The 64,992-nt window shown below is 42.4% G+C and overlaps 1 protein-coding gene across 2 annotated transcripts; it reads left to right on the forward strand.

Moving 5' to 3' along the window:
* The first annotated feature begins 22,868 nt into the window (after window positions 1–22,868).
* Window positions 22,869–31,118, forward strand: TM4SF1 (transmembrane 4 L six family member 1). 2 transcript variants are annotated; one of them, XM_004003265.5, is made up of 5 exons: window positions 22,869–23,152; window positions 24,674–24,763; window positions 24,853–24,998; window positions 27,858–28,038; window positions 30,266–31,118. In XM_004003265.5, the coding sequence occupies exons 1-5, from the start codon at window positions 22,976–22,978 to the stop codon at window positions 30,278–30,280; spliced, it is 609 nt and encodes a 202-aa protein (XP_004003314.2). In that variant the 5' UTR covers window positions 22,869–22,975; the 3' UTR covers window positions 30,281–31,118. The 2 variants fall into 2 exon arrangements, with proteins under 2 accessions (XP_004003314.2, XP_060250886.1); XM_060394903.1 differs by having other exon boundaries at window positions 27,858–31,118.
* The last annotated feature ends 33,874 nt before the right edge of the window (window positions 31,119–64,992 follow it).

Consider the following 64,992-nt stretch of genomic DNA (forward strand, 5'->3'; position numbering starts at 1 on the left):
TGTCTCTTTCAATCCTGGTTTCCTCGGTGTGTATGCCCAGCAGTGGGATTGCTCAGGTTTACTGAAAAGTTGCAAAGATAATGCCAAATACTTGTGTGTAGGCTTTATCTAGATTCACCAATAGTTAACATTTTGCTATCTTCCTTTATTATCTTCTTATATAACTGCCACACAATGCTTAAAATCAAGAAACTCAATATTCATAAGATGTTATTATCTAATCCACAGTCCATATTCAAATTTCCCAATAATGTTCTCAATAACAAGAGTTTCCCCCCAGGTCCCAATCCAAGATTGTCCTTTGCGTTTAGTTGCTGTGTGTCCTTAGTTTCCTTCAATCCAGCTTCTTTCATCATTCTTTCCTTACTTTCACTACCTTGACACATTTTAATACTGCAGGCATCTTTGGCAGGAATACTGTAGAAGAGACTGTTCTCACTTTCTATCCAGCACAATAAATTACCATAAATTGAGCAGATTAAAACAGCACACATTTATTATCTCACAGTTTCTATGGGCCAGGACTTTGGGCTCAGTGTAGCAGAGTGCTCTGTGAGGCTGTTTCAAAGGGCAGTCGAGGAATAGTCAAAGCAATCTTGAGAAAGAAGAATGGAACTGGAGGAATCAATCTGTCTGACGTCAGGCTCGACTACAAAGCCACAGTCATCAAGACAGTATGGTACCGGCACAAAGACAGAAATATAGATCGATGGAATAAAACAGAAAGCCCAGAGATAAATCCACGCACCTATGGACACCTTATCTTTGACAAAGGAGGCAAGAATATACAATGGAGAATAAACAATCTCTTTAACAAGTGGTGCTGGGAAAACTGGTCAACCACTTGTAAAAGAATGAAACTAGAACACTTTTTAACAGCATACACAAAAATAAACTCAAAATGGATTAAAGATCTAAATGTAAGACCAGAAACTATAAAACTCCTAGAGGACAACATAGGCAAAACACTCTCCAACATACATCACAGCAGGATCCTCTATGACCCACCTCCCAGAATACTGGAAATAAAAGCAAAAATAAACAAATGGGACCTAATTAAAATTAAAAGCTTCTGCACAACAAAGGAAACTATAAGCAAACTGAAAAGAAAGCCTTCAGAATGGGAGGAAATAATAGCAAATGAAGCAACTGACAAAGAATTAATCTCAAAAATATACAAGCAACTCCTGCAGCTCAGTTCCAGAAAAATAAACAACCCAATCAAAAAGATGCTCAACATCACTCATTATCAGAGAAACACAAATCAAAACCACAATAATGTACCATCTCACACTGGTCAGAATGGCTGCTATCCAAAAATCTACAAGCAATAAATGCTGGAGAGGGTGTGGAGAAAAGGGAACCCCCTTACACTGTTGGTGGGAATGCAAACTAGTACAGCCACTATGGAGAACAATGTGGAGATTCCTTAAAAACTGGAAATAGAACTACCATATGACCCAGCAATCCCACTGCTGGGCATACACAAGGAAATCAGAGTTGAAAGAGACAGTGTACCCCAATGTTCATCTCAGCACTGTTTATAATAGCCAGGACATGGAAGCAACCTAGATGTCCATCAGCAGATGAATGGATAAGGAAGCTGTGGTACATATACACAATGGAATATTACTCAGCCGTTAAAAAGAATACATTTGAATCATTTCTAATGAGGTGGATGAAACTGGAGCCTATTATACAGAGTGAAGTAAGCCAGAAAGAAAAACACCAATACAGTATACTAATGCATATATATATGGAATTTAGAAAGATGGTAACGATAACCCTGTAAGCAAGAGAGCAAAAGAGACACTGATGTAAAGAACAGTCTTTTGGACTCTGTGGGAGAGGGAGAGGGTGGGATGATTTGGGAGAATAGCATTGAAACATGTATACTATCATGTAAGAAACGAATCGCCACTCTAGATTCAATACAGGATACAGGATGCTTGGGGCTGGTGCACTGGGATGGCCCAGAGGGATGGTATGGAGAGGGAGGAGGGGGGGAATGGGGAACACGTGTACACCTGTGGTAGATTCATGTTGATGTATGGCAAAACCAATACAATATTATAAAGTAATTAGCCTCTAATTAAAATAAATAACTTTATATTTTTTAGAAAATGCAGTCGAGGGCTGAGTTGTCATCTTCTGTTCTCCTGGGGAAGGACCTGCTTCCAAACTCAACCAGGTTGTTGGCAGGATGTACTTCATTTTGCTTGTAGAGCTTATGCCTCTTCAAAGTCAGCAAGAGTCTAGAATGGTTCTGCTAGTAACATGGAGGTTTACATGATGTAAGACAACTGCAGGATGATATCCCATCCCCTTTGTCATATTCTACTTATTAGAAGGAAGTCACAGTCCCACTTACACTCATGATGAGGAGGTTCTACAAGGGCATGACTATAAGGAAGTGGGATTATGAGGGCCATGTTCAAGTCCACCACAGTGATGCTCTGTCCACCTTGCATCCTACCCAGCGGTTCATGGTACCCATTAGTCTCACTACCGGTGATGTTAACTTGGATCACTTGATTAAGTTTGTGTCCACTAGGCTTATCCAGTTACTCTTTTCCCCTTTGTGAAGAGTAAGTATTTTGTACAGAGATCCTTTAATACAATGTCAATATTAAATTTTCATGAAACTTTTAATGAACTAATACCTCCATAAACTTGTGAATTCTTATTTTATTCAATGAGTCTTAATTCATTACTAATGTTCAAACTGTTCCAGATTTGGCCTGGAAAAACCCTTTAAAACTGGCCCATGGAACTTTCCTCATGGTCCAGTGGCTAAGACTCTGTCTACCAATGTAGGGGACATGGGTTCCCACCCTGATCTGGGAAGATCCCACATGCCACAGCACAGCTAGGCCCATGTGCCACAGCTATTGAGCCTGAGCTCTAGAGCCCAGGAGAGGCAACTACTGAAGCCACATGTCCCAGAGCCACGCTCCACAACAAGAGAAGCCAGTGCAATGAGAAGCCTGTGTACCACAGCTAGAGAAAGCCTGTACAGCAACTAAGACCCAGGACAGCCAAAAATATAAATAAATAAATATAGTTAATATTGTTTTTGCTTTGGCTCCATCGCTTCATTCTTTCTGGAGTTATTTCTCCACTGATCTCCAGTAGCATATTGGGCACCTACCGATCTGGGGAGTTCCCCTTTCAGTGTCCTATTATTTTGCCTTTTCATACTGTTCATCGGGTTCTCAAGGCAAGAATGCTGAAGTGGTTTGCCATTCCCTTCTCCAGTGGACCACATTCTGTCAGAACTCTCCACCATGACCCTCCCGTCTTGGGTGGCCCCACATGGCATGGCTTAGTTTCATTGAATTAGACAAGGCTGTGGTCCCTGTGATTAGATTGGCTAATTTTCTATGATTCATGGGGTCGAAAAGAGTCGGACACGACTGAGCGACTGAACTGAACTGAATAGTTAATATATAATTGAAAAGTGAAGGGCTTCTCTAATGACTCAGACAGTAAAGAATTTCAATCCCTGGGTCAAGAAGATCCCCCGCAGAAGGGAATGGCAATCTACTCCAGTATTCTTGCCTGGAGAATTCCACGGACAGAGGAGTCCGGTGGGCTACAGTCCATAGAGTCTCAAAAAGTCAGACATGACTGAGCGACTAACACCTTCACTTTCACTTTTATTCTATTAATAAATAAAATTAAAAAGAAAACAAAACTGGGCCCTGTGTCCCTTTGACAGGTATCCATCATCCCATAAGTAATCCCTTGCTTTCTGGTTTGTATGGCTTGCATTTTTTATTTTCTATATATGCACAAGTATATATTATGAAGCTTCAGTACCTTAATAACCTTTCTGGCTGGGGAGATAGTACCCCTCCTGGGGCCAGTCAGCTCTTAGAGATTGCAAAGGCCCAGCATGCCTTTGATGTGCAAACTAATCAATCCAAGGCCAGATGTCCCTTATCTGGCCCTGGAGGGTCCAGGAGACATTATTCCTCCATCTTTGTCATCCCAGGGCCAGATGCCAGGCATCTAGGGAATACCCTATAGCTTAGAGCCTGCTGATATTATTGAAGCTAGCCAATCCCTTACCCTGCTGCCTTGCCTTGCCCTTGAATTTCCACCAGTGGTGGCCTATGCCCCTCCCCTCATCCTACCTCTTTTGGCTCCTGACCACCCTGGTATCTCTTCCATGTGGCACTGTATGACATTCTGTTTCGAGGACTGTGAGTATAATATATTTTGTTTTCCCAAGCTTCTCTTGTGCCTCCTCTTGTGGCCACACCTGACTGATCATTACATAAAAGAACACAGAACGCAGAGCACGAGATAGTCCAGAATCATCTCATATTTTGCTGTTTCAGCCCTGGAATCAGCCATTTCTCCAAAGGATCTTGGTTCCCTTGATCAGAGAATGGTATTTAGAAACCAATAGGGGTCTCCCCTGATGGCTCCACTGGTAAAGAATCTGCCTGCAATGCAGGAGACCTGGGTTCAATTCATGGGTCAAGAAAGTCCCCTGGAGAAGGAAATAGGAACCCACTCCAGTATTCTTGCCTGGGAAATCCCATGGACAGAGCAGCCTGATTGGCTACACTCCATAGTGTTACAAAAAGTGGGAAACAACTGAGGGACTAACACTCATGCCACCAGGTGGATGTACTATATAATGTATACCTGGGCTCTAGGTGTATTTTACTTAAAATGGTATCAACATTTGTGGCAATACCTTTTCTCATCTGAGCAAGCAACCTGGGTTGGAGGAATTATAATGGTTAAAAGAGTGGGCTCTGGATCCAGATTGCCTGAACCCAAATTCTGCCACTGTGACAAACTGCGATACTTTGGGAGAGTCCCTTATAATTGATCACCTGTGTGATGGTGTTTATAACAGTGCCTACTTTGAAAGGTTGCTATGAGAATTCATTGAGATGTACATGTAAAGCTCTCAGCTCATGCATGCCACTGCATTACTCGGTAAATATTTATTGAAGGATCCTCATGTTGTTCAGAAACTCTGAAGGAAGAATGAAAATGAGGGGGAAACTCTTATCTACATTCTTTTAGAGCCAGATATCTTGGAATGTGAAGTCAAGTGGGCCTTAGGAAGCATCACTACAAACAAAGTTAGTGGAGGTGATGGAATTCCAGTGGAGCTGTTTCAAATCCTAAAAGATGATGCTGTGAAAGTGCTGCACTCAATATGCCAGCAAATTTGGAAAATTCAGCAGTGACCAAAGGAGTGGAAAAGGTCAGTTTTCATTCCAATCCCAAAGAAAGGCAAAGCCAAAGAATGCTCAAACTACCACACAATTGCACTCATCTCACACGCTAGTAAAGTAATGCTCAAAATTCTCCAAGCCAGGCTTTAACAATACGTGAACTTGTTGGGTGTTCAAGCTGGATTTAGAAAAGGCAGAGGAACCAGAGATCAAATTGCCCAACATCCACTAGATCATTGAAAAAGCAAGAGAGTTCCAGAAAAACATCTTTTTCTACTTTATTGACTATGCCAAAGCCTTTGACTGTGTGGATCAAGACAAACTGTGGAAAATTCTGAAAGAGATGGGAATACCAGACCACCTAAACTGCCTCTTGAGAAATCTGTATGCAGGTCAGGAAGCAACAGTTACAACTGGACATGGAACAACAGACTGGTTCCAAATAGGAAAAGGAGTACGTCAAAGCTGTATATTGCCACCCTGCTGATTTAACTTATATGCAGAGTACATCATGAGAAACGCTGGGCTGGAAGAAGCACAAGCTGGAATCAAGATTGCTGGGAGAAATATCAATAACCTCAGATATGCAGATGACACCACCCTTATGGCAGAAAGTGAAGAAGAACTAAAGAGCTTCTTGATGAAAGTGAAAGTGGAGAGTGAAAAATTTGGCTTAAAGCTCAACATTCAGAAAACTAAGATCATGGCATCCAATTCCATCACTTCATGGGAAATAGATGGGGAAACAGTGGAAACAGTGTCAGACTTTATTTTTCTGGGCTCCAAAATCACTGCAGATGGTGACTGCAGCCATGAAATTAAAAGACGCTTATCCTTGGCAGGAAAGTTATGACCAACCTAGATAGCATATTACAAAGCAGAGACATTAGTTTGCCAAAAAAAGTCTGTCTAGTCAAGGCTATGGTTTTGCCAGTAGTCACGTACGGATGTGAAATTTAGACTATAAAGAAAGCTGAGTGCTGAAGAATTGATGCTTTTTGAACTGTGGTGTTGGAGAAGACTCTTGAGAGTCCCTTGGAGTGCAAGGAGATTCAATCAGTCCATTCTAAAGGAAATCAGTCCTGGGTGTTCACTGGAGGGACTGATGTTGAAACTGAAACTCCAATCCTTTGTCCACCTGATGTGAATAGCTGACTCATTTGAAAAGACCCTGATGCTGGGAAAGATTGAAGGTGGGAGGGGAAAGGGAAGCCAGAAGATGAGATGGTTGGACGGCACCACTGACTCAATGGACATGAATTTGGGTAAACTCCGGGAGTTGATGATGGACAGGGAGGCCTGGCGTGCTGTAGTCCATAGGGTGGCAAAGAGTTAGGCATGACTGAGAGACTGAACTGAACTGAACCTCCTTTCTAGAAAATAAATAAAAAGTGAATTTGTCAAGGATCTTCATCCTCTTATGTAAATCTTTTTCTTTAAGAATTCCCCACCATAAATTTTATTTATTTATTTATATTCATTTTAGCTGTGCTGGGTCTTGCTTGCTGAGCGCGGGCGTTCTCTAGTTGCGGTGAGTATGGGCTACTCTTCATTGAGGTCCTGAGCTTCTTATTGCAGCTTCTACTCCTGGTGCAGGGCACAGGCTCCTCTAGGTGCACAGGCTTCACTTAGCTGTAGCACGTGGGCTCATTTGTTGGGGGAAGGAGCTCAGTCGCTCCACTGCATGTGAAATCTTCCCAGACCAGAAATGGAACCTGTGTCCTCTCCATTGTCATGAGAATTCTTATCCACTTCACCCCTGGGGAAGTCCCCCACTGTAACTTTTTTTTTCTGATTTTATGCACTTTTAATACTATTTTTTCCTATCCTCTGTGTTCACTGAACAAGATTTAAAATTTTTATAAAACTACTTTTCATAACTTTTTGCTTTCCCTTCATATTTATCATGTTTTAAATGTGTTCTCTAAAGAGGAATGCTCTGAATCTGTATCTTCCAATTTGATCCAGAGCCTTTTGAGGCCACTATGGCCACAAACAGCCCTGCTGCTGTCTGTGTCTGGGGGTCAGTGGGGTCCTCTTTCCATTCCAGCACTGGGAGATGGCGTCTCAAAGGCCACTTCATATCCACAGCAATCTTTGTGTAAAAGTGTTCCCATCAGAGACAAGTTATCATGGTCAGTGTGTGCATGTCCTGTAGAAGAGCAGGCCCCTCCCTGCCTTCAGCTCCCCAAACTTCTGCCCATTGTTGTGTGGGAGAGGGGGGCAAGGGTACAAACGTCCATTGTTATGGTTGGCACAGATGGTTTTGAGGCTTCTCTCTTCACTGACAGTTGCCAGACCCAATGCTGAGAAACACCACAACTTCAAATTGGTTTTACTACATTGTAAGAAGCTAGAAGTGTGTGTGTTAGTCACTCAGTCACATCTGACTCTTTGCTACCCCACTACTATAAGCCCATCAGGCTCCTCTGTCCATGGAATTCTCCAAGTAAGAATACTGGAGTGGGTTGCCATTCCCTTCTCCAGGAAATCTTCCTGACACAAGATCAAACCCCTGTCTTCCAATTGCAGGTGGATTGTTTACTGCTAGAAGAAGCTAGAAGACCACCTATGAAATGTTATATATACGATTCAAAGAAAAAATACTTTCCATTTATTTGTGTTCATGTTCTTCCTCCTTCATTTAAAAAAAAGTCAGAAAGGAACTCACACAAACCTCATGCCAAACCTGTGCCTGAGACTCTGATTCTTAAAGACATCTAGTCATCACAGAAGACATCAAACCATTGAGAAGACAGTCAGGGAACTGGAGGAGGAGGCAGTCAAGAAAGATAAGGCCCTGTAATCATGCACCCCTGTGTTCTCACGATGGGGAGGAGAGCAGCCAGAACCACTTCTGCAAAGGCAGGTGCAAGGAGAGCATGAATTCCACATCCTGAGCCAGCTTTTAATAACATCTTCTTGACAACTGGCATCTCTAGCCCAAATTCCTGATTTAATTACTTGGAGAGACAGCTGTCCTGAAGGCTCTCACAAAGGAGCTTATTTGGTTTCTATTAGACAAGGAGCAAATACATTAAAAATACTCTAGATGAGGGGGACTGCCCTGGTGATCCAACGGTTAAGACTTCACCTTCCAGTGCAGGACTTTACAGGTTCAATCCTTTGTCAGGAAGTTAAAATCCCACATGCTTCATGCCCCCAAAACAAAACATAAACAACAGAAGCAATATCATGACAAATTTAATAAATACATTAAAAACGGTCCGCATCAAAAAAAATTTTTTTAATCTTAAAAAAAGAAATATTCTGGATGATTTTCATCTTTCAATTTGGTGTTTCAGTCACTTTGCAATCCTTACTCAAGTTCTCCTCACCGTTTAAATCTGAAAAAGTAATTTCTGAATCACTGTGAAGGCCTTGTTGAAAAACCATGACTCTATAAAGAATCTTTGAGTCATTTGAAATAGGTCAGGCTAACGGTTTAACTTGAAAATGGAATGAATTTCCCACCAAGGTACGTGACGGTGTTTTTGAAACATAAGACAATGAAGGGAGTTGTTACTAGGTGATTCAGCTAATTTAGAATCTCAGCTCCCTTTCTGGGGAGGAAATCTGAGGCGTGGTGTTTGTACTAGAGGCTGGGGTCGTGCTAACTCAGACTTCAGTTCTCCTGCTTTGGGCCAGATGGAGGCTATGAACAAAGAGTTAGAAAGTAAGGTCAGCATCCACTTTAGCCAGAACTGAGCCTTGGATCCAATGAAGTCAGGTTTCTTTGAGTGTGTCTGTCTCTCTCTCTCATACATACACATACACACACACACACACACACACACACACACACACACACCAAGTCTTAACTGATCCCCCTTCTATAATGCTGTTCTGGGTAAAATTCCCTAGGGCGAAATCAACAGTAACCCAAGTTCTCAGCTCACTGAGTATCAGTGGGAATTGTGCCATGCTGGCATTTGACTGACAGCCTCAAAACCAGTTTGACTGAGAGTGAAGGCTGTGAGGGCTAGGTGGAGGATTAACTCACCAACTTGGAAAGGTTACTTGGAGAGAGTTCACATTGCCTCTTATTTATGCTTCAGTCTGTCTCAGAGAGTGCTGAAGTCACAGAAATGGCTAAAAACTGAACAACAGAAGTGTTTTTAATTCAGAGTTCAACCACAGGCACATACAATCTCTGTTGTCACCAGGGACCCCTGGAAAGTGATGCCTAAAAATCAGCTCAGAGCCAACCTCCTTTGGCTTCCATTGTGTGATCTTCTATTGCTACCTGAGACAGAAGCCCCACTGGGCTGAATTTTAAATGACAGGAAAGGAGGGGAGAGAGTTCCACCCCAGCCTTTCTGGAAAAATGAAAGGCAAAAGTATATATATATATATATATATATATATATATATATATATAACCTCAAAGGGCCAGTGGGGAAATCCTTTACACATTAGGACAGGATTAAGGAAATGAAAACAGGTTTTATTACTTCTCTCCTATACTGAATCTAGAAAAATAAATAGACTACTCTTATTTTTAACTACTGTTAATGTTGTTAAGTAGCTAAGTCGTGTCCAACTCTGTGACCCCAAGAACTGCAGCATGCCAGGCTTTCTGGTCATTCACTATCTCCTGGAGTTTGCTGAAATTCATGTCCATTGAGTAGACGATGCTATCTAAACATCTCATCCTCTGCCACCCTCTTCTCCTTCTGCCTTAAATCTTTCCAGTATAAGGGTCTTTTCCAGTGAGTGAGTTAGCTCTTTGACATCAAGTGGCCAAAGTATCAGAGCTTCAGCTTCAGCATCTGTCCTTTCAATGAATATTCAGGGTTGATTTCCTTTAGGATTGATGAGAGTCACCTCCAGCACTACAGTTCAAAAGCATCAATTCTTTGGTGCTCAGCCTTCTTTATGGTCCAGCTCTCACATCCATACATAACTACTGGAAAAACCATGGCTTTGACTATAGGGACCTTTGTCAGCAACGTGATGTCTTTGTCTTTAACACACTGTTGAGGTTTCTTCACACCTTTCTTTCCAAGGAGCAAGCGTCTTTTAATTTCACAGCTGCAGTCATTGTTCACCGTGGTTTTAGAGTCCAAGAAAATAAAATCTGTCACTGCTTCTACTTTTCCACCTTCTTCTTCATAATATATGCCCCACTTATTTTTAACTATTCAGTTCAATTCAGTCGCTCAGTAGTGTCCAACTCTTTGCCGCCCATGAAGTGCAGCACGCCAGGCCTCCCTGTCCATCACCAACCCCTGGAGTTCACTCAGACTCACGTCCATCAAGTCAGTGATGCCATCCAGCCATCTCATCCTCTGTTGTCCCCTTCTCCTCCTGCTCCCAGTACCTCCCAGCATCAGAGTCTTTTCCAATGAGTCAACTCTTCGCATGAGGTGGCCAAAGTACTGGAGCCTCAGCTTTAGCATTCCTTCCAAAGAAATCCCAGGGTTGATCTCCTTTAGAATTGACTGGTTGGATCTCCTTGCAGACCAAGGGACTCTCAAGAGTCTTCTCCAACACCACAGTTCAAAAGCATCTATTCTTCGGCGCTCAGCTTTCTTCACTGTCCAACTCTCACATCCATACATGACCACTGGAAAAACCATAGCCTCGACTAGACAGCGGAGAAGGCAATGGCACCCCACTCCAGTACTCTTGCCTGGAAAATCACATGGACAGAGGACCCTGGTAGGCTGCAGTCCATGGGGTCGCTGAGGGTCGGACACGACTGAACGACTTGACTTTCACTTTTCACTTTCATGCATTGGAGAAGGAAATGGCAACCCACTCCAGTGTCTTGCCTGGAGAATCCCAGGGACGGGGGAGCCTCGTGAGCTGCCGTCTATGGGGTCGCACAGAGTTGAACATGACTGAAGTGACTTAGCATAGCATGACTAGACAGACCTTTGTTGGCAAAGTAATGTCTCTGCTTTTCAATATGCTATCTAGGTTGGTCATAAATTTCCTTCCAAGGAGTAATCGTCTTTTAATTTCATGGCTGCAGTCACCACCTGCAGTGATTTTGGAGCTCAGAAAAATAAAGTCTGACACTGTTTCCACTGTTTCCCCATCTAATTGCCATGAAGTGGTGGGACCAGATGCCATGATCTTTGTTTTCAGAATGTTGAGCTTTAAGCCTACTTTTTCACTCTTAATGGTCCACATATCCTGATTGCTGAAAAACAAAGCCAAGTTCATGAAATACTGGCTGTAACCTTCATTCTATGCTGTCCACCAGGGTTCTGTCCAATCAATCCACGTTGGTGGAAAGTCTTCTCATTTGAAAACACCAAGTTAACTTAATTTAAAATTTTTATTTTTTAATTAAGGTCTAATTGGTTTACAATATTGAATTAGTTTCAAGTTAGCTATACATATAGATGCATATGGGTTTCCCAGGTGGCTCTAGTGATATAGAACCCATCTGCCAATGCAGGAGACATAAGAGATGTGGGTTTGATCCCTGAGTCAGGAAGATCCCCTGGAGGAGGGCATGGCAACTCACTCCAGTATTCTTGCCTGGAGAATCCCAAGAACAGAGGAGTCTGATGGGCTACAGTCCATGGGGTCACAAAGAGTCGGACACAACTGAAGTGACTTAACACACACTCATGCATATATGTATATAGCTATATTCTTTTAAAAAAGTCTTTTCCATTATAGGTTATTATAAGATACTGGATATAGTTCCCTGTACTATAATCCTTATTGTTTAACTGTTTTATATATAGTAGTATGGACTGGAAGAATCACAAGCTGGAATCAAGATTGCCAGGAGAAATATCAATAACCTCAGATATGCAGATGACACCACCCTTATGGCAGAAAGTGAAGAGGAACTAAAAAGCCTCTTGATGAAAGTGAAAGAGGAGAGCGAAAAGTTGGCTTAAAACTCAACATTCAGAAAACAAAGATCATGGCATCCTGTCCCATCACTTCATGGGAAATAGATGGGGAAGCAGTGGAAACAGTGTCAGACGTTATTTTTTGGGTTCCAAAATCACTGCAGATGGTGACTGTAGCCATGAAATTAAAAGACGCTTACTCTTTGGAAGGAAAGTTATGACCAACCTAGATAGTATATTCAAAAGTAGAGACATTACTTTGCCAACTAAGGTCCGTCTAGTCAAGGCTATGGTTTTCCAGTGGTCATGTATGGATGTGAGAGTTGGACTGTGAAGAAGGCTGAGTGTCGAAGAATTGATGCTTTTGAACTGTGGGGTTGGAGAAGACTCTTGAGAGTCCCTTGGAGTGCAAGGAGATCCAACCAGTCCATTCTGAAGGAGATGAGTCCTGGGATTTCTTTGGAAGGAATGATGCTAGAGCTGATGCTCCAGTACTTTGGCCACCTCATGCGAAGAGTTGACTCATTGGAAAAGACCCTGATGCTGGGAGGGATTGGGGGTAGGAGGAGAAGGGGACGACAGAGGATGAGATGGCTGGATGGCATCACTGACTCGATGGACGTGAGTCTGAGTGAACTCCAGGGGTTGGTGATGGACAGGGAGGCCTGGTGTGCTGCGATTCATGGCGTCGCAAGGAGTCGGACACCACTGAGAGACTGAACTGAACTGAACTGAACTGAGTATGTATCTGTTAATTCCATACTCCTAATTTATTCCCCTTCCAAGTGAACTTTAAAATCATTTATCTAATTCAAGTAGAACCCAAACAATGTCTGGAAATTCTGTTATTCAGAAATGCCATGTAAAAAGCCCTTAAATCTGGTCAACATTTTTCACTGGAAAGGGTGTGGTGAAATAATAGGAAAAAGCCAAGCGTGTGGAGGGAAGAGCATGAGTGTCTGAGTCATAACCTCCTGAGTAGGAGGAGCCCAGAGTGCGTCATTCACCAGCCTTGTGACCTCAGGCTGCATAGCAACCCTCATGAGCCCCAGTCCTTCACCTGGACTTAGCTCCCTACTGGCTGCTGCAAAGTTCAATTACATCCTGAGAAGATGAGCACATGTCTATGTGATATTTAATTGTCCCTCCTTCCTTCCTTTAATGTACAATAACTGGATAATAGTTTCTGTCATCCTCCCCAAAAGCAACTGGGATCTAGGGAAGGGAAAAAAAAAAAAAAAAAAAAACACCCACAAAGGGAACCGCATGGTTGACCAGGTGCAAAATGAATCCATTTATGCACAAACAGATGAATTCATCACTTTTCACTGTTTAGGGTTTGTTTTAATTATCTATGGCTCTTCTTCTGAACTGAAATTAAACCTTCTGGACCTCAATGGCCTCATTTCTAAAATGACTAGAAATTTGGGTCACCTGCATTAGTGGATTTAAACTTGGGCTGTGCATTAGAACCACTTGGGGAGCTTTCTTATAATGCAGAGTCCTGGCCCCACCTTAAGAGAGTCCTTGTTCCTTTTGAGCTAAATCCGGTTGTTTGGTTTTAGATACCCATAGCCCACTGAGACCCAGATGATCTTTGAAGTCCCTTAGCATCTCACATGGCAGGCGCTAGTACAAGCCACAAGAAATGACACTCAAATCAGAAAACAAGAGCCCTTTTCCCTAAAAGTTTTTGTGCACTGGTTTCACAGGCATGCTCTGAACCTTCGGCTCACTCATCCCTCTTTGGAGCAGCCAGCCTCCAAGAAGGAAGAGCCTGATCCACATCTTGGGCTTCAGAACATGGATGAGGCATCCCAGGAGGTGTCTTGTCTGAAAATGTCTGTGAGGCCAAGGAGATTCCCTGGCTCAATGCGGGGGTAAGATGATGGCTGTGAGATGTTGAACTAAAGCTACCAGATGAGGATGAGGGTATTGAGGAGAAATGGATGAGAGTAAAGGTAAATTCTAGTTTAATCCTGGGCCAAGAAGCTTATTGTTTTTTTTTTTGTTTGCGTTTCCATTTGTTTTATATTTAGATTTCCACTATGATACATAGAGAATTTGTCTTTCTGTTTGACTTGTTTCACCAAGTATATTACTCTCTAGGTCCATCCATATCACTGAAAATGGCAGAATTTCACTCCTTTTTATGGCTGAGTAATATTCATATATACATACATATACGTGTGTGTGTGTGTGTGTGTGTATACATCTTTATCCATTCATCTGTTGATGGACACTTAGATTGCATCCATATCTTGGCAATTTTAAATAATGCTTCTGTAAACATTGGGGTGCATGAACCTTTTTGAGTTAGTGTTTTCATTTTCTTCAGATATATACCTAAGAGTGGAATTGTTGGATCATATAGTAGTTCCATTTTTAATTCTTTGAGGGACTGCCATATAGGTTTCCATACTTTATAATCCCCTCAGATTATAATCCCATCAGGGTACAAACGTTCCCTTTTCTCCACATCCTCATCCGAGCTGGCTTACCACTGCCCCCTCTCTCTGCCTTCCTCTTACTGTGGTTGTATACCTTGCTTACAGTTTCAAATAGAGAACAGCTCCTGGCTTCTCCTTTTCCTGAGAATGCCTGCTACTCCATCAACTTGGTTGCAGAGATGGCTCCTGGAAGCCACATTATTCAGGCCCTCCAGCCCTGGGCACGTGTGTCCCAGTCCAGTCTTGTCCAATGCAGCTGCTCCCTTCCCTCAGAACCTGGAGTTGGGAGGGGTCTCTTCCTCTCCTCTTACAGAGGAAAAAATGTAAACTCGACTATTGCCAGTAGCCATACTTTTTCATGTGACAGAGAAGAAAATTCTTTTCTTTCATTACAAAGAATAAAGTTATAAACAGAAGAGTCAAAGACATAAGATGGAGAGTAAGAAGGACATTCTGGATTTCCTACAGAGTTTGGTTCTCCTTGTCCATAGCTTCATCATCCTAGCTGCGCCCCTACCTTTGAGTTCACAACTAATGTCCCTTTAGTTAAAGAAGTTGGAATTGGCTTCTGTTACTTATAATCAAAAAAGCTCTAGGGACTCTCCTGGTGGTTCAGTGGCTAAGACTCTGTGCTCCCAATGCAGGGAGTCTGGGCCTGACCCCTGATCCAGGGAACTAGCTCCCACATACTGCAAGTAGAGATCCCACATGCTGCAATGAAGATCGAATATTCCACGTGCTGCAGCTAAGACCCAGAGCAGGTCAAATAAAACAATATTTAAAAAACAAAGTGGCAGCGGAGGCAAAACCCCCAGAAATAAACAACTCTGAGTATGGTTACTATGTATGAATGGTTATGTTTCTCAAATGTCAAATGAGTGAGAAACCAGCACTTTCCGAATAAGAAAGGCAAAATACATGTGGCAGAAAGCAACCAAGAGGTAAGAGATCTGAGTTCAAATCTTCCTCGTAGAATCCCACCGCCACATAGAATCACAGACCACTGGCATTAATTCTTAAACGTAACTCCTTTCTATTGCCCACTAGTTGGATGACATTGGGAAGAATCTTGTGGATTTAATAATAAAATTTAACCCTTGTGGATTTAATTATAAAGTGACCATAAAGATTCTGTGACAGGGTGGAAGCTAAACCATTCACTCTATCGAGACTTCTTCCAACATTACAACCCATGCTTACATTGCTATTATCTTGATATAATCAAAAGCAATTTTCCCTGGAATTATTCTTGAAGGCACATTACACACATCAAATGGGTAGGAGAGCTCACTGTAAGAGGCACATGACAACTGCTCATGTGCATGATGGGCAAAAAAGAAACTTGGGGAATTTAAATATAATAAATGCCAGTTTTGCCCAACTTTTCATATGACCTTTGGGCATTGCTTAAAAGCAAATCATCTTAGAACTTGTCTGTGTACTTGAACAAAATTTAGCAAATCTTTATTGGGACCCAACTAAATACCTGACTGTGCTAGCTGTTGTGCCCTCAAAGAAGAAAGGATAGCCTGCTCCCTGGGACCCCAGCGGAGCTAGGCAGGCTGGTGACCGTGTGCATTAGTGCACCGTGGGCTGATTGGTACTCAGTGGGGGTGTGTTCAAGGACAAAGTAGGAGTGATGAGCCGGTCTGGGAGGTAGGCAGGGATGTGATGGGAGGTGTCACGGAAAAGTGGTGACTTCACTAGCTTTGTCTAGGGAACAAGCTGAGGGGGATGGACCAGGGCAGGATGGAAGAACAGGGCCTTTCTGGCAGTGGGAGGACGGCATACATGAGACGTGTGGTTGAGAACCAGTTCCAGTGTTCGGAGACCGGCAGTCCTTGTAGCGAGGTAAAAAACCCACTCTTTTCAAAGGTATTCATGGGATGAGATTGATTCCTGAGTGAATGAGGGAGATAAAAGTGAGCTTTTAATAACTGCGGGAACTCTAGTATTTAAAATTAGTCACAAAAAATAATAAAGGGATCTAGCATATATGGGAGTGAGGGAATCCCAGGGACGGAGATATAATGAATCATAAATGGAGTAGAGACACCCTGCCCAGGAGAGTGCATTGGTTGGTGAGAATAATAAGTAATAAGTAACATTTGTGGAGTGATTGTTAAATGCCAGGTGCTTCCTGCCTTAGACACGTTGACTCACTTCACACATGGCAACTCTGTGATGTAGGTTCTGTTATTATCCTGTCTCAGAGGCCCTCTTCCTCACCCAGTCATTCCCCTTTTCTGCACTCATCACCAGTACACAATATATATATTTTTAAGCACTATTTTTTAAATTTGTCTCTCTCCTTCTGATAGACTGCACTCTCCTTAAGAGCAGGAAGCTTTGTTTATTGCCACTTCCCCAGCACTTAGAAGACATAGTAGTAGCTCAGTAAACACTGGTGAATGAATGAATGACAGAAAATGAGGTACAGAATTGTTGATAACTCACCCCAAATCAAATAGCCTGGCAGTGGCAGGATCAAGGAGTAGTACCGTGGACTCTAAAACTCTGGAGTGAGACTGTGTGCTCAAAGGGAGGCAAAACAGACTTGAGAGTGGAGGGACTGGAGCACCAGCCCACTAAGAACAGGCTTGAGAGGTCATTGGTTCATTACTTTATTCATTCAACTTGCAGTAAAAATGTATGGAGCACCTACTGTGCACCAGGCACTGGGGAAGCAAAAGTGGACAAAGCAGAAAGGGTTTCACAGTCAGAGGGGAAGAGAGGGGAAGAAACGGAAAAGGAAACAAGTGAATACACAGAATAATTTCAAGGATGACAACAGAACGGGGGTATGTGATATATGCACATATCTGGCCTCTGAGGTGATGTGTGAGCAGAATCCTACAGCCTGAAGCTCCAAAAGAGGATGAGGCTCAGTACAAGGAAGACAGGAAGGCAGTGCTGGTGGGAGAGCTATGGATGGGGGTTGGAGAGTTGAAAGAAACCCATGATGATAGCAGTTCTGCACAGGAAGCTGAGAGTTCACAGCCAGGAGGAAGGCCAGGGTCAACTTTTGGGCAATGTCTGGCTAGGACCAGAGCCAAGTGGTTGAAGGAATTGTCTAGAAAACCATATCTGGTCTTAAGCCACAAATCCAAACCAGAAAAGACCCTGCTTTAGGTTACCCACAGAGGAATAGAAACAGAGGGTGCTCAAGAGCAAGGGACTCCATATTACAAGATAACTTTGTCAGCTTGAGCCTGGAAGTGCCTATAATGAATTGTGACATGTCCCCACAATTCATAAAGGCACTGTCTGGTAGAGCAGAGAAGCCATTGGAGGTGACAGTGGCCTTAAGAAAAAAAAGTATTGTTGTTCAGTCATGTCTGACTCTCTGCAACCCCATGGATTGTAGCCCACCAGGCTCCTCTGTGCTTGGAATTCTCCAGGCAAAAATACTGGTGCGGGTTGCCATGCTCTCCTTCATGGGTTCTTCTCAACATAGGTTAACATCTAATACAAATGATACTTAACCTGGGCTATGGACCGGACCAGTGATTCCAAAATCTTATGGAGTGAATATAAGGTCCACTTGAAATGTTTGTGAAACATGCAGATGACTGGCCCCAACCCTTGTTGTTCAGTTGCTAAGTTGTGTGTGGGCTCTTTGAACCCCATGGATTGCAGCACGTCAGGCTTCCCTGTCTTTCACCATCTCCCGGAGTTCACTCAGACTCATGTCTGTTGAGTCAGTGATGCCATCCAACCATCTCATCCTCTGTCGCCCCCTTCTCCTCCTGTTCTCATTGTTTCCCAGCATCAGGGTCTTTTTCAATGAGTTGGCTCTTTGTACCAGGTGGCCAAAGAATTAGAACTTCTACTTCAGCATCAGTCCTTTGACCCTTACACTGACAAACTGCTGTTCAGTATGTCCAGCAAGGGACCGGAATATGTGTCTATCAAGCAAGTGATCTCTGGACGGGCCACATCTTGAGAAACGTGGGGCAGGATCCACAAATGAGCTTCAGGGAGTCCATGAATCCCCAGGAATGGAGTGAAAAATGTGTGTGTGTTAGTCGCTCAGTCATGTCTGACTCTTTCAGACTCTTTGTGAAAAATGTGTGTGTTTACATAAATGTATATTTCTTTTTCTGGGGAGAGTCCTTATCATTACAAGACTCAAAACTTAAGAACCACCAACTGAGTTCTGCCCTTTATCTTAGAGAGCAGGAAACACAGAGTCCCAGGAATATAAGCGACTCAACTGATCCTCCAAGTTGGCAGAGAGCAGAGTTGGGCTGTCACCCCAGATTTTCTCTTTCCAAGCCCCCTGCTCTCCTCTCTTTGCTCTGCTGACTATAGGGATGGGGGGAGAAGGAGGATGGGGATCTAAGCACATGGAGGCAAAGTCATCAAAGCATTGCTCACCTCCTTTGTGGCCACAGGTGGGATAGATCTGCAGAGTGTAGAGTTAGAACGATGATGCCTCAGCAAAGGACCCAGTCGCTCACCTGCACCACCACTCCGTATTCTGACCCCTGTGGAATTCACCCCCAGCAGGACCTAAACCCATGACAGAGGGCATCCATGCCTGGTTGTTGGATAGATGGTGGTGATGGAGAGATATTCTTCTTTTTTTTATTTTTAATGCTCCTTCTGCTTTGTTCATTTATTTAGTTTAATTTGGCTGTGCTGGGTTTTCGTTGCGGCATGCAGGCTTCTCTAGCCATCCTGTAGGCTTCATTGCCCTACAGCATATGGGATCTTAGTTACCCTACCGGAGCTCAAACCTGCATCTACCTGCATTGGAAGTGGATTCTCTAGCCCTGGACCACAGGGAAGTCCTGTGATCATCTTATAAAGACCTGCCTTCCTATCCCTGAGCAAGTGGGTGATTCTGGGTTTCCCTGTCTGCACTCAACTCAGTTTTCCATTCATCTATTTCTTAGGCTAGTCTGAATATTCACCCTTTCTAGTATGCTCGGGACATGCTTCCTCTTGGATCCTTCTCCCAGTCTGGATCCCATGTCATTAATACCAGCTGGCTCTTCAATTTTGATGTGTGTTCTGCCCTCTAGATCTGGTCCAAATCCTTTAAACCCTGGCCTCAGCCTGGGCTTCTAGATTCATCAGCTGGGTTCACCTTCCTCTTTTTTATTTAAAAAAAATTATCAACTTGCCTGACTTCAGGCTCTACTACAAAGCCACAGTCATCAAGACAGTATGGTACTGGCACAAAGACAGAAATATAGATCGATGGAACAAAATAAAAGGCCCAGAGATAAATCCACCCACCTATGGACACCTTATCTTTGACAAAGGAGGCAAGAATATACAATAGAGAATAAACAATCTCTTTAACAAGTGGTTCTGGGAAAACAGGTCAACCACTTGCAAAAGAATGAAACTAGATCACTTTCTAACACCGCACACAAAAAGAAACTCAAAATGGATTAAAGATCTAAATGTAAGACCAGAAACTATAAAACTCCTAGAGGACAACATAGGCAAAACACTCTCCGACATAAATCACAGCAGGATCCTCTATGACCCACCTCCCAGAGTCATGGAATAAAAGCAAAAATAAACAAATGGGACCTAATTAAACCTAAAGGCTTTTGGACAATGAAGGAAACTATAAGCAAACTGAAAAGACAGCCTTCAGAATGGGAGAAAATAATAGCAAATGAAGCAACTGACAAAGAATTAATCTCAAAAATATACAAGCAACTCCTGCAGCTCAGTTCCAGAAAAATAAACGACCCAATCAAAAAATGGGCCAAAGAACTAAAGAGACATTTCTCCAAAGAAGACATATGGATGGCTAACAAACACATGAAAAGATGCTCAACATCACTCATTATCAGAGAAATGCAAATCAAAATCACAATAAGGTACCATCTCACACTGGTCAGAATGGCTGCTATCCAAAAATCTACAAGCAATAAATGCTGGAGAGGGTGTGGAGAAAAGGGAACCCTCTTACACTGTTGGTGGGAATGCAGACTAGTACAGCCACTATGGAGAACAGTGTGGAGATTCCTTAAAAAACTGGAAATAGAACTACCATATGACCCAGCAATCCCACTGCTGGGCATACATACCGAGGAAACCAGAGTTGAAAGAGACAGTGTACCCCAATGTTCATCGTAGCACTGTTTATAATAGCCAGGACATGGAAGCAACCTAGATGTCCATCAGCAGATGAATGGATAAGGAAGCTGTGGTACATATACACAATGGAATATTACTCAGCCGTTAAAAAGAATACATTTGAATCAGTTCTAATGAGGTAAATGAAACTGGAGCCTCTTATACAGAGTGAAGTAAGCCAGAAAGAAAAACACCAATACAGTATACTAATGCATATATATATGGAATTTAGAAAGATGGTAATGATAACCCTGTATGTGAGACAGCAAAAGAGACACAGATGTATAGAACAGTCTTTTGGATTCTGTGGGAGAAGGAGAGAGTGGGATGATCTGAGAGAATAGCATTGAAACATGTATAATATCATATGTGAAACAGATCACCAGTCCAGGTTCAATGCATGAGACAGGGTGCTAAGGCTGGTGCACTGGGATGACCCATAGGGATGGGATGGGGAGGGAGGTGGGAGGGGGGTTAAGGATGGGGAACACATGTAAACCCGTGGCTAATTCATGTCAATGGATGGCAAAAACCATTACAATATTGTAAAGTAATTAGAATCCAATTAAAATAAATAAAATTAAAAAAAAATTTGGTTGGCTGCACCAGGTCTTAGCTGCAACACAAAGGATCTTTGGTTGCAGCATGTGGGATCCAGTTCCCTGACCAGGGATCGAACCCAGGCCCCCTGCATTGGGAACATGGAGTCTTAGCCACTGGATCCCCAGGGAAGTTCCTCACTTTCCTCTTTTGAACTCACAATGCCTCATCTTGGCCTTTGGCCTCTATTTTGTATTCACTATTTTGTCCTGGTGATGGAGTCCCTGCAGTCCTGGCTCCACTTAGCCAATCAATCAGTCCTCCCCTTACCCACCTGGCCAGTGCCACCTGCTATTCAAGGGCTAGACTTATTCAGAATCCAATCCCTCCTTCTGTAAGATGATCAGACCAGAAAGTTCATCTAACATGCTTTCAGGCCTGCAAAAACTCATCTTGCTGGCAGACCACTGCTTGTCCTGTGCCCTCTTCAACTGGGTACGTTTCTCTCAGTAAACCCAGACTCTCTCAATCTTGCTTCCCCACTCCGCTTGCCAAGTCCTTTTATCTTCTGTTCCTTTGTTTTTCTTTCTTTCTTCTTTTTTATTCTTTTCCCAGGCTTTAGGTCTCTCTTGGCCCATGCTGGCATTGCTCTGCCTGACAGCAATACCCGGGAATAAAAAGATGCGCGCGATGCATCAGACATTCGCTGGTGTGGCTCGCCATCCTCTGCATTGTCGCTAATATTTTGCTTTACTTTCCTAATGGGGAAACCAAGTATGCTTCTGATAACCATCTCAGCCGCTTTGTGTGGTTCTTCTCCGGTATGCTGGGAGGGGGCTTGCTGGTAAGTCGTTCAGAAATCATTACAGCCTTGAAAAAGAAAAATTTCTTTCCTGTTAGATGAGATGTTTTCATGGAAAGTTTTCTATAAAGCATGTTTCCAAATCCAGGATTTTTGTTCATTCTTACTTTGAAAACTTATCAAGGAACGTTAAGATCGGTATAGGGCATTCATTTTACTAGAGGTTGGTTCACAAAATCCCCATTTCAACTATCTTTTTGCTAAATTCCCTTTGTATTGACTAATGCCACCTTTGTGTTGGTGCCAGATTTGTTTTGGAGGCAGATGTCTGGGAAGGCTGAACAGTAGGTGTGTCCTGCTGAGCACACCAGAGGCAGAGGAAAGAAGGCAACCCTGTCATTTTCCCAACAGCCTCCTTAAATCTGTGAGTGATGGCTCCTACACCCTTTAACAGACAGGGACAGGAGCTTACAACTCCAGAGACTGCTTCAGGTCTCAGATTAAATCAGCACAGAGGTGGAAGTGAACACAGAGGCCTCAGCCTGGAAGCCGTCCAGAGAGCTGCGTGGAGCAGACTTGCAGCCTCCACCAGGGCTGTCACACGGTGGTCGCTTGGCATTTACTGGAAAGTTGAATTAGACTTTCCTGTGGATTTTTTTTTTTTTTTAAATCCTGTGAAGAAGTTACACAGTGAATTCCTTGTGGAGGATTAATCATCTTCTCTCTCGCCTATAACAGAGGCTGTTTCTCAGGTCCTGCCCCTGGTTTCCTTTGTCCCAAGGATTTCATTTGGAGGGCGGGACATTCTCTCCCTACCAACCCTCCGGCCCCCCCCCCCCCGCCCCGCAACTGGAGCCTGCAATCAGGACCAATGAAAACCAAGTACCTCATCCACCGGTGGTGACTAAGAACTCAGAGTATTTAAGAGGTTGCAGGAATGGGCTGAGAACTGTTTCTGCTTTCTCCCGCAGACGGGGCACGCTCTCATCTGATCAAGGCCATCACCGAGCCCAGCCGCGGAGTAAAGGGAGGGGGGACATAAACTCCACCACCATGTGCTACGGAAGATGCGCGCGATGCATCGGACATTCGCTGGTGTGGCTCGCCATCCTCTGCATTGTCGCTAATATTTTGCTTTACTTTCCTAATGGGGAAACCAAGTATGCTTCTGATAACCATCTCAGCCGCTTTGTGTGGTTCTTCTCCGGTATCCTGGGAGGGGGCTTGCTGGTAAGTCGTTCAGAAATCATTACAGCCTTGAAAAAAATTTCTTTCCTGTTAGATGAGATGTTTTCATGGAAAGTTTTCTATAAAGCATGTTTCTAAATCCAGGATTTTTGTTCATTCTTATTTTGAAAACTTATCAAGGAACGTTGAGATCAGTATAGGGCATTCATTTTACTAGAGGTTGGTTTACAAAATCCCCATTTCAACTGCCTTTTTGCTAAATTCTCTTACTTTACAGCTGGAAACAGAGGCTAGCTTTTCAATCAGATTTGAGAACCTCTAGAGTTTCTAGCCCTGCAGCCAGTACTCATTTCACATCCGCTCTGGGAAACGGGGAGGAGTCCGATAGTTCTCTGTCTAAATCAACAGTTTTGGATACAAATTCTTTGCTGTTTGTTCTCAAGCATCTGTGACAGGGAAAAATAATGAATTGTGAGAGTGCTGCTATTTAGAAAGGACTATACATTTTCTCCTTTATGTAAGCCTGGGGTGTGGCGTTTAGGGAAAATCCTTCAGTTAGCAGCAAATCACGGTCTGAAGCTAATAGTGGAATGTGTTGTTTTTTCCAAGGTTTGTTTTTAAGTGAAGTGAGAGGAATTTGCCTGCCAGCCTGGGTGCTGAAAGTATTAGCTTCGACCATAGCCTGGAAAGAATGTGGGCAAACTTGGGTTTGCCACTTTGAAATGCTGGGATTGAGAATTTTGAAGAGAAGTTTTATGGAACTGCTAACACCATACAGAATATTTTTCTTAGTCCAGTAAAGGATATTTAAACTTAATACACTAACTCTGGTATGGCAAATCTGCTTTGAATTTAAGCATTACTATCATGCTAACATAATCACTTGTTTGTTTGTTTTTTTCCTCCCACTAGTTCTCAAGTCAGTTTTTGTCTTGTTTTGTTTCACTGAGGTATAGTTAATTTCATAATCATTTGTCTTTAATACAATACCTTGCTTGTTTAAACTTCTTTTGATCTTGAACTCAAAGGGTTTCAAGCTCATTTTAAGAGCTTTATTGTGACATTACAACCATGCAATGGTGTCTTCAGTGAAGCAGTGCGCCTTTACTCTACTGAGTTTTCTTCTCTCTTGTTCATAAAATTTTTTTTTTAGTTATTCTCTTAAAGTTTTGTTGTTCTCCTCCATGCTTTACAAGGGTAAGCAAACCAACCAACCAGCAGATTTAAAGACAGGGTTTAATATTTTCAAAACAGTTTGCATCTAGAACTAAGTTATGAACTCTTATGGAATTAACACATTTATGGGTTATTATTTTACCCCTCCCATGCTATATCCTGACCCTACCTAACATGACACACTACATAAAAATAATCAGATATTACACTTTGAAGGTTTTTCTCTTCTTCTCAGAGTTTATGTTCTCTGAGATATTTGCTCAGCCTAACCCAAAGACGTTCAGCAATATCAGAAAGAAAAATGTTTTACCAAAAGATGCTTAGATTGACTGACCCTTATGGACCCGGGGAAAGTCAATGATTTCGATTTGCATGCTTTCTAACCAGATGTTCCTGCCAGCATTCACCTTCATTGGGCTGGAACAGGAAGACTGCTGCGGGTGCTGTGGCCATGAAAACTGTGGCAAAAGATGTGCGGTAGGTCCTCCCGCTCTGTTGGGGAAATGGTCCCTGAGGGGTAGCGGTGATGTTTTGTGCCTCACTTCTGGTGGTCCTCCCTTCCCTAGATGCTGTCTTCTATACTGGCTGCACTCATTGGAATTGGAGGCTCTGGCTACTGCGTCATTGTGGCTGCGCTGGCCTTAGAGGAAGGACCAAGATGCATGGATGCCAGTGGCCAGTGGAACTATACCTTTGCCAGCACAGAGGGAGAGTAAGTGATTGTACCCAATAAGGCTGCACATTCTTATCCACCACGCATGTGTAGTAGTAAACCCACCAGATTAAAAAGGCATCAACCATTCGTTCATCCATCCTCTTGCCAGGTTTATTCTCACTGACTGGGGGACAATTCAGGCAATGGGTATCAGAGGATGGATTCCCATTCTCTGACCCAGAGAAGCTTTTTAATGGATTCACTGGCTCAGTCCTCTTGATGACATGTGAAGGGACTTCCACTATTGCTCCTCTTTTACAGATGAGGGTATGGAGGCCCAGGGAGATCAAGTAACTTATCTAAAGTCACATTGCTAAGATGTGACAGTCAGGATTTGAACCCAGGCAGCCTAGCTATAGAGCCTGTGCTTGTATAGTGTGTATACTATACCAGAGCAATTGTCTGGTTCTACTATTTAGAAGAAAATCTTATGGAATCCTTATAAAGCACCAGTGAAAGCCATATGGATTTAACCACAGCCCAGGGTCAATCATACTACCAACACACACACACACTCACATATAACATAGCAATTATGTATAATACACCCTTTATTCAAAGTGGTCAGGCTGTATAAGACAGATCTTATTCATGACTTTAACACTGGGAAAATCCAAATGGCTCCACTGTTTTATGCTGATACTGTATTACTTATCCATTATTGAGAAAAGGACAGAAATAGCTGATAGAATCTGATGTACATAATGATAAATGAATGACATACTGAATTTTGAAAGCTTTAGTCATGGAATTCATGAGTGAAAATAATATGAATCATGAATTTGAATTGCTCATATACTTTCAGAAATGTTTGTCTCTCATGAATTTTGTGGCATGGAGTGATATCTTAAGATCATGAATATGGAATTAGATCGATCCTGAGTTCAATTCCAATGGCACCCCACTCCAGTACTCTTGCCTGGAAAATCCCATGGATGGAGGAGCCTGGTAGGCTGCAGTCCATGGGGTCTCGAAGAGTTGGACACGACTGAGTGACTTCACTTTCACTTTTCACTTTCATGCATTGGAGAAGGAAATGGCAACCCACTCCAGTGTTCTTGCCTGGAGAATCCCAGGGACGGCAGAGCATGGCGAGCTGCCATCTATGGGGTCGCACAGAGTCGAACACGACTGAAGCGACTTAGCAGCAGCAGCAGCAGCAGCAACAGAGTTCAATTCCAGCTCTGAATTTACTGTCTCAGTAACTAGAAAAAGGTGAATTGAGCTCTCTGCATCTCAGTTATTTTATCTGTAAAATAAAACCAGTGACAGTTGTCAGGATAAGTTACTATATGTAAAATATTTGTCACAAAAGCCGACAAAATGAGCACTGCCATCTTATTACAGCTTGCAATGGGTACAGCCCAATGATAGCTTCTGAAGGTAAACAGTGCTCACTGGAATTTGAAATTTTGGTGTTTAAAATTGTTATTGATCATGATTTCTCAGATCATACTTTTCATGCTTTGTTCTGAATATACTGAATGTACCAGTAGAAACTGGTTACTCCTGTATTCAAAAACATGTGATCTACCACACAAACCCACCTCCAAAAAAACATTATGATTCATCCAAGGAGAGGTGATTCATCAGCTATAAAGTTAGAGGAAAGTTTATAGCTGATTATTCTATCTCCCCTCTCATGGATCCAATCAACTTCTGCAAGAAACCTCCAGTTTCTATGTCATTCCACATTTCTACTTCTTCAGAGATTTCAGTATGGGAAATAACAAGCCAGTGGTTAGTTGCTTAATAGCCAAGTAGAGCCAAAGAACTGTTTTCCATTGTGTCCTGAAATTATGGATTTTTGTTAAATACAGGGTCAGAAGAACAGAATTTTTTCATAATCAATCATAATTCCATCAATCAAATCGAATTTCTGATTGGCTCCATTGACCATTCCAAAATGAGGGCTCTAATCCCCAGTCCCTTTGTTCTGTTGTGGTAGGAAGACATTACAAGGAAAGAATTACTCCAGATCTCTGAATGGAATTAAGTTAATCCTAGAATTTCCCATTTGATTGAATCCTATTTTATTAAGGATATATATATTCAGATAATGACTCCAGTATGGTTTGCTGAGGCTTCCCTGGTGGCTGAGTGGTAGAGAATCTGCCTAAAATGCAGGAGATATGGGCTCAATCCCCTGGAGAAGAAAATGGCAACCCACTCCAGTATTCTTGCCTGGAGAATCCCACGGACAGAGGAGCTTGGCAGGCTATATAGTCTATGGGGTTGAAAAAGAGTTGGACATGACTTAGCAACTAAACAATAGCAGATGGTTGGCTAACATTTCACAAAATGACTTCAGATTGCTATTTGTCATTCAATTCCTTCTTCCATTGTGTTGAATACTTACTATGGGCCAGATACTGGTCTAGGGACTGAATAGACAGTGATGAACAGCTCTAGTTCCTGCCTTCATGGAGCTCAGACTTGTGGACTAGATACATAAGCAACTCTTCTCCTTTGCCCAAGTTACGTGTCCTTCCTCTGTGACCCTTTGACACTTAGTTTACCTGATCAAGATATCGGTTGCTTTCAGATTACCCATCATTCCTTCTCTTAAGAAATGCTTTTCCAGGACAGAGTTCAGTCTATTCTATCCCTAGACTTGTCTAGATGTCTAACTTACACTGCGTGCTCAACAGTCTTTGCTGAATTTTCTATTAATTATTGCAACAAGATCTGGGCTAAATTCCTTATTCTGCAGAAAGACTTGGATTGGAAGCATCTGATATAAGGCACTGAATTAATGTTTTTTTTTTCCTAATGAAAAAACATGGCCCAGAAGTATGTTTATGAGACATCCCATTGGTGTGGCGGTGTGTCAGAAGTTTCTCTTTTTATCCACAGTTACCTCCTGGATAGCTCCACATGGTCCCAATGCGTCGAACCCAAGCATATAGTGGAATGGAATGTCTCTCTGTTTTCGATCCTCTTGGCACTTGGTGGGATTGAATTCATCTTGTGTCTCATTCAAGTAATAAACGGAATGCTTGGAGGTGTCTGTGGTTATTGTTCCTCTCGCCAACAGGTAAGAACCTGTGTAAAAATGCACCATTGTTTTCATCCTAGAGACAAGAAGATAAAAATTAAACCCTGCTCAACCTACTAGTGTTTATTGCATTTTTGTGGAAAAGCATTTACAGCAGTGGGTTTTCTTTTTAACTGTTTTCTTTATACTGGGGTAGAGCCAATTAACAGTGTTGTGATAGCTTCAGGTTGACAGCAAAGGGACTTAGTCATATATATACATGTATCTCTTCTCCCCCAGACTCCCTTCCCACCTAGTTTGCCATATAACACTGAGCAGAGTTCCTTGTGCTATATAGTAGGACCTTGTTGGATATCCATTTTAAACATAACAGTATGTATGTATTGACCCCAAACTGCCTAACTATCCCTTCCCTCATTGGGTAAGCTTCCTTGAGAGTCACAGTTACTGAGTTATCTTGGTTCTTTGTAGTTGGCTCTGTGTAAATAAGACAATATCACCCACAGACAAGGTGCTTCTTCAGGGATCTAACCCACTACCCCTTTCGCTACCCCTGCTCAGACTGCAGAGACACAAAAGAAATGTTCTCTCTCTGCCTGCTCTCACATTCCCAACTAGTATACACAAGTAACTGCTATCACCCATTGCCCTAGGCATCCTGTTAAACCCCTGTTCCAGAAGAGCCTGTGATGCAGAGATTAAGCAATGATTCTAAGATTACCTAGTCAGGAAGCAACAGGCTTCAAATGCCACGGCTCCTGCTCTTAACCTGTATGCAGGACTTGCCGTTCTGTTGGGTTTCTACAGTTCCTTCCTAATAAGGAGTCACAAAAATACCCAAATAGCTAAGCATAGGGAATCACTAGTAGCCTTTGAATAACAGCTTATTAAAAACCTTTCACTGTGAAAGAAAACCAGGAAGCGCTTGTTTCCTGGGGATGTGATTTGGAAAAGAAATATGCATTTGTTAGTAGTGGGGAAAGTTCTTGTTTTTATATTTTTATAAAAAAACATATATTACTGAACTGATAGAAGTCCAGCTTTGGTCAGATTTGGGGGAAAGGGAGGGTTGTTTTATGTCTTGTTCTGTAAAGCAGGATTAGGAAAACTGAAACTTACTTAATTTGTATTTTCTTAACCATTTACTTCTCTGGTTCAAGGTTTCCTAACTTTATTTGAAAGTAAGACAAAGCCTAAGCCTAATAAAAAATGAAAACCCCATGGCTATCATGAAAAGTTTTGCTCTAAATAGATGGAAACTTTCTATAATTTTTGAGGGGAAGCTAAAATAAAAATCTAGATGTCCTTATCAGGCAAATACAGCAAGATTAATAATTGCTTTGGGAGCCTGCCAAATTTCCGAGAAAACAGCAGAGTGGAAAACTTTCAATATGGAATTGTTTCCAGGCAATACGGTTGGGCAGAGGCAAAGAAGGCTCTTGGGATTACTATAATATAACCTATCTTTAGCCTTGAGTTTCCTACAAGGCAAGAGTATAAACTGGGTGAGACCCCATTGTACTTCAGCACTGGTGCATTTTGGGGACAGGTATTCACCTGCCAAAGCAGGATCCCTGGCTCAGGAAGATCCCCTGGAGAAGGAAATGGTAACCCACTCTGTTTTTCTTGCCTGGAGAATCCCATGGACAGAGGAGCCTGGCTGGAGTCAAACAAGACTTAGTGATTAAACAACAATATAATGTGTCAATGACTAAAATTGCTACAGTGGTTTGGCAGAATGACACTCTTCCAGGTTAAGGGAGCCAAGAGTCCTACTGGGTTTCCCAGTTACTATAGGGGTGGTTTCTTCCCAGACACTGCAGGTCAGATCTGTTATGTTTGTTTGCAAGACAAAAGACAGTTTCAAAGAGCAAGATTTTTAGTATAGATTGGTCAACTCTGTCTGTAGCATTTAATTCAAAAGTTGCCCACATTGAGTTGGCACCAATGTAAAACTCCCATGACATTATCTCTTAAATCCTTGAGGTTAAAAACCCACCGGAACATATAAAAGCCAGCCAGGCCTTGTAAGCTGCACTTTCCACGGCCTCTTTCTTCAGCTTTTACTGGGGAAGGACAATGGTCCAGTTTGTTTAGGAAACATTGTATGAGCATTGTCTAAGCTCTCATTGTTGTTGGCCCAACCTCTGCTGAAGCTGAGATTGGTCTGCTTTATGTTTGCTTAAAACAGATTTAAAGCACCGAAATGTCATCACTGTTTGTTTAGCCTGATCAGAACCTGATACTTATTTCATTTTCTTTACAGCAATATGACTGCTAGAAGAACCACCCCAAGACAAACCCAAAATCTTCCTCTGTGTCACTATAATTTATATATTTTACTTGTATTAATTTGTAAAACTTTATACTAGTGTATCATACACTACATGTTCTACTTTTATAAGTGTGTATAAAAGGCATCTTCTCCAGACATTGGTGTTTGAACTTAGCAGAGAAATTCTGTTTTTTTTTTTAAGAGTAAGAAAATAAACCACACTCTGGAGTTAATTTAACAGACTGACAGTGTCCAGCCTACTTAAGATAAACTCTGGCTGAAATCATGTTTTTGAGAAACATTACAATGATAAATATCACATTCCAGTTGCTATTCTATATATTTATATGTGCATGTGTTTATTAAATGAAAGATTTCTAGTTGCTTTTTTAAAGACCATTAAGGAGAAAATCCAACAACCTGAAAAGATATATTTTTTCACTGTTTATATGGTGTTTCCCATTTGTATACAAAGCTCTAACAAGGGGCCTTTTGAACTGACTCATGTTATGAAACAGACATGTAATTCCCCAGGTTGGGGGTTGAGGGGCAGATTGAGAATACTTGAATCTAAATGAATGAGTCAAAATAGGCAAAGCAGTGAGTTATTACGGGGACGACCAAATCCTGGATTTTTATGACATGTGGAAAACTTTTTGGCCTTCAAAGACAAGATTGAGGATCGTGGATGTTAAAAGAGAAAGGCCTGGACAAGAAGAAAGATGGGAAATGGAATAAAGCAGTTGATCATCATGGGAATATAGGGAAGGAGGGGTGGGAGGACCATGAGGAAATACCCCCAAATTTACTTGTTTCAGTACAGCAAATAAAGTGTTCACTACCATTTTGTTGTTTAGTTTCATTGTCCTTTGTTTCATGTTCCTCTTTTTTTCTTCCTGGTTTTTTTGTTTGTTTGTTTGTTTGTTTGTTTGTTTGTTTTTCAGTCTGCAGATTGTATGGCCTCCATTGCTAGGGGCTTTGTGTCTTCTGGTTTCTTGATCACTTTCTCTTCTTCAGCCTCTTTCTCCTTTTCTGTCTTCCTCTGCTATCCATGCATTTGGGCCATCCACCTCATCAGGCAACTTTCCTTTGCCTTGGGTGCTCCAGACAGCAGGCTCCTCTGGAGGTAACAGACATTTTCTCGCTTTACATCTCGCATCTGTTATATTGTTCGGTTCTTTCAAGGGACAAGAGTCCCCTGCCTTACTGGGAATTGTATACAGAAACTGTCTGCATTTGGTGTTTACTGGCCTAGGCAACAGACTAGTTAGTTAATAAAGAAGCCTCACTGGCTGTTAGACAGCAGAGCGCCTCCTGAGACCAAGGTCTCCTGCCTAAAGGGTTCTAATCTTTCTTGTACCTTGGTCTTTCAGGCAGTCTGCTGAAGGTTATGGACTCTTTTGAAGAATACTGTTTAAAATGCAAAAAACAAAGACGTAGGATAAGAAAGTAAACCCAGATATTGACTATTTTAACAAAACATTTTTTAAAATCATAAGATAGTTGTCTTGCAAGGCAGCTCCATCACACCAGCACCTGTAGACAGGAAAGCAGTGATCAAGAGTGATCTAGCAGTGGGCTAAAGGGGGGTGACTAAGAACTACTGTACTTCTTTATTAATTTATTTGGCTGCGTGGGGTCTTCATTTCAGCATGTAGGATCTTTAGCCCTGCTGTGTAGGATTTTTAGTTGTGACATATAAACCCTTAGGTGAAGCATGTGGGATCTAGTTCCCTGACCAGGGAGCAAACCTGGGTCACCTGCATTGGGAGGATGGAGTCTTAGCCACTGGACTATCAGGCAAGTCCCAAAACTACTGTACTTTTGAAATACAATTCCATTTGAAATGATGTTTTGAGATATATCCAACAATTTTGATGTGATACAAAAAGGTGTGTAATTTTGTGTTGTTGTTCAAAGTACAATCAGTATCCTGATTCTGCTGTGACTTCTTCCATGCAGTCACAACAAAGGATATATTAATACTAAATTTTCATTAGAGGTTAATAAAAACAATGATAAAATTTGTTTCCATCCAAGTTTAACAACTTCTCTCACCATAGATAGCAATCCATGGGCCTCTTAGGCACTAGGTTACCCAGGTGGCACTAGCAGTAAAGAACCCACCTGCCCATGCAGGAGACATAAGAGATACAGGTTAGATCACTGGGTTGGGAAGATCACTGGAATGGCCCTGAAGGAGAGCATGGCAACCCACTGCAGTATTCTTGCCTGGAGAATCCCTTGCACAGAGGAAACTGACAGGTTACAGTGTATAGGGTCGCAAAGAGTTGGACACGATTGAAGCGACTTAGCATGCACACGCATAAGAACTCCTGCAATAGAAAGAGAAAAACAAATATTATATATTAACATATGTATATGGAATCTTAAGAAATGGTAAGATGATCCTATTTGTAAGACAGGTGTAGAGATACAGACGTAGAGAGTGAACGTGTAGACACAGGGGGGAGGAGAGAGTAGGAGAAATGGAGAAAGTAGCATTGACATATATACACTTCCGTGTGTCAAATAGATTTATAAAGCAATTATACTCCAATTGAAAGAGATAAACAAATACTTAAAAAAAGAACCCCTACAACAGAGGATCCAAAAAAGAGGCATAAAGATCCACTGATTAAGCACTTTTCCCCCCTAAGTCTATCCTCAAAGGAAACGGCAATAACGATTATTAATCATGACAGTAATAATAGCAACTCAACTGAGTTCCTTCAACGTATTCATTACTCTGCTTAGTTTCTATACGTATTGTTTCACTGAAATCTCTTAACAGAGAGGTGGTGCATGTCTCTGAGGTGGTGCATGTCTCCCGTTTAAAGAGTCGAAGGTCAGAGAGGTTGACTAGTCTGCCCCATGTCACATTTTGCAAGTGAAGAAACCATGCTTAAATCCAGGTCAGTCTAACATGAAAACCCACTAGTTTCCTTGGCCCTCTCCTCTTTCTCTGCTGTCCCTGCCCAGATGCTGGAGTCTTATCTCTGGAACTCAGACTCTTCCCCCACCAAAGGGGGCTTTGGTAGGCTCCTGTGACCCTTTGGAAAAGGGTCTCATTGGAAAATGAAACTCATTGGAAAAGACTCTGATGCTGGGAAAGACTGAAGGTAGAGGAGAAGAGGGCAACAGAGGATGTGATGGTTGGATGGCATTACAGTTCAACAGACATGAACTTGGGGCAAACTCTGGGAGATGGTAAGGGACGGAATCCTGGCAGGCTGCCATCCATGGGGTCTTGAAGAGTCAGATACTACTTGGCAACTGAACAACAAATGCGACCCTTTAGTCATCCCCCTCAGAGCCCAAATTTGAGTGGCTCAAAGTTTCTCCTAGTTTGTAGATCCTTTAACAGAAATTGTCCAGAGGAAATAGCTTACACAAATTCCCTTCTACCCTAGTTTATTTCTATTCATAGCTCATATTCTGCATCTGTCATATTCTAAGCCCCTCAGTTTGGCTGGGAATTCCCCTAGGAACTGTACTGAAACAGCTTATTGTCACCTGGCAACATGAAAACAAAAATTTCTGTAGAAACTGAGTCACCTGAATAGCACATATGGATTCAAGGTTAGATAGTTTTCTCTGAGGATCATTTCACTGTGGTTACCAAATTTACAAGCAAACACTTGCATCAGGGAAACCTCTTAAACTGAAATCTAAGGAAATTGATGGGCTGTACCTTCACTACAATTTGGTTTTTGTAGGTGTGTGAGAGCTCTTCAATTATGTTTTCTCTGACACTTAATGCTAGTGGGTATGGGTATGGGACTTGGTGCAATTTTTCAGAAAGGTGACAATCTAGAAAGTCTGCCCATCCTTTTTAACCCAATATTTTTGCTTTTAGAAATTCAAGAGGCTCATCAAAGATGTTCAGTTTCCAGGAATAATTTTGGGAGTATTGTTTATACCTAGAAAACTGACAAGACCCTTAGTGTTTGACAACAAGGAATTGGTTTGATAAAACATAGTCAGCACAGTAAAATTTTATGCATATTTATAGTTATAGCATATATGTATACATACTAAAAAGTTTTTTGGATCAGATTCTCAGTGACTTTGGTTTTAATTCATTTTGCTTATCTGTACTTACTGAAATGTCTTCCATAAACATATATTACTTTTGGAAAGAAAACAAAAAAGAGAAAAGAAAGACTCAGTCCTAAAATTTGGGGAGCAGTCCACAGTCTTTAAAAGACAGTCCCCAAGTGTATGAGAAAACCATTTTTCTTGTGGGCGAACAGAAGAGTCACTCCATGGTAAATACTGGAGAATAATTGTGCCTGCAATTAAGTAGAGGGATGGGCCAGGTGAGACAAGCAATAACCACAGGCTAAAAATATTACAGGGAAGCCGTAATTTCCACTCTGTGTTTGGGAAACGTAAGCACACGACATCTACTTAGTCTAGCTACTACATGAGATTTTTCTAATAAATATCGAATATATACCTTTTTTGGTTCATTTTAAAAGTGAAAGTAATGAAAAGCTCTACTTTGAGAGGACATTTTGTAGCACAGCCTGAGTTTTTCTCGCTTCACTTCTCTGAGATGAGAGGAAGATTAACAACAGCCTAGGTTTAAAGGACTTGGCCCAGCCTGGTTTGTGAAAATGACCCAACATGTCTTAACAAGTAGAGGAATTGAGTCATCTACCCAAGGCTAGTACACATTGTTCTTCCTTCTCTTTTCACATGAAATATTTTTGTGGGTATGAGTCTTTGTTAATTTAGATACTTATTTCGATTATTGCATTACAGACGTCTACTAGGCCTTTCTGGAGCTGGGTTTCATGTGAACTCTTGGAATTGATTAACCAATCTCTCGCACTCTTCCTCTCTCTCTCACACACACATACACACACCTGCCACATACATATATATGTTTTCTAGCAGTCTGGTGAAGCTGATGGACTCACTTGCATAAAACAAAGACATAGGATGACAAAATAAACCCTGATATCTGACTACCTTATCAAAATATTCTTAAAAATTATAAGATAGTTGTCTTTGATAGACAGCTCTTTCACAGCCAATTAGAAGGAACAGACTACTGCAAATGAGATGCCATGGGTGAATCTCATAAATAAGGAGAGCAGAAACCTTCTGTGCTACCCCCTTCCCCAATTTTGTCTACAAGATTCTGGTTGTAATCTTGACTGAGGTAGCCAAATCTTTAAAATAGAGGAAGAGGTGGTGAGTCCCCTTATACAATATGTCACATATTAGGTTTTTATAGGAACAACACTATTAAGTCCCCAAGAGGGGCTGTTTCAAGATGTCAGTATCCACAAGTTGCATCCTGGAAGTGGAAGACTCTGTGTCAAGTGTTCCACTTGCTAATTTTCACCACAATCCCCTTTGTAACATGTGTACAAATATCACTGATTCGTGTGCAGGGTTTATGGTCAATTGCAATGATCTCTCCTGTCTCAGCTGGAGACAATGCTAGAAGGGTTTGAGAGTAAAACTGAGATCACCAGGCTGAGATCTCTCTCAGTACTTGACTCCATGTCATTTAGGGCAAACCTTTAAAAGCAATAGCTTTATTTTTTTTTTTTCATTTTTATTTATTTATTTTAAAAATTTATTTATTTTTAATTGGAGGATAAGTGCTTTACAATATTGTGTTGGTTTCTGTCCTACAGAATGGCCATTGTCAAAAAAACCTACAAGCAATAAAAGCTGGAGATGGTGTGGAGAAAAGAGTACCCTCTTCCATTGTTGGTGGAAATGTAAATTGACATAGCCACTATGGAGAACAGCACAGTGCTTAGTTGCTTAGTCATGTCCAACACTTTGCAATCCTTTGGATTGTAGCCAGTCAGGCTTCTCTGTCCATGGGATTTTCCCAGCAAGAAAACTGGAGTGGGTTGCCATTTCCTCCTCCTGGGGATTCTCCCAACCCAGGGATCAAACCAACATCTCTTGTGTCTCCTGAATCAGCAGGCTCATTCTTTACCTGATGAGAATAGTATGGAGATTCCTTAAAAAACTCAGAATAAAACTATCATATTAAAAAAAATTTTTTTTAATGTTGACCATTTTTAAAGTCTTTATTGGATTTGTTACAATATTGCTTCTGTTTCACATTTTGGATTTTGGCCCCAAGGCATATGGGATCCTAGCTCCCTGACCAGGGATTGAACATGTACCTCCTGCAATGGAAAGCAAAGTCTTAACCACTGGACCACTTGGGAAATCCTCTAAAACAATAGTTTTAAACCTATAGGCAGCTCTCCCCATAATCCCTAATATTTATTATATTTTGAACCTTAAAAATATTTTTGATCTTTTTGTTACATGCAGTAAAATACATGCAAAAATTACAGCTCAACAAAGTTTTACATGTGTTTATTTATACACATGTAACCACCAACTACATCAAGATACAAGACATTTCCAGCACCCAGAAAACTCTCTCATGTCCTCTCCCAGGAAATAAGCACTTCTGGAGTAACTACAGTTCTGATTTCCATCAGCATAGATTAGTTTTGCCTGTTCTTGAACTCAGTATAAATTGATTTGTAAAGCATGTTTTTCGGTGTGTCTGGTTTTCGTCACTAAACATTATGTTGTTGATTGCTGACTCCCCAGATATTACCAGAACAATCTGTTCATAAGACAAAGCTGTGCGTGTTACTCACTGCCATCAGGGAGAACATCACCCTGAAAGAGCTTTGGTTGGAGGCGGGGAGGAAAAAGATGAATTTGAGATTTTAATTCTGGTTTAAGATGAGTCTTTTGATGGGAAAGCTTGACTAGGATGAATAAGAATTATGGTATCTTTTTAGGATTGATGAGAAGAGCAAGGCAAGGATTTTGAGGTGAGAGGTTCAAAGACTCTTTGAGATGGAAATTGCTATCATTCACTGTTGAAGAGATAATGGGTCTTTCAGGAAGTTCCTATAATGAATAAAGTTATTTGTCTAGGCAAGAGTATCTTGGAATAGGGACCTCCATTGTGCTCCAGTGGCCAAGACTCTGTACTCCCAATGCAGGGGGCCTGGGGTTTGATCCCTGGTCAGGGGTCTAGATCCCACAGGCCGCAACTAGATGCCCTGAATGCTGCAACTAAGACCTAGTGAGAGCAAATAAATACAAATAAATTTTTTTAAGAGTATCCTGGAAGAGTAAAGCTATGCTAACAAAGACTGCGTGTGTGTGCTTAGTTGCTCAGTCATGTCTGAGTTTGTTATCCCATGGACTATAGCCAGCTAGGCTCATCTGTCCATGGGAATTCTCCAGGCAAGAATACTGGTGAGGGTTTCTATTCCCTTCTCCAGGGGATCTTCCCAACTCAGGGAATGAACCCGGGTCTCCCACATTGCAGGCAGATTCTTTACCATCTGAGCCACCAGGGAAGCCCGTGCTAACAAAGACTATGGAATAATAAACTGTGAAGGTGAAGTCGATCAGTCGTGTCCATCTCTTTGCGACCCCATGGACTGTAGCCTACCAGGCTCCTCTGTCCATGGGATTTTCCAGGCAAGAGTGCTGGAGTGGATTGCCATTTCCTTCTCCAGGGGACCTTCCTGATCCAGGAATTGAACCCGGGTCTCCCGCATTGCAGGCAGACGCTTTACTGTGGGAGGCATCAGGGAAACCCTTTATAAACCGTGAAGTGGTTTAATTTCAGTCCTCAGTATCCAAGTTCAGGGTGGGGGATAGATGGTTTGAGTTTGTGATATTTTTGAGATTCATCTGTATCATCTCACGTAACAGTAGTTTGTTCACTTCCTTTGTTGTATAGTACTCCATGGTTTGAATATACTACAGTTCATTTACCCATAAATCTATTAATGGATATTTGTGTGGTTTTCGGGAAATATGTTGCTAAAATCATTCTTGTACATGTTTTTTGGTGAATATAAGAACTTGTTGAAGTAAGTTTATTTTTGTCTTGTTAATGAATCAAACTGTCAGTGGAGATTCTTTTGTTGGGCTTTAGTTGGCATCTCAGGGGACCCAGAGATTCCCTTTGGCCCAGCAGTCCCACAGCTTGGTTCATATCTTCCTGCCAGGGGACTGTCAATCAGTTACTTGTTCAATATTTCTGGATTGTACATTTTGAGTCCTGTACTGCACAAAGTACTGAAGACACAGCTTGGAGATTTTTCCAAGCTCTAGGAGACAGAGTCTTTGACTATATTGCTCACTATTGTATCCCCAGCTCCTAAAACAGTTCACAGCATGCACTAATTGCTTGATGATCAGAGGTCAGCAAGCTATGGTTCATGGGCCAAATCTGGTCTGCTGTCTGTTTCTATAAATAGAGTCATGGGGACACAGCCATGCTTCTTTGTTTACTTATTGTCTATGGTGCTTTCCTGCCACAATGGTAGAATTTAGTAGTTCTGACAGTGAACACACGTCCCACAAGGCCTAAGATATGTCCTTATCTAGCCCTTTATGGAAAGAGTTTGTTGATCTCTAGTCTAGCTGCCCATTTGTCTAGCTAGAAGTTGATACTTCTACCCTATGGACTGTAGCCCACAAGGCTCCCCTGTCCATGGAATTCTCCAGGCAAGAATACTCTAGTGGGTTGCCATCCCGGTCTCCAGGGAAACTTCCTGATCCAGAGACTGAACCCATGTTTCCTGCATTGCAGGTGGATTCTTTATCATATGAGCCACCTGGGAAGTCCCATTACAATGGCAGTAGAGCACAATGAGTATTGTTATTTTTAAGCTTATAAAATTTCTCAAAAAGTTTACAAAAAGAAGTAGAGAGAGAGAAAAAATGAACCCAATTTACCTGCCATTTAGCTATAAGGATGGATATTAGAGGATATATTAGTCACCCGGTGAGACTCAGCAGTGAAGAATCTGCCTGCCAAGAAAGAGAGGCAGGTTCAATCCCTGGGTCGGGAAGGTCCCGTAGAGAAGGAAATGGCACCCACTCCAGTATTCTAGCCTGAGAAATCCTACGGACAGAGGAGCCTGGAGGACTACAGTCTATGGGGTCGCAAACGAGTTGGACATGGCTTAGAAACTAAACAAAAGCTAAACAACGATAGCTTTCTAGTTTCCTAGCTGTAACACACTACCATAACTGCATAGCTTAGTACAACAGGGATTTATTGTCTCACAGTCTGGAGGCCAGAAGTCTGATATCAAGGCATCAGCAAGACCTCAGTCCCTCTGAAGATGCTGTTTCAGGCTTCTCTTAGCTTCTGGTAGCCTCAGGGATTTCTTGGCTTATAGACAATCATCTTCTCCCTGTGTCTCTTCATATCATCTTTCTTCTGCGAATGTCTTATCTCTGGTCCAAATTTACATGAACGCCAGTCGTGTTGCCTTCAGGCTCACTCTAACCATCTAGTTTCAACTAGATTACCTCTACTAAGACTGTAGTTCCATACAAGGTCACACTCTGAGGTGCTGGGTAGTATGACTTCAACATATCTTTTTTGAAGGGGACACAATTCAACCCAGAACAGAAGAAGGGATAGCAGTCTCTGACAGAGACTTTATCAGCATCTTCTAAACCAAACTGATGTCCTATGACATGTCCTTGAAAAGTCTGGGAGGAAAAAAGACAAAAGAAAAAGTTTGGGAAAGAGTGCACACAATACACAGCTTCCTGAAGATCCATCAGATGCATTTCCTAAGCACTGAGAAGTCTTATTGAAAAACCTGTTTAACTCAAAACTTCCCAAATTATCTATCAAACCCTACATAATTGCAGCTTTGGAAAGAAGTGAATGACAGATGAAAAGAAAAGCACAGAGCTGGAAACATGAGAAAATCATTAAATGATGATATAGGATACAAATTAGAGGAGTCCTTCCCTGCTGGCTCAGAAGGTAAAGAATCTGCCTGCAATGCAGGAGCCCTGGGTTCAATCCCTGGTCAGGAAGATCCCCTGGAGAAGGGAATGGCTACCCATTCCAGTATTCTTGCCTGGCGAATTCCAGGGACAGAAGAGTCTGGCAGGCTACAGTTCATGGGGTTGCAAAGAGTTGCACATGACTGAGCAACTAACACAGTCAATAACAACAAGGAGTTTAGAATGAAAAGAAAATTTCATAGAATTAGCTGCTGCCTGTTCAATGGACGGGAACTCTGATATGTATTCTGTCTTCTCTTGAATAGGTGTGCAGAGTACCACCTTTGCAGATCTTGCTCCAATTCTATAGGACAATATTATGTGCCCTTTAAGCAATACAGCTCCCTAGGTTCAGAAGGAATCCTGACTCCCAACTTTAGAGAAAAATTTTCTCCAAAAATTTTCACAATTTTGGAGAAAATTGTCTGTTGTAGGTATCTTGGTCTCCAAGGGGAAGACCTCTCTGAGTGGGAAAGACAAGAGAATTTCAGAGATATAATAATCCAGTTGTCAGACATTTCATCCCTCCATAGTTTAGGGTCAAGTCAGTTCTCCTGCAAATTCCATTTCTGAGTCCATATGTGTTTATCACAAGGTATTCTTGTATTGGGTTGGCCAAAAAGTTCATTTGGGTTTTTCCATATGATGTTACAGAAAAATCCAGATGAATTTTTGCCCAATCCAATATGTGCATATGGGCAGTGGTATATGTAATCTACAAAGCCCCACAAAGGTTGAAAAGCAACTTCCATCTGGGCATTGGTACAGGGTGGAGGGGCAGGTAGGGGAGAAGGACATTCCAAAGTGTGTGACAGGCAAAACTGGAGGTTGGAAAGAGACAGAAATGAAATGACATATTAGTAACCAGTTTCTGCAAAGGCAGTCTTGGTGATTCAGTCTTCAGTGTCCATGGCCAGAGGATCAGGGAGTCATGAGTCAGGTAACCTGTGAACTACTGTGTGTTTCTTTGGCTCAGGGACGCGTCACCCTAGAGGCAATGATGAGTCTCATGCTGTATAATGAGAGAAATATTCACGTCCGCATCCTCGGGGCTCCCTATGTAGGTGAGGACATCAGAGTTTGATGGTTTGTGGAGATGGCCCAGATGGAGGAATGGGGCTCAGGTATAGCTTGCATAACACCAACAGTGAGCCTAAGGTAGCCAATGGACTTTGACTGACTATGATGTGTCATTGTAGATTGATTCATCAGTTGTAACACAAGTACAATCTGGTGGAGGAAGTTAATAATGGACGAGGTTGTATCTGAATGGGGGCACAGGGTATACAGGAACCCTCCATACTTTCTGTTCGGTTTTCCTAAATTTGAACCTAAAACTACTCTAAAGAATTAAGTCTGTAGAAAAAAAATTGCTGTAGCTTTTGAGATTTCCAATGTCTAGACCACACCCCAGATCAATTAAATCAGGACATACAGCGTTCCAGTCTAGACATCAATAAAGTTTTCATACAAATTTACATACAATTTCTCATACATGTAATACCATGTAATACCAATTTATGCTCAAGACTGAGATTTACTGCCCTCAGTTCAGTTCAGTCGCTCAGTCCTGTCTGACTCTTTGCGACCCCATGAACCACAGCACGCCAGGCCTCCCTGTCCATCATCAACTCCCGGAGTTCACCCAAACTTTTGTCCATCGAGTTGGTGATGCCATCCAGCCATCTCATCCTCGGTCGTCCCCTTCTCCTCCTGCCCCCAATCCCTCCCAGCATCAGAGTCTTTTCCAATAAGTCAACTCTTCACATGAGGTGGCCAAAGTATTGGGAGTTTCAGCTTTAGCATCAGTCCTTCCAACGAACACCCAGGACTGATCTCCTTTAGAATGGACTGGTTGGATCTCCTTGCAGTCCAAGGGGCTCTCAAGAGTCTTCTCCAATACGACTGTTCAAAAGCATCAATTCTTCGGCACTCAGCTTTCTTCACAGTCCAACTCTCACATCCATACATACTACTGGAAAAACCATAGCCTTGACTAGACAGACCTTTGTTGGCAAAGTAATGTCTCTGCTCTTGAATATACTATCTAGGTTGGTCATAACTTTCCTTCCAAGGAGTAAGAGTCTTTTAATTTCATGGCTGCAATCACCATCTGCAGTGATTTTGGAGCCCCCAAAAATAAAGTCTGACAGTGTTTCCATGGTTTCCCCATCTATTTCCCATGAAGTGATGGGACCAGATGACTGCCCTAGGAAGTGATAATTTCACAGCAGTGAATCTCAGATCTGGATGCCAATTAGACTCACCAGCACTTTAAAAATATGTAGATATACTCACTCCCTGAAATTCTGATTCAGTTGGTCTAGGATGAGTCCTGGTCAGTACTGTTTTTTAAAAAGCTCTTCGACTGATTCCAATATGCTGCCAAGGTTGATCTGCAGCAAGAAGGGCAACTTCTTGGGACATATGTTTTAAACTCTCCAGTCTTGCCCCCAAGGGAGACATCACCAATCAGTGCCACTGAGCCCAGACATGGCCTTAGCATCCTTCTCTACTCAGCTCATCAGGCAGTCACCAACAACGGATCAGAATAGCCAATGGAATCCCCTTTGGCAGCTGTGTGTGAAAGATTTACTCCCTCTCCAAGGCAGAGCCAACAAAGCCATCTCTGGTTTGGAGGTCAGTTCTGCCTCCATCTCCATGACTTGGAAAGTCTGACACTTTCATAGAAGAACTCGCTAAGGCTGTGACTCTGTGACAGCTTTTTGGGCTTTAGAACAATGTTGTACCTTATTGTGCCTATGGTCTTCAGATCTCAAGGACTTTTGTGCAAACATTAACTCATTTGTTTGAAAAGCTGTAGTGCTGTAAAGACTAATGATATAATGTTTATGAAACACTCCTGTGTTCCCAAGATGAAAGGCAGCATGCTATTCATGTAAAAGATTCAGAGGCCACTGAAAACTTTCCCAGGAACTGGCAGGTTTTTTTTGCTTTGCTGTGAATATTGTTTAAGGCCAGGAGAGGGGCCACACCACTGTTCTTTGGAGAAGGCTCAGTGATGTGGGAGGGATAACAGCAAGAACAGCTTGGTAGAACCCCAGGCTTTGTCACCTTCTAGTTTTGTTTGTGGGAGTGATGCTGCCTAACATGTGTGAGAATGCTGGCTTGGACCCTCACGTCAGCTCTTATAAGGAGCTTAGAAGCCGTCTTGGGCTGGTGTGAAAGAGCCGTATGTGCAGTACATTTTCTCATCACAAAGAGGACATGTATAGGACAGTGCTGAATAAGAGTCCAGAAAAGAGGGACTTCCCTGGTGTTCCAGTGGCTAAGACTCCATACTCCCAATGCAGGGGGCGTGGGTTCAGTCCCTGGTCAGGGAACTAGATCCCACATGATGTAACTAAGGGTTCCCATGCTAACTAAAGACCCCATATGCTTCAACTAAGATTCAGTATAGCCAAATAAGTAAATGAGAAAGTGAGGGTGTTAGTCACTCAGTCGTGTCTGACTCCTTGTGATCCCATGGACTAGCCCACCAGGCTCCTCTGTCCATGGAATTCTCCAGGAAAGACTACTGGAGTGGGTAGTCAATCCCTTCTCCAGGGCATCTTCCTGACCCAGGGATCGAACCTGCAGCTCTTACATCTCTGACATTCTATCACTAAAAAACAAAACAAAACAAAAAAAGATCATTAGGCACGATGTGTATGTATGTGTACGTTAGTTGCTCAGTTGTATCAGATTTTTTGTGACCCCATGGCCTGTAGCCCACCATGCTCCTCTGTCCATGGGATTCTCCAGGCAAGAATGCTGAAGTGTGGCGCCATTCCCTTCCACAGGGGATCTTCTGGACACAGGGATGGAACCCACATCTCCTGAATTGCAGGCAGATACTTTATTGTCTGAGCCACCGGGGAAGCCCAAATAAATAAATATTTTTTTAAAAAATCAGAAAAAACTCCCTTGACTAACATGAGAATTGTGAGAATTTATGTCTTTTAGAATTTTCCCATGTAGATCTATAATTAAGAACAAAATCTATGCTGAGTCCAGGTTGGCCCTAGCAGTCATACTGATCTCTCTAGTGAAAATAAAACCTCTCAATGGGTGTATACTAAGTAGCCACTCCACAGAAAGCTGAATAATGGGAATGAATAAGAAAGCTTTAATTTCTCCAATATATTCAGAGAAACTCCTGCCTTAAAAAAAGCAGACAAAATGTTTTATCAGTTCTAAGATGCACATTTGATTATACTATAACATACCTGAGCTTGGAGCCTATCTTACAAGTGAAGGTAAATCATAATCTAACAGCTTCTTTCTTTTCCTTCTTTCCTTTTTTAAAGAAAAAAATTTTTTGATGTGGACCTTTTTAAAAGTATTTATTGGTTTTGCTACAATATTGCTTCTGTATTATGTTTTGGTTTTTTGTCTGCAAGGTATGTGGGATCTTAGCTCTCCAACCAGAGACTGAACCCACATCTCCTGCATTAGAAGGCTAAATCTTAACCATCGGAAGTCCCTTCTTCCTTTCTTAATGGTTCATTGAATAAATGTGGTATCATGAAATCAATCTTAGAATCTAAGATTGAATCACCTTCAGTTCAGTTCAGTCGCTCAGTTGTGTCCAACTCTTTGCGACCCCATGAATCGCAGTACACCAGGCCTCCCTGTCCATCCCCATCTCCCGGAGTTCACCCAGACTCACGTCCATCAAGCCCGTGATGCCATCCAGCCATCTCATCCTTGGTCGTCCCCTTCTCCTCCTGCCCCCAATCCCTCCCAGCATCAGAGTCTTTTCCAATGAGTCAACTCTTCGCATGAGGTGGCCAAAGTACTGGAGTTTCAGCTTTAGCATCATTCCTTCCAAAGAAATCCCAGGGTTGATCTCCTTCAGAATGGACTGGTTGGATCTCCTTGCAGTCCTAGGGACTCTCAAGAGTCTTCTCCAACACCACAGTTCAAAAGCATCAACCTTAGGGTCAGTGAAACATGACAGTAATAATCCCTCGGGGCTGTTAGAGGCTTAAGTGGGGGTATTATTGGAAACACCTGTATTTATTATTAACTGCTGCATTGCAGATTACCCCCAAATTTAGTAGCTTAAAGCCATAAACATTTTCTTTTCTTCATGGGGGTCAAGAATCCAGGAGCAGGTTAGCTCCAGTTCTAGCTCAGGATCCTTCTTGAGGCTGGGGTTACAATGTCATCTGGGTCTGCTGTCATCCAAGGCTCGACTTGGGGTGGAGAATCCACTTTTGAGATCACGTAGCCCTGGGCAGGAAGCTTGAGTCTCTTGCAATGTGGCCCTCTCCACTGAGCTGCTTGCACCAAGGCAACTGGTTTCTCCTAGAATGAGTTATCTGAGAGAAAGAGAGAGAGACCAGGATGCAAAGATGGGAACTGCGGAAGTTACATGCCATCTCTTCTGCCATATTCTATTGGTCACCGGCCCTCCCTGGAATAAGATAAGAGGGGAGAGCATGGAAGCCAGGGATCCCTGGAGCCCTCTTGGAGACTGGCTACCACAACACCCAACACATGGAGGGATGAAAAGGAAATAAGGAAAAAAAATTTAGTTCTTCTCCCTTGTACAGCATTTTCCTTTTTACTTCATATGACTTTTGTCGGAAGAGATTGAGTCTTCCAATCTCTTGATTGATTGGTACTACTTTAGGTTGTATCACCATCAAACTTATAGTTTCAGTTTATTCAGCATATAGCTATAGCGGCAAATGGGATGAAGGTGAAAGGATGTTGAAAAGAACATTTTATGTTTGGTTATTTGGTATAGCTGGAGGTGAGAATCTTTCCTTCTGGCTTCCAGGTGCAAAACGGAGACTCATGATTTCAGTAATCTGTCTTCTGAAAGAAATATGTCCAACCTCTAGAGGCTAGTCACCCAAGAGAACTTGGGCACCCTGGTTCTTTTGACCTTTGTAGAGCGGTGGTTTGGCACCAGATGGGAGCGAGAGCTAAAAAGAGCAAGAGCTCATAGGACCTCAGACCTAGGCTCTTCCGGTTGAGCATAAGGGGATCAGCTAAGCAAATCACCGTCAGTTGGCTTAGTGCAAAGAATAAATATGTGCATTATAAAATTCTGGAGCCATTGAACCCTGATTTTCACAGTATTCTTAGAAAAAAGAAGCCTGATTATTATAAGATGAATTTATGACATCCCTGGATATTACCCCACATATCCTGAATATATGATTCTCCAAGTGTGGTACTAACCCAGGATCATCAGCATCACTTGGAAACTGGTTTGAAATGCAAAGTCTCAGTCCTCACTCCAGATCTAGTGAACCACAGCCCACATGGAAATGGAGCCCAATGAGCCATCTGTGTTTTACTGAACCCTCTAGGTGATTCTGATGCTCATTTAAACTTGAGAACCATGCCCTGAAAAACCTGAAAAGCATTGCCCACTGTAAAACCCTCTTCCTTGGTGTAAGACATATTATTTCTTCAATACCACACCCCACTCACCAAATACACACACACAAAGGCAAAACTAAATTTTAGTATATGGGGATGCACTTGGGTGATCAAACTATAAAGAAAACTAAGAACATGGTTACTATAAAGTCAGGATAAGGACTATTTTTAGGGAAGAGGGAAGGACAAGTCAGCTGTGCAGGAAAAGGCCCAGGGAGGGCTCCTGATGTGGTGTTACCCATTTGAAGGAGAGTTGGAGCACCCATTGCTTGTCTAGCTGGGCTTCAGGAAGACAGACAACACAAACATGATGGCTGGGGATCTGATACACATACATACCTGTTCCCAGCACAGATAGCTAGGCAGCTCTCCTCGTAAAGCTAGAGTCTCCAGCAAATGAAACCCAGTATATTTTGACAAAATATGGGGTATTTTTCAACATCAACAATTGGTTTTCCAATTCTCTGGACACCAACTGGGGGTCAAACAATTAAATACAATTCTGATACTAACTCCCTGGAGTTAATTCCACAGATTTAAGGGTTTGGTCCCCCAAGACTGCCCCTACTTCAGATGCCAGTTGCAAGTACTGGCCACTCACACTTCTGACCAAATGGCCATAGGTTGGAGGTTCTCACCACCCCCTTCTTAAGCTTGATAATTTGCTAAAATGACTCAGAGAACTTGAGGAAACACAATGTTTGCTAATTTACTATTAAGATATAACTCAGCAACAGCTAAATGAGCGAGATGCTTAGGGCAAGGCCCAGGAAGATGGACACAGTTTCTCTCCATCTCCGGCTGGATCACCCTCCCCAGCACTTTGATGTGCTCACCAGCCTAGAAGCTCATCAAATCTTATCGTTAAAGCTGCATCTCCAGCCTTGTTTCCACTTCCCAGAGGCTAGTGGGCGGGGTGGGGCTAAACCTTCTAACCTCCTAATCGCTAGGTTTTTCTGGTGACCAGCCCCATCCTGAGGCTCTCTAGGGATGTCACCCTAAGTCACTGCATCAGCACAAACTCAGGTCTGGCCAAAAGGGGTTAATTATGAATAACAAAAACATTCCTATCACTCAGGAAATTCCAAGGGTTTTAGGAGCTCCAGTGCCAGAAACTGGAGACAAAGGCCAAATATATTTCTTATTGTACAGCACAGAGGAAAAATCTGAAAGGGGAAATATGTTAAATGTGACAGAAACTGGACTGGGAAATCAGTGAGTTCAAGAGACTGCAGGCCTCACCCAGGACTGTCTCCACATCGAGCCCTCTTCCTCTCTCCCATCTTCCATCTCTGTATCACCTGCCCTGCTGCCTTCATTTCTCTTGTTGCAGATGACCCTCCTCCATGCGGTAGTGTGTAGGCAGAATGCATGGTGTCACATAATTCCTGAATTAAATGATTTATCATCCCAGCTTAGGGACGCCAGAGGAAAGCATCATCTCTTCCAGTGCCCATAAATAAAATTTCAGGGAGGGGCCATATTTGCCTTGCCTGGGCCACAGAACCAACTTGCTGTGGCCCTGCAGTTTGGGTATTTTGACTGTCTGGTGTAGAAGGAAAATAAAAATGAAGTGAATATTACCAAGAGAACACTCTAAAATAAAGCCAGGAGGCTGTTGAAAAGGTGTGACATATACCCATCTCAGCTTGAATGGAATTTGACCTTTTGACCACGCATTGTCCTACTCCAGATACTTATCAGACCCTTACTCTAACATAACTCATGGTAGCCTATCTACTTATCAAACTCCTACCCTAAAATTATTTTCTGACATGGGTTAGAGTGGATCACAATCTTCACTGGGCAACTTTAACCACCGTGTGGCTTTTGTCTTTTTAAGCGTTTGACCTTTTCTTTTTCCCAGAACATTCTTTCGATTTATGTGAATCTGTGTCTTCTGAATTATAATTCTTAAGGCCTAATATAAGGCTCTTTATTTTTTGTGGCCTCAGTACTGGGCATGGATCATACAAGTGGGTGACTAGGGGTGGTTGGGACTGGCCAAACCCACCAGGATCACATGGAATGCTAGAGGGTAGTTCCCCAAGGAAAGAGAAGAGGAATTCCAGGTGGCCAAGACAATCATACATGTTTGCTGTGGGTTTTGATGGAAACCCCACATGGGGGTATTTTGTACCTGAGATAGAGAGAGGGACAAAGTAGGGAGAAGAGGGAGGCTATTCTGAAGATAGGCTATAGTTTGCACTCATCAGTCCCTGGAAAAAAGACATGTGTGTTCAGTGGAGGGATGCAGAAAACTAGAACAGATGCCTTGAGGTCTGCCTTGCCCAGCTACCTTGAATCGTTTCCACCTCTCATCAAACATCTAAGAAAATCCTTGACCTTCCCAGCCTGGGAGTATTCTCCAGAAATGGAGATGTGGTGTTGTGTGGCGGAAAGAGCACTGAACTAGAAGTCGGGGCCCTCCGTCCCTGACTCGATCGAGTTCCCTCCCTTCTCAACAAACATGTCATTAGACCAGATCAGACTGCATGCTGCAATCCATGGGGTCGCAAAGAGGCGGACGTGACTTAGAGACTGAACAACAACAATAAGAGCAGATCGTAGTTAAGCAGAGTATTGTGAAAACAGGGACAGGTCTGGCACTGGGGAGAGACAGAAGGATGAAACACTGCCAAGGGGTTGGATACACTAACTATCACAATGTTATTATATTACAAATCTAGAATTTCACTGAAAAAAAATGATAGAAATATATTTTGTATTATTTTATTTTAGCCCCATTAAAGGAAATGATCTTCTCTTGTATCTCTTCACTTCTTTAGTGAGAAAAATACAAGCTACTTTTTCCTATGTGCCAGGATGAAAATACCTTGCGGACTCCTGGGGAGTTTTCCTTTAAGAGGATACATATCATTTATGCTACACGAGACACGTAAATTAAGGGTGAATACCCCAGAATGCCTGCTGCTGCTGCTGCTGCTGCTAAGTCACTTCAGTCGTGTCTGACTCTGTGCGACCCCATAGACGGCAGCCCACCAGGCTCCCCCGTCCCTGGGGTTCTCCAGGCAAGAACACTGGAGTGAGTTGCCATTTCCTTCTCCAATGCATGAAAGTGAAAAGTGAAAGGGAAATCGCTCAGTCGTGTCTGACCCTTAGCATGGACTGCAGCCTACCAGGCTCCTCCATCCATGGGATTTTCCAGGCCAGAGTACTGGAGTGGGGTGCCGCTGCCTTCTCCGCCCAGACTGCCTAGGGAAAGGCAATATTGAGAGAGCCTTTATGTTTGGGAAGTTGGGAGTCAGGAGGATAGATGGTAGAAAATATGAGGCCACCCTCTCCCTTGGCCATCACTGCAAGGAAGTTTGGGAGGGAGCTCCGTGAACAATAGAAGCTATTTCGACTCAGAGCTTCAGGAGCCAACTCCCGGTTCACAGAAGCTAAAAGAACTTGGTTGAAATGGCAGCCACGTTGGAGTTCACAGCAGAACTGAGTGCTGAGGGAGGTCACTGACCGCTGTGAAGAGCTCCCGTGGCGCCTTTAGGGACCAGCATCCTAAGGGCTCCTCACAGAGAGGAAGCATTTTAAGGTGAACCAACTTGTCTTCGACAGCGACACCGTGTGGCCGAGAGAAGTAAAGACAGCACTGGATCAAATGCCTCTTCTCTGGGGTTGAGGCTGCCCGGCCAACCTGCGTTCAAACTTAATTGGAGAGGGAGCGCTTCAAAAGGGAGAAAATGACCTCATTTCTAGGCTACAGGGAGCTACAGCGATTTTTTCAGAATCGCTATTTTGAGTTGTTGGAGCAATTCATTTTGGTTACATATATTCTGAAACAAATGTTATAAATAGGCTTTCTGAAAATCTATAACCACATCGTTTTACTTTTGTAGGTTCTGCTGGAGTCCTGAGCATCACGCTCCAGGCCACTGAACACAAGCTTTGTTTCACTTCCTCTTTCACCAAATGATACGCCGACTTGGTTTCTGAAAAGGGGGAACAGGGAAGAGGGGGAGGACTCAGTTTTTTGACTTTCAAATGGGACTCCTCTGGGATCATTACATTTTCCTCTAAGGTAACTTTAGCTCAACGGTCTACATACTTAAATGGAACTGTTTAATATTTTAAGAACTTCCTGGGAAAGTTACTCATGCTACTCACTGTAGATTTCCTGTTGAAGAAATGTTTCACTTTTTTTTTTTCTCTAGCTGAACACCACAGCGTTGATTTCTCAGATCACTTGTAGATTTATTAGGATATGTGTTTGTGCTCAGTTGCTTCAGTCATCTCCAACTCTTCGTGACCCTGTGGACTGTAGCTCGCCAAGCTCCTCTGTCCATGGGATTCTCCAGGCAAGAATGCTGGAGAGGGTTGCCATGCCTTCCTCCAGGGGGTCTTCCCAACCCAGGGGTGGATCCTGTGACTCCTTCATTGCAGACGGATACTTTACCCGCTGAGTCACCTGGGAAGCCCCCTTATTAGGAATAGGACTGTGTAAATTAGTCAACTGGATATAGACCACGTGGCTTGGAGTGTCATACATTCAAACAATAGGGAGTGTATGAGCCCCACCGTCTATCAAGTAGGGCTGGGCATTGAAGCCCTGAATTGGTACCGAACAAAGCATAGCCTCTCTTGGCTGGAGACAAGCACAGGAAGAGGAGAGAAGAGGAAGATCCCAGTCAGTCTCAGCTGCCACTTAATTAATAAGTGGCATAGTGGCTCAGAGGTTAAAGCCTCTGCCTGCAAAGCAGGAGACCTGGGTTCAATCCCTGGGTCAGGAAGATCCCCTGGAGAAGGAAATGGCAACCCACTCCAGTATTCTTGCCTGAAGAATCCCATGGATGGAGGAGCCTGGTGGGCTACAGTCCAAGGGGTCGCAAAGAGTTGGACACAACTGAGCGACTTCACTCACTCACAGAATTAATAACCAAACATAGAACCAGCCCACAAAATCAGTCATTCACATGGTGGGCAGTGTTCTGAAGTTAGGTGTGTCAAGTGCTAGATTTGAACCTCTCAGTTCCATCACTTACCAGCTGTGTGATCCTGGGCATGTCACTGAGCCCTAAGTACCTCGGTTTCCTCGCCAGAGAATTGGAGATAATACCCACATCTAAGGAGGTTTTAGTTAGATAATACTGGCCAAGTGCAATGCTGAGCAGAAGTGCTCTATAAATTGAGTGTGATTGTAATAATGACAGTGACTGAAAAATCTGTAGACCAGTCAGATCACCCATGTATTTTTGTTGTGTTCAAATCAAGAGTTGATCCATTTAATAAAGAGTTGTGGGTTTAAACAAGATTAGATTCACTATGTTTCTCTAACTCTTTGGATCTTGACCAAATACAGACTACATATCAGACTCATTGGGGGAGTTTTGAAACTACAGATGCCCAGATTCCAACTCAGAGTCTGATGCTGTTGGTCTGGACTGTGCGTTGGGTTTCAGGATTTTCGATCATAAATTAATGTGCGCCAAACTTGGAACCCACTGGTCTAACTGAATATGAAGAGTGAGAAAATTTGAGTATAAACAGTGAGCAGATTTGTCCTTTGGTCCCGGGCAACCAGGGAAGTTGCTAATGGCTTTCTCCTTATATATCCACATTTGTGCTAGAAGTTGTCTTGGAAACAAGCAGTGGGAGAGAGCGCTAAGATCTGTCGCTAAAAATTGACTGAGGGACCAATAATTCTAGCTTCCTGAGGCATTCGTGAGTTCTTTTGGTGCTCAGGCTTGTGTCTCAGCCAGCAGTTCTGGGATGCCTGGAGTAGCTCAAGTTAGAAAGATGGATACCAGGAGCAGCTCTGCCACAGCTCGGTCAAGGGAGTGTCTGCAAGTCCACCTGCCTCTGCTATCTCAGCTTGGTTACCTGTGTGTGCCTATGGAGGTGAAAATGTTCTTCCTGCAAACCTTACAGAGCTGTTCTTACGTCACCGAGATTATGTCGAGAAAACATTTTGCAAACTGTAAAATACTATATGAGTGAAGTCCAATACTCAATAGAGATTAAACACTGCATTTTTTTAGACAACAAAAAAATCCCCTGAAAATTATGGGTTTTGTTATTTAGAGCTAAGTTTTCCACTGTTGTTGAGAAACCTGTATGCAGGTCAGGAGGCAACAGTTAGAACTGGACATGGAACAACAGACTGGTTCCAGATAGGAAAAGGAGTATGTCAAGGCTGTATATTGTCACCCTGCTTATTTAACTTATATGCAGAATACATCATGAGAAACTCTGGGCAGGAAGAAGCACAAGCTGGAATCAAGATTGCCAAGAGAAATATCAATAACCTCAGATATGCAAATGATACCACCCTTATGGCAGAAAGTGAAGAGAAACTAAAGAGCCTCTTGATGAAAGTGAAAGAAGAGAGTGAAAAAGTTGGCTTAAAGCTCAACATTCAGAAAACAAAGATCATGGCATCTGGTCCCATCACTTCATGGGAAATAGATGGGGAAACAGTGGAAACAGTGCCAGACTTTATTTTTTGGGGCTCCAAAATCACTGTAAATGGTGATTGCAGCCTTGAAATTAAAAGATGCTTACTCTTTGGAAGGAAAATTATGACCAAGCTAGTTGGCATATTCAAAAGCAGAGACATTACTTTGCCAACAAAGGTCTGTCTAGTCAAGGCTATGGTTTTCCTAGTGGTCATGTATGGATGTGAGAGTTGGACTGTGAAGAAGGCTGAGTGCCAAAGTATTGATGCTTTTGAACTGTGGTGATGGAGAAGACTCTTGAGAGTCCCTTGGACTGCAAGAAGATCCAACCAGTCCATTCTGAAGGAGATCAGCCCTGGGTGTTCTTTGGAAGGAATGATGCTAAAGCTGAAACTCCAGTACTTTGGCCACCTCATGGGAAGAGTTGACTCATTGGAAAAGACTGTGATGCTGGGAGGGATTGGGGGCAGGAGGAGAAGGGGACAACAGAGGATGAGATGGCTGGATGGCATCACCGACTCGATGGACGTGAGTTTGAGTGAACTCTGGGAGTTGGTGATGGGTAGGGAGGCCTGGCGTGCTGCGATTCATGGGGTCTCAAAGAGTCGGACATGACTGAGCAACTGAACTGAACTGAACTGTAGCAAAGTTGTGATAGAGACCATTTTACATGGCAATTCTATATGCAGGGATTCACAAAAGCAATCCTGCAGTGCACTTTATTTCCTATTCTAATCATTAACTTATCATGATAAACCTTCTGCAAAACACTATCTAGGAGGTGGGGGCTTCCCTAACAGCTCAGCTGCAAAGAATCAGCCTGACAATGCAAGAGATGCGGGTTTGATTCTACGGAGAAGGAAAGATCCCCTTGAGAAGGAAATGGCAACACACTCCAGTAATCTTGCCTGGGAAATCCCGTGGGCAGAGGAGCCTGACGGGCTATAGTCATGGGGTGGCAAAGATTTGGACATGACTGAACGACTGATCAGAAACATGATTAGAAATTAGGCCTATCTGGTAAAAATGACTCCCTTTTTTGCAGAAAAATTATTACTGTAATGAGTTTTTGTTATGCAAATATAAAGCACAAAGTTCATGCAGTTTTACTGAGGATAAAAAGTCACCAGCATTCAAATGTAGGGTTTTAATTTGTTATGTAAATCTAGGGGCTTTTTTGTTTGTTTGTTTCATTTGGGATTTGGGTTTGTTTGTTTGTTTTAGCAGAATTATTTCTTACCAGGTTATGGTGACTCTTGAAAGCATTTCTTTTGTTAAACAACAAAATGTAGTGGAATAAATTTTAAAGATCTTATTGGTTCATCAATTCCTGAATCTGGCAGTATCCTACCTAGCAGATAGAAAGGAGCTCCAATTAGTTGTACAATTCAAGGCAGGGTGGTTATAGACCAACATGAGCTGGAACAAGAAAGTTATACTGGGCAAAAGCAGATTGGTTATTACAAGGCTATTTCCTTACACAGAGCAAAGAGAAACCTTGCTTAGAGCCAGGTCAGGTACCTCGTGCTGAGCAGAACACTGATTAGTTGATGTAAACCTTCCTTTTCTGGGAGAGTCCAGCCTAGAGACCTAGCTGAAAATCCTGATTTCCTGACATGGAAGCAAGCTTCAACAAGGGCCCAATCTGGCTACTTTAACACCTTTCTAAATCTGATTCAGACTGCCTATCATGTGTACATTATTGCGTGTTCTTAAGGGGTTATGTGTGTTGTGTTATGAACACCTAGATGCAGAGGTGGAGCTTGTCTGTAGGGACCACGGAAGAAAGCTGCTAGCTGATTTCTTTATCTCACGCTGCAGAAGAAGGGTTATATGGAAACGGCAACTGCCCATCTAAGGAAATGTTAAAGGTATATTGAGAAGCCGGCTAGAGCACAGACTCCATCTAGAGTCACATTGCCTTGTTTGAATCCCAGTTTCAATTCTTACCAACTGTGTGACTTCAGTCAAAAAATTAACCTCTCTGGGCCTCAGTTTCCTTTTTCATTAACTAGAGATAATAAAAGTACATAAAAGTCATTAACTTGTTGTAAGAATTAAATTAGTTAATATTTATAAAATGCTTAAAACAGCCAGAACATTGTAAGTACCTTATAAGTGTTAAATAAACTTTTTCATATGAAAAATTTTTTATTTGGGAAATTAACAATGAAATAACCAGTTAGAGAGTCTACATTCCACAGAAGGCTAGAGCTGAGTTTTGTTATGTAAATGTGTACCAGAAGGTGAGCTGTTTAATTTATTGGTAAGAAGAAAATATAGCAAATGATAACAATAACAAATAAGCAACTTTTGGATAATGGGCTTTGCACAATGTCATTTAATTAATTCATTCATTAAAAAAATTTGATTAAGAATCAGCTATGTGCCAAGCATAGTGAAAGTCACTAGATATACTACATTTGTCCAGGATGGGTGTGAATCCTGCCCTGTGGGCTCCAAGAGGAGACATGAAGGATGCGATGGTGCCCAGGAGCCAGAACAGGTAAGGACAGAGCTCCAGCAAGGATAGGACCTGGGAGCAAGACACACTTGAGTTTTTATTAATAGCAGCTGAAAGGCAATTTGGGTAGTTGATAGTGGAGGCAAGAAGATGGCCAGCAGGGGATGATTCTCTGGGCATGTTTCACTTGATGTCTCTAAGGCACTAGACCTATTGAATCTTGAAGTTGACTCCCCTTGATTTTCATGTTGCTTCTATCCGCTTGGTTTTCTCCCTTCTTATACATGGGTGACTGCAGCCATGAAATTAAAAGACACTTACTTCTTGGAAGGAAAGTTATGACCAACCTAGATAGCATATTCAAAAGCAGAGATATTACTTTGACAACAAAGGTCCGTCTAGTCAAGGCTATGGTTTTCCAGTGGTCATGTATGGATGTGAGGGTTGGACTGTGAAGAAAGCTGAGTGCCGAAGAATTGATGCTTGTGAACTGTGTGTTGGAGAAGACTCTTGAGAGTCCCTTGGACTGCAAGGAGATCCAACCAGTCCTAACGAAAGGAGATCAGTTCTGGGTGTTCATTGGAAGGGCTGATGTTGAAGCTGAAACTCCAGTACTTTGGCCACCTGATGTGAAGAGCTGACTCATTGGAAAAGACCCTGATGCTGGGACAGATTGAAAACAGGAGAAGGGGACAACAGAGGATGAGATGGTTGGATGGCATCACCAACTGGAGGGACATGGGTTTGGGTGGACTCCGGGAGATGGTGATGGACAGGGAGGCCTGGCGTGCTACATGGTTCATGGGGTGGCAAAGAGTCAGACATGACTGAGCGACTGAACTGAACTGAACTGAGAACCTCAGACAGTGACCTTATTTGGAAATAGGATCTTTGCAGATGTAATTGGTTAAGACGGTTAGTTAGATGGATTAGGCTAAGCCTTAATACAATGACTAGTGTTCTTATGGGCTTCCCTTATAGCTCAGTTGGTAAAGAATCCACCTGCAGTGCGAGACCTGGGTTTCATCCCTGGTTTAGGAGGATCCCCTGGAGAAGGAAAAGGCTACCCACTCCCGTGTTCTGGCCTGGGGAATCCCATGGACTGTACAGTCCATGGGGTCACAAAGAGTCGGACATGACTGAGTGACTTTCAGTTTCACTTTTCAGTGTTCTTATAAGAAGTCCATGTGAAGACAGACAGAGAGATGAAGGCCACGTGATGACAGAGGCAGAGACTGAAGGGGTTCAGCTCAAGCCAAGGAATGCCAGTGATCGCCAGCAACCACCAAAGCTGGGTGATTCAGCACAGAATAGATTCTGCTTCAGAAACTCCAAGGAACCAAACCTGCTGGCACTTTGATTTTGGACCTCTAGACTCCTAAACTGTAAGACAATAAATTTCTGCTGTTCTAAGCCACCCAGTTTGTGGTGGTTTGTTATGGCGGCCTTAGGAGACTCTTACGCATCTCTTCAACTGCGCATTCTCAGTCCTTTTCTTATTTCCCTCTTCCTGTGCATACTCTTGGTGTGATGCAGGGTTTCCATTCTTTGTTGATCTGCTTTCTTTACACCCTTTCCTTGGCTCCTGTTGACAAACAGCTTTACTACCAACTCACGCAAATAGGAAAGAAGTCTGGGAGTCAGCTTGGATACTTTCCTCTATTTCAATTCCCATGTTCTGTTGCAGGAAGGGGGACCCCTTCCAGGGCCTGAAAGTGGGCTCTTGTCAAACACTCAGAAATGAATTGTCTGAGGAGACACATATGCTGACAAAGCAAGAGATTTTATTGGGAAAGGGTGCCCAGGTGGAGAGCAGTAGGGCAAGAGAACCCAGGAGAACTGCTCTGCCACCTGGCTCACAAGGTTTTATGGTGATGGGATTAGTTTCCGGGTTGTCTTTGGCCAATTATTCTAATTCAGAGTACTTCCTGGTGGTGCACACATTACTCAGCCAAGATGGACGCCAACAAGAAGGATTCTGGGAGGTGGTTGGACATGTGGTGTCACCCTTTGACCTTTCCTGAACTCTTTCAGTTGGTGGTTCCACGTTTCTTACCAGGACCTCCTGTCAAAAAACAGCTCATGCAAATGGTAACTATAGTGCCTGGCCAGGATAAGCAGTTTCAGTCAGTGTGCTTCCCCTAGCAATTCCACTAGTCATCAAGTGCATGTACACTGAACTTTTACAAAAATTCATTTTCAAGAGTAATGGGGAATAACATTTGCATATGATTTTTTTAAATATATCATGAATAGATGATATTGTTGTAGCCACGCATTCCGGGAAACAAAAACTCACTCAGAAGGACAATGCAGATAGTGGAGTGCAGTTTATTACACCAGCGGGCCCAAGGCAGAGTCTCCTCTTAGCCAAGGACCCTGACCAGCATTTGTGAAAATCTTTTATACCCCATGTGTACGTGTCTGAACCCACCACCCCAATTTCCTTGAGACTTACATAAATCCAAGGAAGGGTAAATACAATCACAATAACCCCATCATTCATGTGTTATGTGTTCAAACAGTTAATAATCAATAAGCCTGCTTTTACATTCCGATAGATACAGAAAGAATTTATGACCTGTCCGGAGGCAGGGGTGATTAGAGTATGTTTTCTCTTGGGTGATGAATAACCTGGATGTGATCTTCAGGAATCCCCTGTCCAGAGGAGGTCTTATCCTCTTATTGTAGTTTCCATAGGCTCTAAGCACAGAGTTCAGAGTCCATTGGAGAGGTGGCCGAGCATGATCAGCATGAACAGGCCAAAGATGCAGTCCAGCTCTGTCTGTTTCCTCCTTCAATATCTGTTAATCTCATACCCCTAATTTGTCCCACTCTCTGTTCCTCTCCCCTTTGATAACCACAGATTTGCTTTCCATATATTAATATAGTAAATCAACTAAACTTCAATTAAAAAATATATGACTAGATAGACATACAGACCAATGGAACAGGCTAAACATCTCAGAATAAACCCAAGTATATATGGAAATTTAGTAAATGATTAAGACAGTCACTAGAGAAAATATTAACATTAACTTTAAAAAAATGGTGTAGGGACAACTGAACTACCATTTCAAAAATGATAAAACTAGATATCTGTCTTATACCATGAAAGTGTGAAAGTGTTATTTGCTCAGTTCAGTTCAGTTGCTCAGTCATGTGCGACTCTTTGTGACCCCATGGCCTGCAGCACACTAAGCTTCCCTGTCCATCACTAACTCCCAGAGCTTACTCAAAGTCATGTCCATTGAGTCAGTGATGCCATCCAACCATCTCATCCTCCGTCGGCCCCTTCTCCTCCTGCCTTCAATCTTTCCCAGCATCAGGGTTTCTTTCACATCAGGTGGCCCAAGTATTAGAGCTTCAGCTTCAATATCAGTCCTTCCAATGAATATTCAGGACTGATTTCCTTTAGGATGGACTGGTTGGATCTCCTTGCTGTCCAAGGGACTCTCAAGAGTCTTCTCCAACACCACAGTTCAAAAGCATCCGTTCTTTGGCTCTCAGCTCTCTCTATAGTCCAACTCTCACATCCATACATGACTTCTGGAAAAACCATAGCTTTGACTAGATGGACCTTTGTTGGCAAAGTAATGCCTCTGCTTTTGAATATGCTGTCTAGGTTGGTCATAACTTCTTCCAAGGAGTAAGCGTCTTTTAATTTTATGACTGCAGTCACCATGACAACTTGACAGCTAATCTTGGACAAATTCCTTAACCTCTTCGTGACTCAGTTTTTTCCAGTATAAAAACTGGGTCGAATAAGAGTAACTGTTCTGGGGAAAGGTTAGCTGATTTAGTATAGTTAAAGCATTTGGAATGATGACTGGCATACTACTAGCATCAACAGCATTATTATTTTACAATATGAAATTCAGTATAATGCATTAAAGAAATTTTGCAATGCCCCTCTGCCAAATCAAACATTAGCAAGACATGCATTGAAATGTAAATTTCTCTTTCACAGCTGAGCCTGATCAACCAGTTCTCCTCCCCAGGTACAATTGTTATCAGCTGTGGCATTTGTGAATTTATTACCTTTTAGTCCCAAGTCCCCCCTTCATTTCACTGCTGTGATAATGAAACATCTTTCCCTTGCCAGCTGACACAGTGTTAAACTTTGCCAGTAGAGGACGCTGAGAGACTCTGGAGGACAAATAGGCTTCTTTTCCTGGTTCTAGTGGGCTTTCTGGTCTTGCTCCTGTGGTGCTGGGTTGATCCCAACAATGGATCTCATCCAGCAAGTTCTGTGGGTACCCCAGCTGGCTTCCCCTGGGCCATCTCAGAGACACTTCTATAAAACAGCTTCCTGGCAGCTTTCCAGTGAGTCCAGTCGTGGCCCAGTCAGTTTCTCATCAAGTTCCACAGCTCTTTCCACAGGGCAGTTCCCGGTTGAATTTCATCAGCTCTCCCTTCCTACCCCCTGGCAAATGATTTCTTTCCCGCCAGCCTCAGCCTCCAGGTTTCCCAGTTGAGGAGTTCCCTGCTTGTCAGCCTGGCCTATGACCTGAAGTTTGTCAACTGTGAACCAGTTCAAACAATCCAGCAATCTAGCAAAATACCCCACCATCAGTGGGGCTGCCCCTTCTCCAGGGAGGTCTGTGTCCAGTGTTGAGGAGCTCACTCTTCCAAGTTCATTCCTTTCTTGGGGACCCTTTCTCAGCCTTAGTGTGTGTTAGTGACACAGTCATGTCTTACTCTTTGTGACCCTATGGACTGTAGCTTGTCAGGCTCCTCAGTCCATGAAATTCTCCAGGCAAGAATACTGGGGTGGGTAGCCATTTCCTTCTCCAGGAGTTCAAACCTGGGTCTCCTGCATTGCAGGCAGATTCTTTTCCATCTGAACCAAATTTTTTTTAATTAAGTACAGTTGATTTACAGTGCTATATTAGTTGCAGGTATACAACATAGCAACTCCATATTTTTAAGGATTATATTCCATTTAAAGTTATTATGGGGATTTCCCTGGTGGTCCAGTGGTTAAGATTTCATGCTCCCAACACAGGGGGCACAGGTTCAATCTCTGGTCAGGGAACTAAGATCCCATAGGCCACATGGCATGGCCCCCAAAAAAGTTTTAAAAAGTTATTTTAAAATAATGGTTATATTCCCTGTGCTATTCATTAATCCTTGTATCTTATTTATTTTATACATAATAGTTTGTACTTCTTAATCACTTCTGTCTATCTTGCCCCTCCCCAACTTGTAATCATTAGTTTGTTCTCTATACCCATGGGTCTGTTTATTACTTATTATATCCATTTGTTTCTTTTTTTAGATTTCACATATAAGTGAAATATAACACATTTGTCTTTTGCTGACTTACTTAGCTATGAGTAATAACCTCTAGATCCATCCATATTGCTGCAAAGATAAAAATTTCATTCTTTTTTATGACTGCATAATATTTCATTAATATTTCTTATATATATATATGTCACATCTTGTCTCTTCATTTGCTGATGGACACTTAGGTTGCTTACATAGTCTGACAGTTGCACACAATGCTGCTATGAACATTGGGGTACATACGTTTTTTCAAATTAGTGTTTTCATTTTCTTTGGATGTCTACCGAGGAATGGAATTGCTGAATCAAATTAATCTTTTTAGGAACTTCTATTCCATTTCATGGTGGCTACTCCAATCTACATTCCCACCAACTGTGAACTAGGGTTCCCTTTTCTCCACATCATCATCAACATTTGTTACCAGTGATCTTTGTGATGATAGCCATTACAACAGAGATGATATCTGATTGTAGATCTGATTTGCATTTCTCTAATGGTTTTTCCTGTGGTCATGTATGGATGTGAGAGTTGGACTGTGAAGAAGGCTGAGCGCCGAAGAATTGATGCTTTTGAACTGTGGTGTTGGAGAAGACTCTTGAGAGTCCCTTGGACTGTAAGGAGATCCAAAGAGTCCATTCTGAAGGAGATCAACCTTGGGATTTCTTTGGAAGGAGTGATGCTAAAGCTGAAACTCCAGTACTTTGGCCACCTCATGAGAAGAGTTGACTCATTGGAAAAGATTTTGATGCTGGGAGAGATTGGGAGCAGGAGGAGAAGGGGACGACCAAGGATGAGATGGCTGGATGGCATCACGGACTTGATGGATGTGAGTCTGAGTGAACTCCGGGAGTTGGTGACAGACAGGGAGGCCTGGCATGCTGCAATTCATGGGGTCGCAAAGAGTTGGACACAACTGAGCGACTGAACTGAACTGAACTGAAACATTCCTAAACATATTTTCACTTTTTTTGAATAAATATTTCAGAGTGAGATTGTTGGGGTTATATGATATGTGTACATTTAATTTTGTAAGATTCTGCCAAACTGTTTTCCAAAGTGGTTGTACCATTTTGAATTCCCATCAGCAACAAATAGGAATTTCTGCTGTTCTGCGTCCTCACCAGCATTTGGCCTTCTTTATTTCTGATGAAATTGCTGCAGTAGCTTCTGGAATGATCTCTTGGTTCCATGCCTTCCAAACTCTGATTTATCCTTCAAATTGAAACCAGAACCAGTCTCTAAAATGTCCTTCACTCTTTGGTGACTTTGATTTTCTCAGGATAAGTCAAAGTCAGACTGACAACTTTCTCAGGCTCTCCAGCCTGACATACAACTCAGACTTTTCTAGCTCTGAGTTCCTTCTGGCCAACCCCCTCCACCAACAACATCCATTGTGTCCTACCTGGGCAGCTGGACACACCCAAGCTCTACTGACTCCAAGTTACAGCGGGGACCATGCTCTCTCCTGATTCAGTGCTTCTGTGCAGCCGAAGGCAATTTTGGGCAATTTTCTGTTTGGGCAGAGCATTTATTCTCTACTTTGTATTCCCAAGATGAAAGTACCCTCTGAATTTTGGGTAGTGTTGGTATTTACTCAACTGTCTACCAGGGAACTATTTTTTTCAACTATTTTTCATGAAAACTTTCACAAATTCAGAAGGGTTAAAAACTAGTACAATGAACATCCAAGACTATTGACTGTGCCAAAGCCTTTGACTGTGTGGATCACAATAAACTGTGGAAAATTCTGAAAGAGATGGGAATACCAGACCACCTAACCCCCCTCTTGAGAAATCTGTATGCAGGTCAGGAAGCAACAGTTAGAACTGGACATGGAACAACAGACTGGTTCCAAATAGGAAAAGGTGTACGTCAAGGCTATATATTGTCACCCTCCTTATTTAACTTCTATGCAGAGTACATCATGAGAAACGCTGAACTGGAAGAAGCACAAGCTGGAGCCAAGATTGCTGGGAGAAATATCAATAACCTCACATATGCAGATGACACCACCCTTATGGCAGAAAGTGAAGAGGAGCTAAGGAGCCTCTTGATGAAAGTGAAAGAGGAGAGTGAAAAAGTTGGCTTAAAGCTCAACATTCAGAAAACTAAGTAAGATCATGGCAGCTGGTCCCATCACTTCATGGGAAATAGATGGGGAAATGGTAGAAACAGTGTCAGACTTTATTTTTTGGGACTCCAAAATCACTGCAGATGGTGATTGCAGCCATGAAATTAAAAGACGCTTACTCCTTGGAAGAAAAGTTATGACCAACCTGGATAGCATATTCAAAAGCAGAGACATTACTTTGCCGACTAAGGTCCTTCTAGTCAAGGCTCTGGTTTTCCTGTGGTCATGTATGGATGTGAGAGTTGGACTGTGAAGAAGGCTGAGTGCCGAAGAATTGATGTTTTTGAACTGTGGTGTTGGAGAAGACTCTTGAGAGTCCCTTGGACTGCAAGGAAATCCAACCAGTCCATTCTGAAGGAGATCAACCTTGGGATTTCTTTGGAAGGAATGATGCTAAAGCTGAGGCTCCAGTACTTTGGCCATCTCATGGGAAGAGTTGACTCATTGGAAAAGACTTTGATGCTGGGAGGGATTGGGGGCAGGAGGAGAAGGGGACGACAGAGGATGAGATGGCTGGATGGCATCACTGACTCGACGGATGTTGAGTCTGAGTGAACTCGGGGAGATGGTGATGGACAGGGAGGTCTGGCGTGCTGCGATTCATGGGGTCGCAAAGAGTCGGACACGACTGAGCAACTGAACTGAACTGAACATCCAAATTCAGTTCAACAATTGTTGTCATTTTGTTACAGTTGCTTCATTTGTCTGTCTGCATTCCAACCATTCTTCTTCTCCCCTTTCTTCTGCAAGGCCATTTCAGATTTCAGATTTTTGCTAAACCACTTGCTAAATATGTTTCAGGCATATCTGTCTCCTAAAAATTAGAACAACCTACTCTATAACTACACCACCACTATGTCCCAAAAAAGCTTAAAACCACTTCTAATATTGTCCAACATTATTTACATTGATATTTTCCCAATTGTCCCCAAAATGTATTTCATCACGTTTGTTGTCCAAATCAAGATCTCATCGAGCTTTATACAAAGCATTTATCCACCAGTGAACATTTATCTTGGACTGGGTATCAGTTTGCCCTGCTACCTGCTTCTGTTGAGCTAGATGACTCAGTTCTGTCCCTGCCCTTCCAAGGGATCTTCTGTGAACTCCCAGCTCCATTCAGGCAGGTTCCTGTGAATTTCTGTACTTTCGAGAAGCTTATGCTTAAATCTGGTGAAGAGCCAAGATTTTGTATTACAAAGGTTTTGTCGAGCTTTTCTATTTTTTCTACCAGACTCTGGGCAGAGCATCTTGAGGGCAAAGACTAGTGTTCTTTGCCTTGGTAGTCTCCCAGCTGTGTAGTAGTTGCTCAATACCTATTTGAAGAATAAATGAGGGCCTGGGACTTCCTTGGCAGTCCAGTGGTTAAGACTTCACCTTCCAAAACAGAGGATGGGTGTTTGATCCTTGATTGGGGAGCTAAGATCCCACATGCCTCACAGCCAAAAAATGAAAACATAAAACAGAAGCAACAAATTATAACAAATTCAATAAAGACTTTTAAAATGGTCCATTTTTTAAATGGTCTTTAAAAAAGACTTTTAAAAATATGGAAAAGAAAAGAATAAATGACAGAATATGGTTTCTCTTCACTGTGAAGAGCTGGGATAAATAAATGGACTCAGGGCTGGGAGCCAGGGAGAAGAGGTTAAAGGGAAGTACAACAAGGTTCTGAGAGGTCATTCCAAATACAGAATATTGCTTGGGGAGCTGTGGATAAAAATTGCATTAATATATGCCTTCCTGTCTCTCAGGAGGCAATTGGCTAGATATTTATCATTAGTTGATGATAAATCTAGAATCTAGCAGCCCTATAGATATTTTGGGCCAGATAATTCTAGAGAAAGAATTATAAACACCAAAATCAAAGGGACTGCATCCCAGTGGTCCATTTCTGTTTACACAGCTATTCAACTGCTGCTTTCCTGCTGTGCTTTTAAGGAAATATCCATTCCCAGTGGGTCCCTATACTGGACTGGGACCAGAACTTTGTGCCCACGGTGAGTGAGGGAAATCCCAACGCATCTACTCTGAACTTCCAGAATGAACTTTCTTTGTGAAATTAGCCTTTTCTGCAGTTCAGCTTTCATCTTGGTGGCAGATTTTTCTTTTTGATAAACTTTCAGATACTTCCTTCTTCTCCACTTCCCACCACCTGTGGGATTAATTCCAGGAT

Source organism: Ovis aries, chromosome 1, assembly GCF_016772045.2.
Source record: "Ovis aries strain OAR_USU_Benz2616 breed Rambouillet chromosome 1, ARS-UI_Ramb_v3.0, whole genome shotgun sequence".
In the NCBI taxonomy this organism is placed as follows: Eukaryota; Metazoa; Chordata; class Mammalia; order Artiodactyla; family Bovidae; genus Ovis; species Ovis aries.

Excerpts from the sequence above, each read along its gene's own strand:
- TM4SF1 (XM_060394903.1), top strand. The coding sequence starts at position 22,976 with ATGTGCTACGGAAGATGCGCGCGATGCATCGGACATTCGCTGGTGTGG. Across the intron at positions 23,153-24,673 it reads TCCTGGGAGGGGGCTTGCTG|ATGTTCCTGCCAGCATTCAC; the intron begins GTAAGTCGTTCA and ends CTTTCTAACCAG. Across the intron at positions 24,999-27,857 it reads TTTGCCAGCACAGAGGGAGA|TTACCTCCTGGATAGCTCCA; the intron begins GTAAGTGATTGT and ends TTTTATCCACAG.